This window comes from Chionomys nivalis, chromosome 6, assembly GCF_950005125.1.
Source record: "Chionomys nivalis chromosome 6, mChiNiv1.1, whole genome shotgun sequence".
NCBI lineage: Eukaryota > Metazoa > Chordata > Mammalia > Rodentia > Cricetidae > Chionomys > Chionomys nivalis.
The window spans coordinates 74,337,622-74,409,710 of record NC_080091.1 but is presented as its reverse complement, the minus strand read 5'-3'; the positions used below and the strand labels follow the sequence as shown (position 1 = coordinate 74,409,710).

Here is a 72,089-nt window from a genome sequence, read left to right as displayed (position 1 = left end):
CAGGCCTTGGGGTTGTTTGCACACTTGCAGTGATGTTGCTGCTGCTATAAGCTGCCTTTGTGCAGCCACGAGTTCAAGGCCTTGCTTTCAATTCATTTCTGTGAGCGGAACTGTAGCTTCATGTAGCAATTCTGTGTAAATTTGGAAGATCCCCTGCCTTGGTTACTGTTGCATTGTTGGGAAGAGAAACCACCACCAAGACTGAAAGACCCCCAGCCCTGCTATATTGCCTAAACTCAGCTTTTGCAAGGCTTTCGCACAAACAAGTATAGGTTCAGGGTGGGGTTAGTACTCTTAGGTTGCCAAACAGAGGTTGCCAAACAGAATGTCTGTGGTCAGACATCTGACCGGGGAGGGGAACGGAAAATTCTGGGGAAACCCACCTGCACCCTAGATAGAGTCAAGTCAGTTATTATCAGATCTTGATGTTCCTGAGGAACTTGTCCTCAGGGTGAACCCCTCGCCTTATTTGTACTGACCAATGGAATCCCTGTAACCATGCATCAGCTTCTGTGCCCTGCTTTTGCTATAAAAGGAACCCTCACCCAGTCTGCGGGCGCGCAAGTCCTCCGAAAGACTTTGCCGCCCGCAGGTACCTGTGTCTACCTAATAAACCTCTTGCAGTTTGCATCCGATCCGTGGTCTCGGTCTGGTCTTTGGGTCCAGGGGTCTCCACCTGAGGGAAGGTCCCTACCGGGGGTCTTTCAAGACAACTTTTTTTTTTTTTTTTTTTTTTTGGTTTTTCGAGACAGGGTTTCTCTGTAGCTTTGGAGCCTGTCCTGAAACTCCCTTTGTAGACCAGGCTGGCCTCGAACTCACAGAGATCCGCCTGCCTCTGCCTCCCAAGTGCTGGGATTAAAGGCGTGCGCCACCACCGCCCGGCTCAAGACAACTCTTACCAAAGAAAGCATTTGACTGGGACTTGCTTCCAGTTTCAGAGGCTGAGTTTGTGATCATCATGGTAGGAAGCAGACAGGCTTGTCGATGGAGCAGTAGCTGAGAGCTTTATGGATTGATCCATAGATAGCAGGCACCACAGTGACACACCTCCTCCAACAAGGCCACACCTTCGAATCCTTCTCAAACAGTTCCACTGAAGACCAAGAATTTAAACAGGTAAGTCTATGAGGACCATTCTCATTCAAACCCATAGCTGCCATACTGTTTTTTATAGCAGCTGCAACCTTTTACATTCTCATCCATAATAAAAGATTTCAGAGTTTCTACATCCTAGCCAATATTTATTTTGTGGCTTTTTATTTGTTTGATTGATTTTTGCAATAGCCACATTGGTGTGTGTGGAATACAGTCTCTTTGTGGTTTTGACTTGCATACCCTAAAGATGAGAGACACTGAGCATTCTCTTTTGCTGTGTTTATCATCCACTTGTATATCATCTTTGAAAAACTGTCTACTCAAGTCTTTTGCCTGCTTTAGAACTGTTTTTTATTTCAGGTGTTGTTGAATTGCAGGAGCTTTTTTATATATTCTAGCTAGTAACTCCTAGGAGATATCTGATTTACAAGTATTTTTTAAAATCATGTGTTTCTCTTTACTCTCTTGTTAGTACATCTTATGCAAAAATATTAAAAATTTGATGAAGCACAAGTTGCCTATCCTTCCAGTTGTTATTTGTGCTTTTGGAGTCATCCAAAAAGGTCATTGCTGGATCTGATAGATATCTTCTCCAGCCCCATATTGCCTTCATAGAGTTTGGTCATTTTTACTCAGGTTAAGTCTTTGGTTCATTTTGAGTCATTTTGAGTTCATTTCTGCCTGCCATGAGAGTCCAGTCTCATTCTTTTACATGTGGATGTCCAGTATTTTCCATACTAAGTTTCTCAGAGGGAGACTTATCCCCTTGGATGTTCAGGGCAGTTCTGTGAAAAACATTTGGTCATATGCATAAGGATTTATTTCTGGGCTCTCTGATTATTTCCACTGATCATGAGTGTGTGGACAGAAGATGGATGATGGACACATGCCAGGATAAGCTATAGTCGTGGAGTTTATAAAAATGCTAAGGACTTTCTAAAAAGATGGACCAAGCTCTGGGGCACTCAATTCAAACCAAGCAGCAAGAGGTTTCTGCTTCTTCCAGATGGAGACAGCAGAGAACTTACACAGCACGTTCAGCTTCTTACAGCTGCATTCCAATCTACTTTCTCACGTGATAATGTTTAAGACTAATACAGTTGGGCCTGGGGGCACACACTGTAATCCCGGCACTCAGGAGGCTGAGGCAGAAGAATCATAAGCTGGAAAACAAGACTACAGAGTGAGTTTGCAGCCAACCTGAGCTCCACCAAGAGACTACGTCTCAAACACAGATACACACACATAACATATGCCTAAAAGAACGAGTTTACTCATTTTCAATCTTGTTTTCATTTCCTCTTTTATGTGCATTTTATGGGGACATCCAGCCTCTTCTAGTACATTCTATTTTTAACGAGTCCTTAATCCATAGAAAAAGAGGAAACAATCACAGTTCTTTGTTTCCAAAAGTATCTATCAGTCATTGTGCTGGCCCTTCCTAGAAGAATCAACTGTACTGAAATATTCTCCGGAGAGTATTTGGCAGGATATGTTCCTCTTTCTGAAGCAGCTGATGCACCAAAGCTTTGAATGAAATCCAAGATAATTTTTTTGAAGTTTGATGATATTTATGCAGTCTGTGTGGCATCCAGGTTGAGAGAGAACGCCAAGGTTTCGGATAGGGAAATTTTTTCAGTCCTGTGGACCAGGTAACTAAATCAGACAGCTCTGAGGGCTGTTGTGAGCATGTTCCTGGGGGAAGAGCCTGTTCCTGGGGGAAGAGCCCGCTCCTGGGGGAAGGGTGCTGTTTTCCAGCATAGCAAAGAAACAAAGAAACATCTTGTAACTCCTCAAAGGTTAAAAGTGGCTTACATCACACAGATGTTACAGGCATAGGATGGGGTGGGGGAACTGTTAGGGAGGGGCTGGGTGTTAGGGACTGGGTAGTATGAGGGATCCAGAAGCTGCATAGGACCTGGCCAGTGGGAACCTGGCCTGAGGAGGGAAAGAAGGAGTCTAGACATGCTATTAATTAACTACTTTGAAAATTTAACTTTATTGATCTAAAAATACTTTTACTGAGTCGAAATATATCCACACCAGTGTTTTTATTATTAACAACAACATCAAAAATCTAACTTAAATGCATCAGAACCACCACAGTGGCCCAGAAGTTGGTTATGTCTTAAAGAGAGTAACATGATTCAAAAGCTATTTTGCTTTATCGTAATCATCATCATCATCATCATCATCGTCATTATTTTGTGTGCATGAGTGTTTTGCCTACATGTATGTCTATGTAGCATGTGCATGCCTGGTGCCCTCAGAATTCAGAAGAAGGCATTGGATCCCCTTGAACTGGAGTTACAGACAGGTGTGAGCCACCATGCGTGTTCTGGGAACCGAACCAGGGTCCCCTGGAATAGCATCCAGTGTTCTTAGCTGACTGAGCCATCTCTCCAGCCCTGAAAATTACTTCACTATCAAGTTGCTATTTAGGAAGTCAAAATGAAAAATCTCAGAATACTTGTTTATGTCCTGTGAACTCTAGTAAATTCTTTTCAGGTGTTTAATTGTACTTGTTGAAAAACATTCACCCTAAAGAAGGCCAAAAATTTCAATCTGGAAAGTCAAAAAAAAAAAAAATCCACAAATTTGTAATGTGCTCATACAAATTAGGCTGCCTAGACTTCAGGCCTTTGCATGCTTGGGCCTGTGTGTGCTGCAAGCAAGTTAATATCTCTGAGACAGCAGTCGTTTTGACGTCTACAATGCATGCACCCTCCTGAAGATTAGAGGTCTGTTTCTCTAATAACTCCAACAAACAAAGTCACTGAGGAGCGATTCCAGGCAGCTCGTGCATGGCTTGTGTTTCCTCACAGTCATTCACTGGCTCCCTGTGGACGCCTGATTGATTGCTGCTGCCAAGAGAACACCTTAATTTCCATGAGGATGAGGGATGGCTGAGCCACCCACTCCCGGCTGGCCAAGCTTCCAGCCGCATGGCATCTGTAAAAACACGAGTGAAAAAGTTTCGGTTTCCAGTTTCCATCTCCGTTTCTCCCTTTTGGTTTTTCCGATCCGCAGACTGCTGTGGTTCTTCCACCCCTCACATTGTAAAGACGGAATTTCAAGAACAGAAAAAAAATATTTTAAAATAATATTCTAGAAAATTAATAAGCCTCTAAATACACCCCAAGTGGACTTAGGAAAACAAACAAAATCTTGAATAACTAAAAAGCCTCAAAAAATAAACATCTTTTATTCAGGTGGGTTAAGGCATACATACCAAGAAAATCCATATTAAAAAATTTGGCCAGGCATGTGCTGTAGCTGGGTGCACATTAATCAACTATTTTTGAATCAGTGGTAAGGTAGAACTGCAGAATTGTGATGCAGATGGAAGTAGAGGGGAACTGGGTTGAAGAAAAAGAGGAGAAAAGCTTCCCAAAAAATAATTTGATTAATTCTAGCTAAATAAAGCCTTAGTGGTTTATTGGGAAGACATCGTATCTAGTCATCAAACTATCAAACTCCCAGAAACTTGGATTTTTATTTATTTTTATGACTTACTTATGTATTTACTTTGGCTTGTCAAGACAGTTTCTCTCTGTATCCCTAGCTGCCCTGGCACTTGCTCTGTAGACCAGATCCACCTGCCTCTGCCTTCCCAGTGCTGGGATTAAAGGTGTGTCCCACCACTGCCTGGCTCCAGGCTTTTAATTCACCAGAAAAATTTCAGGATTGAATATGTTTGGGAATACCAAGGCTCTATCTTAGTTTGGAGACACTGGGGAGATTCTAGTTTGGGGTCGTGAATATGAACACTCGGAGTCTTCACAAGTGCTTCCAAGATTTCCATGTGCCTGTAGTTGAAAGTTAGCATCCTACAGAGAACCCCACCCCTTGTCAATTTGGTTGAGTCCCCCTCCCCAAGTAGCAGATACTGGCGTAAAGATGTGGGTCCAAGTAGCTTGTTTGAGAGGCAATCCCAGGAAATGCTGACCGGCAGGCATGTAACGAAGTGGCCCGGGGAAGAGGAAGCCCTGCAGAGCGTGTGAATAAGCAAACTGTCACTGGGGGCAATGGGAGCTCAGTATCACAGCAAGGCTGTAGAGATGGAGGAGAGAACACCAGGGACCAAGGAAAGTGGGTAATGTTTTCAAATCTCATCCATCACTGGTGGGGGGACCACTCTTGGAGCATCAATATCTCAGCACTTCACAGCCTGCGCTCCTGGGGGAAGCCCTTGTGGCCAGAGAATTTCTCACCCTGGGAAGGCAAGTTGGAGCAGCAGCCACTAGTATGTTCCAGGAACTGTAGAAATTAGCTCAATACAGGAAATAACCAGGCTAGCTAAAGAATAAAACAATTATATTTTATTTATTGTAGAGGAAAAACTCACAAAACAGGAACAGGAAGTCCAAACTCAGCTGTGTGGTGGGAGTACCACACACACACAGAGAGAGAGAGAGAGAGAGAGAGAGAGAGAGAGAGAGAGAGAGAGAGAGTGCACCTGGGCCCTGCTCCAGGAAGCCATGCCTTAAGTAGGTTCCACCTCTTAAAGATGATTGGTTAACAAAGCTTCCCCCATCACCTTCCCCTTTTGTCTAAAAAAGAGTGATCCAAACCCAATACAACTATATACAATAGGAACAGATATCAGGTATAAAATTACAACCAACATAAACAATATTAAGCAAGGAATACATGAGAAATGTTTTTATAAACATTCTATTAAGAGTCTCAGTTAAATCATAAGAAGAAGATAACTACAACTATTTAATCTTTAACTCCATCGTAGGCCTGAGAAGGGAGATAATATCATTTGAGCAGGCAGGAAGTGCAACCAAGCAGCTTCCAAAGTGAGCAGTATATGACGGAGACAATTGGCTACCTGAACAATTATTCAAAGTCTCACTTGCAATGTTGAAGCAACCAACTTTGGCTAAGGCCTAGTATAATTGACAAACCATTTTTATAAGCAGGGAATTTTTAAGAACCGTTTTACCCTGTCTTGGCAAGGTTTGACAGTCTTTTTCTTGTATCCTGCTTGTCTTGTCTGGACATTGTACATTTTGTCAGTGGTCAATGCATGGACAGTTACTTTCCCAAAGGCCAGTTTTGCCAAGAAGAAAACATGCTCCAAGTGGAGTGTCTGGTTCTCAACATGTTTTGGGAATAGATTGGTGCTGTCAGGAGCAATCATGTCTCATGTCAACAGAACCCTAAGTTATTTAAATGCCATATTCTACAGATCCTTGAAGTGGTTGAAGATTACCTGTTTAGGCAGAACACAATCTTTATGCATCTAAAGAACCTAATTAATCTGACTGTATGAATAACAAACTTGAACAACTATTGACCTGTAATATTTAATATCTGTATAACTTAAAGAATAAAATTTTGTGTCAGAATATTAAATAATCTGTAAACAAATGTGCAACAAATGAGGACAATGACCACCCGTTTTCTCTCAGGTTCCAGAAAGTCATGCCTTAACTAGCTTCTACCTCTTAAAGATGATTGGTTAACAAAACTTCCCCCATCAAGGAACATTGTACAGAAGACAAGAGAGGCAAACAAGACCCACAGCCACACTCAAGAATGATTAATTGTTGGTTAAATTAGGAGTAGGTTGTTGTAAAGTGAAGTCAGTGTTTCCTTACATACACACACACACACACACACACGCCATAGCATTCTTTTTTTTTGACATGAGTGGCCTACCTTGAGGCTCTTCCCAGAAGCCAGAAGATGCCAGAACCATCCTCCTTTTAGACTATCTCTTTACTTTTAAAGTGTTCTGCCTTAGGTAATTTGTTGTAGCATCATAGACTAAGAAAGTACTTATATTCACGCTGGGATTAAATAAGGGACCAACAAATATACTGTGGGAAATCAATAAAGATGACATCAGCAATGAAGGAGATAAAATGCAGATAGAGGCACTAGGTCACAATCTAGCTAGACTGGATTAAAGCAGTTTTACACAATCAACAAGTCACCAAGACCAGAGGTCAACAAAGTACTAAGTGTAAAGAAAGAGCATGTCCTGGGGTAGGAGAGCTGTAAAGAAGGTAGGATCTTCCCTTCTCTTGGCCTTCTTATGTGATGACTGTCATGGGCTTTCTATCTTGATGCCCTGCTGTGGGCATGTGGATATGTTGTCATGACACCACAGCCAAGATTTCTCCTAGATGGTTGAATGGTTTGGTTATTTGAATAATGTAACATTTTTCCTTTCTCTTGTACAAAGTCACTCAGAGGAGTTAGTGGTGAGAAGAACATATGCAGACATGACAGAGTCCATGCTTTCCCAGATGGATGCTGAGTATCTCTCAAAACACAAATGTCTTCCCATCCTGCCTTTAACCAGGCAATTGTATTTAGTGGTACCAGGAGCTGGAAGAGTTTTATTTTAATGATACCAAGAGACTGTCATAAAACCTTTTCGCTATGCCCAAGGTCACTGCCATCCATACATGGTGCATGTATGCAGGTCAAAAGACAGCGTAGGGCAGTTTGTTCTCTTTTTCCACCCTGTGGGTTCAGGGATTGAACTCAGGTCATTAAGGTTGAAGGTAAGTACTTTTTCCTGCTGAATACTCTTTTGCCTACCCTAAATTTCTATTCTTTATAAGTTCCTCAGTCTTCAGTATTTGTTACAGCAGCATATCTGGGTTCAGCCTCAATGGGGTTCACACATTTCAGGGTAGGAGTGTATGGATTAGACTTATTAAGCAAAAGGAACAGAGATATGAGAAAAATAAAAGTCAGAAGCACAGAATGACACCAGGAGGGAAATTCATTAAATATTAATGAATTTGCTCATGTTTATTTTTTACATGCTTATATACTTCACTCCAAAAGGGGAGAGGGGAGACAAAATTAACATGATATAAGGAATAAACAGAGCATCCACAGTCAAGCAATCTCTTGTTTGGACAGGACATGTAATGACCACACCCTTAGACCAAGTAACCTGTGATGATGGAAGTTACAAAATAATCCCACACTAGTTCAGAATTATATATAATAAAAGGTTATTTGTTTAGGGGAAACTCACAGATCACTGTCCTAGATCACAGTCATCTGCACAAACGGGGAACAGGAACAGAGTCTAGCAGGCGGAAGTGAGAGCAGGAAGCAAGAGAGCAAGCACAGGTTTTACAGCTGCATTTATAGTATAAGAAACCACACCACAGTGGGCTATTATCTTGAAGGAGCAGAAGGAGCTCCCACAGCAAACCTATAGGCAGCCACTTCCTGGAACCTCCTGCCAATCTCCTAGAAGGAGCAGGAATAGACTTGAATTCTGCAACCTTTGGTCAAGGTGGAATGGATCTCAAAATGCTAATTAACCACACCCTAGGTCAGTATCTCTTGTTTGTAGCCACACCTGTAGTCAACGACTTTGAGAGAGCAAAAATAAGTTCAAACTCTCTGACCTTTAGTCAAAGTGGAACAAGACTCACCTATATAGGCCCTGGCACAGCATCATGTGGGCTGAGATTTGTACTCACAGACAAGCTTTGGACTTCACTTCTTGAAAGAAATGTAATGTTACTGTATCTTCCTCCTAGGGAAAAAAAATCAAATGATACAGCATTTATAAAAGGAGCACAAACCCTGTATGACCTCAGACTCATTATTATATCGGTACCAAGATCCTGAGTTTTATATCTGCACCAAGACCCTTGGTACAGATCCTGAGTTCAGGAAGGACATGGCAGGTTGATAAAAGAGACTTGAAGCTGCCTGTACCAGCCTGGTGTCCTTGCAGATTAATCAGACTTCCTTCCCTGTATTTGGTTTGTAAAATTTGCACCCATGGGGAAGGATTCACTTTACCTGTGGAAAGAAACCAAAGAAGGGGAGAATCATCTAAATCTTGCTTTGTTGCCTTGCTGCCTGCCAAGAGGGCAAGTTTAGGGTCTCCTGGGGTCCAGAAGAACACCCTGAGACTCTAGTAGAGGAGGTGCAGAAACAGAGGAGAATATAGGCCCCAACATATCCCATCTGGGGAATAAATAAGTGGGTCAAACCAAGAGTGCTATTCCCTCACAAATCAAAGGAAAACCCAGGGGGACAAGGTCTGGAGCAGCCTGGATGCTGGCCAAGAAAAAGGGGAGGAGTCTAGATTCTCTATAAATGCAATTCACAGAAGTGAGCAGATTTATTGTTTATTGAGAAGATGTGGTGGCAGTGCTGTCTCTGTCCCCGTAAGATCATCCCGCTCCTTCCTCCCAGCATGTTTTATAGACAGTGTCATCTTCTCACACACGTGCCTCAGAATACCAAATAAAATAACTCATATTTGAATTCAGATGATTCAAACAGCCTGAGGTCGCGCAAGAGAAATTGCGGATAACGTTTTATCCCCACAGGGTGCACAGTGGGTACTATGTGTGCAAAGAAGAGTCATCATCTGGTTCTCTTTTGTTGACCTCAAGTAGTTTGATTCTATAAGAAGGAGGCTGCTGGCCTTGACTAAACAGTGGGAGCAGAGGAGCCACGTTCGTTTTATTTCATACTTGACCCATGGGAAGCCCAAGGGTTGAGCATCTCATCAAATGGTAAAAGAACCCAAGAGCACCAGGAACCCTCCCCACCCTGTTTAGCTTCATTTCCCACCCCAGGATGCCATCCACTTTGACAGATGAGGAAAGTGAAGCAGGCAGGGTGGTGCTCACCACCAGGAGGTCTCTGTCCCTGGAGAGCAGAGGACATGGAAAGGTAGCCTTCTAGATGGTTCTTGACCTGAGAATTTCATCCAAACCCGTTGAAGTACCCAGATGGTCTGCAGCTGGAAGTTGCGGGCACCTTGGCTCTGACTTCTGGATTCTGGGAAGGAATTTCCATTGTTTTCCTGGAAAAGTTCTGGATTCTGGGAAGGCATTTCTAATAACCCACTTGTCCACATCTTCTGCCCTCATAAACATCTCCATCTTATCTGCCATTACTCACAGGTGCCAATAGCTGATGTTCCCAAGTCATTCCAACACTCAGGACATAATGCCCAGGGATGACCTTGAGTTTGCTGCGTTCTGATTGGGTCAGGCTAAAGGGCCTTTAACAACATTCCAACCAACTAGAAGCTGATACTTGAAGGGCAGTTTTGTGGAACACAGGAAGGGGGAGAGGACAGTGAACGGGCAGAAGTAGCAAATATCTACTGCACTAACTGATGGCCAAGGTACTTCTAACCTCACACCCATCAACCCCTGGGAAGGCACATCAGACCTCAAAATGGAAATTAGCAACAGACAAGAAAACTCCTTCATTTATATTAAGTAGCTTTTTTGACACCTACAGTGTGCATGATCTCATTGATATACTTTTCTTATGCAGACTCTGACTTCACAGTCAGTTTTGGAGTAGTTCACTCCATCTGAAAGAAGTGACAGTGGGCTTTAAAAAAAAAAACAGATTCTGTTTTCTGCTATTCCTCATTGACAGCTCACCCACAGGTTCCCAGTGTGACATGGTCCTCCATGTTCTGACACAGCCAGCACCATGTTATTTGGACTTTTAGTTTCTAAAAGTCTGGGGTGAATAAGCCTCTTTTCTCTGTACAGTGCTCCTCTTCAGGTATTTTGGTATAGTGAGAGAAAGCAGGACAGTCGCCATATACAGTTCATAGACCAGCACTGGCAGATCTGTCGTTGGCTTGCTTGCTTTGATTCAGACAGAAAGGGCCCTTCTATGACTCAGTTTAAGGATTCTGCCCTGAGTATCACTCCCTGCGACATATATCTCTCAGGACCCTCCCACTGAGAGTCTGACCTCTATACCTGCTTCTTGATGACACCCCCAAAGACCCAGGTATCCTAAATTCCCTGCCCACTGACCTAGAGAAAAATTTCAGAACCTTGTGGTAATCTTACCTCTTTCCATTCCCCTGAGAGCAGAGGGCTCACATTCCCTAACCCAAAGGAAGGTCAAGGGATGCTGTCCACAGAAGTGGTAGTATTTGTATAGCAGGCTGATGTAGTAAGCTAAGAGGGATATGCTCTGGGCTAGGTTAAAGCAAGCTGAATTTCATCCACTAGAAACGAGGCAGTTGAAAACTCTTATGTTTGACTTTTTCAGCTGATTGGTAAAGTGTATTTATCAAGAGAAGGGAACATGAGGTTTTACTTGACCGCTTATTTGATCTGTAATTATTTATAGGCTTTGGATGTTTAGACATAGGATACTATGACTCCAATTGCACTCATGACACAGCTCTGCGGATGTTGGGGGAGGGAGCTCAGACTTCAGTGCCACAGGCAGGAGGGCAAGCAGCCCGTGCCAGTCATTCCACTCCTGTCAGCATGCTGTACCTGCCTAATATTCTGCTGTCTCCCCGAACCTCTCACCTTGAGAGCAGCTGCTTTTCTCCAACGCTCTGGCTTCAATCACAATTGCTTCCTGAGAGTTACCAAATATGACACAGGACTCTGCTAATACAAACCCTTCTTTTGCACTCCTTGTCTCGATCTAGGCTCTTGTAAAGGATGATATCCAACTCATGATGAGCCAGCTTCCAGAGTGCTTGTGTGAGCCGGGGAGGGAGAGCACAGCCCTGATTAGGGGTGCTCTGGAGAATTGTAACCTACACAGCTGCAGGACTGGAGGTATTGTTCTGACTGCTTCCAGCCCAGGACCTAAGCCCTAGTCAGTCTGGGGATTTCCCTGTAAACCATCACTGCCTAATCAGAGGTCTAGGCGCTCCATCTCTGGGGATGCCCGCAGTCAGAGGTAGGAGGATTTAAATGGAAAACATGAAACAATGTAGAACACATCATGCTCCAGCAAGGGCCCTTCCAACCTAATCATGAAACAATGTATAAGAACACATCAGGCTCCGGCAAGGGCCCTTCCAACCTAAGCTTAGCTGAGACCTCTGGCCTCTCTTCACCTTCCACCAAAATACCAAGTGTATTCCAGGTCTCTGCTGGAGGCATAAACTGGTCTAGAGCTATCAGTCAACACACACACACACACTTTATATAGAAGGCATGTAGAGATCACAGAAAAAGTCACTCATATTCATTGTTACTATTAGTTGGTAGTTAGATATCAGGTGATTTTTCCTCTTTCTGGTTATTTCTATTTCCTACCTTTAGGTCTATCTATATCAATATATATAAAAACATATATGTATATTTTATGTGTGTATTATTGTGTTGGCATATTCATTTAAGATGTTACAATCATTTCTGCTGTGGAATATTTATTCACTGATGCAAAGATGTTGCATTTATTTAACACTGTAAAGCTGTGTTTCTTTGCCTGTCTAAAACACCTGATTGGTCTAATAAAGAGCTAAACAGCCAATGGCTAGGCAGGAGAGCGACAGGCAGGGCGGCCAGGCAGAGAGAATAAATAGGAGAAATCTACGCTGGGGAGATGAGGAGGCACGAGCAAAGGAGAAGGACACCAGGGGCCTGTTACCCAGCAACACAACCAGTCAGAGTAAGAAGGGAAGAAAGACGGATAGAATAAAGAAAGGTAAACAGCCCAGAGGCAAAGCATAGAAGAAGAGAAATGGGTTAATTTAAATTAATTTAGAAAAGCTGGCTAGAAATAAGCCAAGCTAAAGCCAGACATTCATAAGTAACAACAAATCTTCATTTATTTGGGAGCTGGGTGCAGGCACTCAAAGAGAAAAAAAAAAACCCAGCTGCCCACAAACACACACACATATATATATATATACATACATATACATACATCATGCTCCAGCAAGGGCCCTTCCAACCTAATCATGAAACAATGTATAAGAACACATCAGGCTCCGGCAAGGGCCCTTCCAACCTAAGCTTAATATATATGTGTGTGTGTTTATATATATATGTATATAAGTTTTGGGGATTATAGATATCTTGATTATAGTTTACCCTCCTTCTGCATCTCCCAGTTCCTCTCCACCTCCCCTCCCATCCACATTTGCCCCCTTTCTGTCTCTCATTAGAAAACAAACAAACTTCTAATGGAAAATAATAAAATAAAATAAAACTGACTCATAAGAATAGGACAAAACAAAACAAACAAAAACGGAGGAAAAGACCCAAGAAAAGGAACAAGAAACAGATACAGACTCAGAGACCCCCTCATCTGCATACTTGTTAATTCCCTAAGTTGTAAGTTGTAAGCCATAAGATAAACACAAAGGACATGTAGGGGAAAAAGAGAAAAATAAATTTAAAAAATTAAATTAAATTAAGATTGAGATTTAAAAAAAAAAGCCCTGCCTGGCATGACATTGTAAAACAAGAAACCTCCAAAGATGCCACTGGGTTTGTTTTCCGTTGGCACCCTACTGCTGGGCATGCAGCCTACCGTTCAGAGTAGTCTGTTTCCACAGTGAGACTCCCTTGGAGAAAACTAAATTTTCATCTGCAAGCTAGCTTTTTAGGGGTGGGGCATGTGTCTACTTCTCCTTTCAGCTCTAGAACCCTATGAGGTGCAGACCCACAGAGGCCCTGCGCATGCTGCTCCCGTCTCTGGGAGTTCACATGTGCATCTATCCCACTGATTTAGAGACCTTGTTTCCTTGGTGTCCTCCAACCCCCTTTGCTCTTCCGCTCTCTCCACCTCCTCTTCTGCAGGGTTCCCTGTATTTGATGGAGACATCCCCTATAGGGCTGAGTGTTCCACAGTCTCCGACTACATATTGTCTGACTGTGGGTCCCTATATTTGTTCCCATCTGCCACAGGAGAAAGCTTCTCTGATGATGGCTAAGCAAGGCACTGAACAACAGGATGTCATTAGGATTCACTGTATTGCTACGATCTTTTAGTAGGATAGTAGTATTTAGTTTCTCCCTAGGTTCCGGGGCTATCTATTCTTAGGTTCTTGGTCACCCAAGTAGTGTCTAGTATGTATATTTCCAATTTTTATACAATATATTTTACTTATGTAAATAGAATTCAACAAGAACATATGTGTGTACATGAATACACACACACACACACAGAGAGAGAGAGAGAGAGAGAGAGAGAGAGAGAGAGAGAGAGAGAGAGACTAGAAAAGAAGTTTAAATCCTAGCACTGAACATAGCATTCATTGGATTAAGGTCTGTGCGTCCTCTCTATCCCTGATATGACATCACCAAAATCTCTCGAGTCTCAAGTGGTTGAGAACAACAGAATTATACTCAAATTCATCCCAGACCCAACACTGTAATTATGTGATAATATTCCCTTAAAAAAAATCAGTAACAAACTACTCTTTTGCTTACGTGGAAACCGTGTTGGCCTCAGTGTCGTTCTGTCCTGTTGGGCTTCCTTGAGGAGTCCTGGAAGTGCTGTGAGCATGCGCCAGCGGATCTCTCCACAGAGGAGCCCTCCCGCCAGGTCCCACACTCGAGTCCTGGAAGTGCTGTGAGCATGCGCCAGCGGATCTCTCCACAGAGTAGCTCTCACGCCAGGTCTCACACTCGAGTTGGCAGTGGACTTGAAAGTCGAACCTCATTTCTCCTTCCATTCAAGCTTTAGGGGTATCTTCACAGAGTTCACAAAGAACTTTTTCCCTTCTTGTTTGAAGGAACTTGGTAATTTCTTGGCCAAAATTAATACATTTGCAGTGGAGATTTATTATCGCATAATCTTTCGGCCTTAATTTGCTGAATACGTATAGGGAGAAAAAGTCAAGGTCCAAGTAAAACTAATACTTTGTACCAAAGGAAATCTTGAAATCAGGCCTTGTAGTATAGAATCTATAGGATTTCCCCATCTGGTGTTCACTTGGGGGAGAAAGAGAAGGGCAGGAGAGATGGCTCAGTGAACAAAGTGCTTATTCCGAAAGAATGATGCCCGAGTACAGATCTTAGAACCTAAAGCCCCAGCATCGGCCAGTGGTGACAGGCAGATCCTGGGACCCACTTAAAGCCAGTCATTCTAGCAAACATCCATACCCCAGCGGTCAGTGGTGAAAGGCAGTTCCCGTGGACTCATTTGTCAATATCCAGTCAGTGAGTTTCAGGTTCAACGAGAAACCGTGACTCAAATAAAATAAAATAAAATAAAATAAAATAAAATAAAATAAAATAAAATAAGGAAGGTTGGGGACAGTGAAAGAGGACACTGACACAGACCTCAGGTTTCCACGAGTGCAAATACACATGCCTAGGGAAGAGAGAGAGAGAGAGAGAGAGAGAGAGAGAGAGAGAGAGAGAATTAAAAAGGAGTTTTTGGGAAGGATGAGCTCCATGTTGGAAGAATCTGGATAAGAAGGTGTATTTGAAAACCGACACATCTGGATACAAGCCCCAGACTCGTGTCTTTGTCCACATCAGACTTTTCAGACAGCATTTAATCCTTCTGTGACCTGATTCCCTCACTTATAAGATGGGGATTATATAATGGGGTGTTTTATAGTTCTCTTATTTTGTGCTTTTCCATTTCCCTGTGCTGTGCCTAGAAACATTTAGAATACAGTTCTCAATAAACACTAGCCTTTAGAACTCTAGCCAGGTGATAGCAACTTCCTGTCATACAACCAGGAACACGGGTCGGATTTACTTTCCTGCCTGGGATAACCTAAAAACTGAGAAAATGCACAAAAGCAAGCTCCTCGAGAGAGCAAGCCCAGGCTGAAGGACAGCAATCCTGAGAGATGAGAAACCAATGAAGTGGGAGGACCAGAACTTCTCCTTATGGAGGGAAGAGCACAGAACCTAGGCACAAGGCTGGGTCTCCCTGAATTGAGCAGACAAAAGTTCCAGAACCAAAAACCAGAGGAGTGCTAAAGCAGCCCTCACCTGGCTGTGGTTCACCTAAGAAAGCCCAAGAGAAGTAGACCATTTACCGAGCAACTTACTGGATTGCTTAGTAACAGGATAAATGGATAGCTAGATTTATGAGACATTGAAAGAGAACACATGGTTTATAACTCTGACGAGTGAGAGTAGCTATATCAGTAAATATTTTAGAGCTATTCAAAGAATAATAAGGGATATCGACAACTTTATGCCAATAAATTCAACAACCAAGATGAGATAAATCACCAACACTACATGGGAAGAAATTCAGATAATCCTATACCCAATATATTTTTTCTTTAATTTTTTTTTAATTTTACATACAAACCCCAGTTCCTTCTTTCACCCTCCCCACCTCACCCCTTCCCACCCCCATCCACTCCTCAGTTGAGATCATCATTTCTGTATTACTAAAACCAGACATAAAAGAATAATTAACTGTAACTATCTTTCATGAATATAGAGGTAAAAAAATCCCAAACAAAACTTCAGGAAATCTAAACTATATGGAGAAAAAAATAATACAAGATGACCAAGTGGGTTTCTTTTAATCTGGGAATGAAGATTGGTTTGACATTCAAAGCCATCAATATAATTCACATTTTTATAAACAAAGGGGAAATATAGGATTGTCTCAGCAGATTAAAAAAAAAAAACTACGCTCAACAAAATCCAACATGAACATCCATTCTGAACCAAAAAGGCTCTCAACAAACTAGAAACATGGGGAAAGTTCTAAAATGGATTTACAAAAGTCCAAAGCTAGCATCAGACTTCCTGGTAAAATACTATCTTCCCTCCAAGATCAGAAACAAAACAGAGATGCTTAGTCTCAGGTTAGTAGTCAACTTTTGTACTGAATTAGCCAACTAAAGAAATCCCCACCATCCAGATGTAAAATGAAATTCATAAAACTCATTATTCGCTGATGGTTCAGTCATGATGTGCTATGTGGAAAACTTCCCTAGAAGGAAGTTACCATTGTGTAATGCCTAGTATGAGGAGGACTAACCATGCCAAATGTTGACAAGAATATAGAGCAACTGGAATACTTAAGGTCATGAATAATGGTATCCTACCGTGCAAATGAATTCTTGGGGTTTTCACCATTTAGTCACTGTGTGATCCTAAATCAAATGTCCACCAAAAACTAAGTTGGAGCATATCCACACAATGGAAAGCTATTCGGCAATCAAGTGGAATCATTGTTGATTCGCATAATGCATTTAGTCTCAAATCACTATGTTGAGTATAAGAAGCCACACCCCAGTATCAACTTTATAATTCTCTTAATATAAAATTCTAGAGAGGGCAAAGAAGTTCACAGTAACAGAAAACAAGGATTTTCCTGAGAGGGTGGTATGAGGAAAGGATTACACAGGATGAGGAATCTTCGGGTGCCTTATAGGCGTGTCCATTGTCTTGATTTTGATGGTAGTCTCATGTGCCCAAATGAATCAAATTATGTGGTTTGGAGGAGTCCAGTTCATTGTTAACTACATCTCAGCAAAGCGGTTTTCTTTAGGATCCAAGTCTATTCATAGGTGGACTCAGCCCAGGTACTCAACAAGAGCTAAATAGTTAAAATGTGGTGTGTATAATCAATATTGAACTGTGAAAAAGAATCAGATGCAATTCTATCGTTATCGGGAGAAGTAGGCAGAATTGGAGTACATTATGGACTCAGATATACAATCATTGCACAATGAGTTTGACCTTGAAAACATTATGTAAAATGAAATAGACCTATGAAAGGCATTCTCTCTCTCTCTCTCTCTCTCTCTCTCTCTCTCTCTCTCTCTCTCTCTCTCTCTCTCTCTCTCCCTCTCTCTTTGTATAGACTTCAAAAAATTGCCTGAAAGTAAAAAAGTAAAAAGTGGAAGCTAGACACTGAGAAGGGTACACAGGTTAGGATGTGGGAGAAAAGGACACTGGATTTGATCAATACATGCTGTGTATGTGGATAGAACACACTACACTCATTAAAGCAGAGGCAGGTGGATCTCTGTGAGTTTGAGACCAGCCTGGTCTACAAGAGCTAGTTCCAGGACGGCTCCAAAACCACAGAGAAACCCTGTCTCGAAAAACCAAAAAAAAAAAAAAAAAGTACAACTAATGCTTGTTAGTGAACACCTACAAAAAGAGAAATAACTACTTAAAGGACTTTTTAAAAGACTAAAACTGAGTGAGAACTTGGGTGATTTCTCTCCCTTGGCCTGGTTTATCTCAATCTGCTTAATTTTCCCAGTTCTATCTATCTACCTGCAAGTTTCATATCTTATGAAATTTTTACAGCTTAATAAAATGCCTCTGTGTATAGATATCTCATTGTGACTATTTATTCATCAAGTGATAGACATTTAGGCTAATTTTCTTTTTTTGTGTGAATAGAGGAAAATGGATGAGCAAGTTTCCCTGTAGTAAAATATAGACTTCCTTGATATATGCACAGAAGTAGTATAGTAAAATTTACAATAAGAGAGATAAAAATGCGACTAGAATATTTAAAAGTATTACATTAAATTAATATTTTACAAATATAACAAGTCTGTCTTGGAAATATAGCTATGCAATTTATTAATTATATTTTTTGAGTTTGGGGGGGGTTTGCTTTTCTTTTAAGACAGGGTCTCACTACATAGACCTGGCTGTCCTGAAACTATATAGACCAGGCTGGCCTCAAACTCACAGAGATCTGCCTACATCTGCCTTCCAAGTGCTAATATTAAAGAATTGTAAAACAAGCTTAGCTTGCTATATAATTTTTAATAGCAAAAGGAAAAAGGTATAAAAATGCCAATTAAAACAAATCCTACTGTTAATAATGGTCCAATAAAGATTCTATGGTGTATCAAATCAAAAGGTTGCTCATTTGTAAAGAGAAAAGTGGGAAAGAGAAAGAATGGGGATAGCTCTCTGTGGTAGTTTGAAACAAAATGGCCCCACAGGAAGTGTGTCACTGTGGGGGCGGGCTTTGAGGTCTCTCTTTTCTCAAGCTTCACTCAGTGTGACAGTCAGTCGACTTCCTCTTGCCTCTGAGTCAAGATGTAGGGCTGCCAGCTCCAGCAGCACACCTGCCTGCACGCCACCATCCTCTCCATCCTGATGCTAGTGGACTGAACCTCTGAAACTGTAAGCCAGCCATCACCTCAGTTAAGTGTTTTTATTTATAAGAGTTGCCATGGTCATGGGGCCTCTTCACAACAGAAAAGAAAAACCCTAACTAAGGTGCTCTCTTTCCATGTGTACTATGCTGTGGGAACTCCTTCAGCCAATAGCCTTTAAGATATTGGCCCACTTTGGGTGTGGTCTCATGTACTATAAATGCAGATGAAAGGCTTACATGGGCCTCTTGGCTGCTGGATTTGGTTCCAGTTCCCAGAGTACAAAGAGGACTATAGATCGCTACTCTTTCATGAGTTTATCCCCAGATAAGTAAACCTTTGTTATGCTCCAGAGAAACTTCTAACAGGCTCACAGGAGTTTGGAAAGGTATCTGAGAAGCCTGGCCTTGAACAGACATTGAATTTTCCTTCTGATGTAGAGTAACTGGAGAAGTCCAGGCTCCTAGACACTGGGAATCTGCATTAGGTGTTTATTTAAAGCCACCAGTTTATTTCAGATGCTAGCTTTGACCTCTGTTATTCAAATTAAAATTTTATTTTTTCCATGCGTGTGGGTGAGAAGATTCATCTGCATTCATATTTGCTAAGGTATGCATAAGAATGTTCCAGAAGGATAGATGAATCAGAAGACAGCTAGAGAAATGACAGGTGAGAAATGAGGACAGAATCTTAACACCAGCTGAAGATACATATTGAAGTCTTTCATAACATTTCAGAGTTTTTGAAGCCTCTGCCCAAGTGCTCAGAAAATACAGAATCTCTGCTGATATTGCTAAGATGATGCTCATCCGGGAATTTGGAACTGAGACTGTCACACAACCTCAGAGCTTCTCCAACCACTATCAACACAGTAAGCATGATAAACCTTACAGCTACTCTCTTTCTGAAGATATTTCCTCTAATTTTAGGTATCTGCTGAATCGCTTTATTTCAGTTCAATTTTCCAACATATTCTGCTGAACTTTCCATCTCATAGTAACTTTATGATAAGGATTATATCACCAATAATTTTATGCTGTAGATGAAAAAGTATTGTTCCTATATTCCTATCCAGATAGCAAACGAGTATTCAAAAAACTCATACATCTGTTTCTTTCCCTCCCTCCCTTACTTCCTCCCTCCCTCCCCCCATCATCCTTATTTTCCTTTCTTACAGCACAAGCCTTTAACAGTGATTGTCAAAAGACCCAGGCAGGCAAATAAAAGAAATTTTAAAAATGCTATTTAAATAATCATAATTGTTTCACTCATATGAAAATGAGTAATTAACTGTGCTTGAAGTCCTTAGATGAGAAAAGAAAGAATATTAAAAGTATTACACACACATAAAGGGAATATTAAATCTCATTTCAACTCAAAGTAATCTGTACATTCTATCTGGAAAACATTTGCCCATGGTTGTATGCCTCACTGGGAACATCTGAGCCCTCAAGAACTGTAGACAATAGTAGAAGAGCTTTCCCAAATGTGATTTTTAAATATGTATTTATATGCACATATATTCATATGTTACCTAATGATCCACGGCATAGATCCATTTTTGTCTGAAGTTTAATTTCCTCTTAGTTGCCTTGATCTGTCTAATTGGTTTCAAGTAACTGTAGCCCCTACGCATCCCCAAACTCAAAGGATTTGGCAGAGAGTAAATAGAACTTGCACTTTCTTCTCCATCCATTCAATCGAAGCTGTTATTTGCTATTTGGTCCTTTGTTCATCTGGATCATAAATCTTTCTTATTGGAAAGCCATGCGTGACCTAGAAACATTCAATCCGTAATTATGTCCTGACGATCAGCCATCAAAAGTGAAAAACAGATTTCCTGGTTCTTGTGGTGCTAAGTAGCTTTGGGGGAGCTTTTTATTTGCAAAGAAAGGTAACAGGGACCCCTGGACTGATCAACTCTGCACTGACGGATGTGTTTTTGTTTGCTGTGTGAACCTAGTGGAGGTTGCGACATTTTGCCTGAGATACCCCAAAACTAAGTTCTGTGAAGGTCCATCGTGACAACATTTTCTTAGAATGGTTTATTCTTCTTACATGGCCTGTTCCCTGACTTTTCCAGCAAAGAAAGGTAATTAGCTTTCCCAGACTTATTTGCGAATGCTTGTTCCTAAAATCTTCCAGTGTTTGCCGCTCATTTCCAAGACCACTCTCCTGGGTGTGTGGTATACATGGATCACACAAGAGCTCCGGGACCCAAACTGTCCCCCTCCCCCAATTCCATAACAAATCCCGCTCAGTTGATGTAATCAGTCACTGAAGTTTGGGGCTGGAGTGATGCTTGTAGTGGTTCTCAATCTTCCTCACCCTTTAATACAGCTCCGCATGATGTGGTGACCCCTGTCACGAAATTATTGTTGTTACTACTTCATAACTGTCTTTGACTAGTTATGAATTATAATATAAATGTCTTATATGCAGAATATCTTATATGTGATCCCTGTGAAAGGGTCATTCAACCCCCAAAAGTGTTGTGACCTACAGGCTGAGAACCACAAAAGGTTCAGAGCACTCTGTTCTTGTATAAGTCCTGGGTTCAGTTCCCAACACCCACATGGCAACTAGGACCCACCTATAACTCCAATTTCCAAGGGATCCATTGCCTTCTTCTGGCCTCCAAGGGCACCTGGTGGGCATGTGGTACACATGCATACATGGAGGCACTCACACAAACACATAAAATAAACACAATTTTTTAAAGGAACCATTAGAGTTTAAATGAAAGAGCACATAAGCCTCATAGAGGGCAATAATGGGGACATTCTGAGCACTCCAAATTCGAACACTAAGAATGTTATGGGCATTGATTAACCTTGAACAAAACACTATAAAGTAAGTATTAAGATAAACTCCATTCACTAGATGACAAAATTGAAAAGCAAAGTGGATAATGTGATTACCTGGAAACACTATTAGTGGCAGAGCCAAAATTAGGTGGCAGACAGTTCAGCGTAAGGCCTGTAATTCTAAGACACTTAGACTCACATACAGAAAACCCCGAATTACCTGATTTCTGCAATGCAACTCCTACCCTGCCCCCAAAACTTAGAAAGCTGAACTTGGTTTCTGCCTCTTTTTCTCTCACTTGCCCCACAGATTTCCGACTCTAAATAGTAGATATGCTTTGGGTGGTTTAGTTAGCAAAATTTATAGGGTGCCCCATTTCGCCGATCTATGAAGCGTGCCACCTGCATCCTGTCGGGGTCCTGAAGAATCACCCTCAACTCTTCTGGGAGTCTCCACATTGCCTTAGAAGCCTTTGGGGGAGTGGGGTTTCTGGTTGATTTCCTCATTCGAACATTTGCAAACCCAAGAGACACTCTCACTTTTTCTCTTTTATTTAAGGTAGTCTCAACTCCCCGAGCTGCTCTAAAAAGGCATTTTTTGCCCCCATAAAACTCACTCTAGAGACTTCTAATTAGTTTGCCTTCTGTCAGGAATGGGAAACTGACTTCTGAAGACCAATATTTTTAGGTAGAGATGGTAATAAAACCTGGCAGTCAGTGTCTATGGGCAAAACACGAAGAAGGCAGAAAGGAATTCCCATCTTGTAAGACAAGGTAATAGCTTGAGACCAAAGCATGTAAGTGCTTAGCCGTTTCTTCAATGGCTTTTAAAGAAAAGACAATGTTGCATAGCTACCCCACAAGAAGAGACTTGATAGGAGATGCTGGAATGGACTATTGATTTAGAAGGCAAGAAGAGTATGTCCAGGAAAAGAAGCACCTACTATGTGCTGGGGGTTATACCAGGTACATGGTGCCCTTCCCTTGAGGCACTGTGACCTGTGGGGACAGTAGTTGCACTTACAAACAGTACAGAGGGAGGACACGCAGTGGTTTTACCATGAACCTATAGCTCTAGTTTAGAGGAATGTCTTGTTACAACCCTTAATCAAGTGGGACCAGAAAAGTCTGGATCAATCTGGGTTGTCTTCTCGGGATCCCATGACAGCTGCCCTGAGATGGCCATTTCTAGCTTCCATTCCTAGGCTTGCTCTTTGCTTAGGTATCCATTGCAGCATCACTCTTTCCTGAGAGTCAGCTAAGTATGATGCTAAGGTGTACAAACATGCCCCTCTTCTGGTCACCGCCATACATCCTCCATAGACACAGTCGCCATAACTGTTAAGAAAAACCTCTCCACCAGCGCAAAGAACTCCAATCAAACCAGATTAAGGCAAATCAAATGCCCGTGTTTTATAGACGACACACTCCCAGGTGGCTGGGAGAGCATAGTGAGAGAAAGACAGAGGGAGCGCACATGCAAACCCAAACCACCACGTGTTCCTTGTTCAGACGCAACCCTAAATACCCTGTGGCAGGCTGGGAGTTGGAGTCCAGGCGTGAAGCGTTTGGTAGGCTGGAAGTAACACTTCCAGCTCAATATTACATTCCAGCCTCTTTGGATATAGGGGTGTTAGAGGACTGGGGTCTCATTTTTGACCAAACAATAACAACTTATGAGTGAGTGACTCTGTGTCCAACTCTAGGTGGATGCGTGTCTCCCAGCAACGTCAGGTGCAGCTTCGTACAGGAAACCCCAGATGCTCAGTCCAAAGTTTCAACAGTGCAGGGAAACTTATGGACATTTTTATCTTCTGGGTGAGACACCATATTGTCAAAGTGACCATCTGTATTGATGCAGAGTAAAGAAACCATCAGATGTTTCCCTGACTCGCAGAGTTCAGCCCAGTTCCACATACGGACAGCAGGGACTGGATTTTGGCTTTTGAGACAAGGCAGGAGCTGTCCGTCTTTTCCAGCTTTAAAAGATTGCTCTCACCCACACTCCAAGTGTAGCAGGGCTGCTGCATTAGACTGCCTAGCAATTCTCTCCTTGGTTGTTAGCCATGCTGTGAGAACTGTAAGCTCTGACTGGTCCATGCTTTCTTGGCCTCATCCTCAAAAGATAAGAACGTTCAAAACTAGAATGTCCAGTGTGCAAGAAACCTTGGGACCTTTCTCACTCACCTGGAAATCTTCAAGCTGTGCAGCCAATACAATGGTTAGGGAAGCGCAGTAGGGAAGAACTCAACCTCCCTCACCTCCACCCAACTGCCACAGTTCCCTTCCATGCCACCGTAGCAATAGAATCTCCTCCACCCTATTATTACATGTCTAGGATTTCTGCTAAGTGGTGGTGGTGCACTCTTTTAATCCCAGCACTTGGGAGGCAGAAGCAGGCGGATCTCTGTGAGTTCAAGGCCAGCCTGGTCTACAAGAGTTAGTTCCACCAGAACAGGCTCCAAAGCTACACAGTGAAACCCTGTCTTGAAAAATATAAATAAATAAATAAATAAATAAATAAATAAATAGAATTAATTTAATACAAAAAGGTGAGTGGTTAGTGATGGGAGGGGATACAGGAATAACCGGAGAATCTGCCAGCAGCTTACAGACCAACAAGTCTCGAGGATGAAAAGGAGAAGAAACAATAGCAGGAACCCTTCCTCAGCAAGTTCTGACTCCAGAAAGTTGATCTCTGGCCTAGACACACACACAAACACACACACAAACCCACACACACAAACTATACACAGTTGCAATAATAAAGTTTAAAAAGGTTTGCAGGTTAAGGGAGTTTGAAAACGCTTGATCTGGGACCTCGGGCAGTGGCACTAAAAGCCAGCCAAACACTGTACCCAGCGGGCCTGGACACCACTACAAAGAACAAAAATGTGAAGGAGAGATGGGAAAGATAGACAAATGGAGTGGCGTGCTCTATTGAGAGAGACGGAAACTGGAGATGGTGAAGATCGGTGTTGACTCTGGGCCAAGGCCCCTTGTTGGCATTGAGAAACATGGCAGATGTACTTTTGCTTCTGTATTATTCTATATTTAATAAAACTGACTTTATCCCAGACCTCCTTTCCTGCCCTAGGGCAGTGTCTTGGGCCCCAAAGCCCGCATCCACAGTGACGCACTTTCTCCAACGAGGCCCCACCCGCTCCACCAAAGACACAACCCCTAGTAGTACCACCCCCTGGGGACCATTTCTCTCAAACCACCATAATTTCTGAGCACACCAGGTTGCCAAAATTCACAGCCCGGTCAGTATCCCTAGAGCTCTGACCTGATACGAAAAGTGTTTACAGTCACTAACGGCACTTTTGTGAGCTCAGGGACAACCCATGCTCCTCAAGACCAGATCCTTAAGAGGCCAGAACACCCCGCACCCCTTGCTCTACTTCAGTGCATGACAGAATTGTCTACAGGGTCTAGAAGCATTGTTATTAGTCAGAATGGCTTTTCTTAAGGAGCCTCTAACCAAGCGGGAAAGCTGGACGGTAAAAGGAAATGCACGGCATTAAAGAGAATCTTCCCAAAGCTTTTCTTGCTGGTTTGCAGAGAAGCTTTCCAAGAACAGAGGTTTGGTTCCCAGCAGTCCTCAGTGTTATCTGACTATGGAACATTCTACTGAATTTTTTCTCGGTGGATACACTTTGGGAAATATTCACAAAAACACTTCCAGCGTAGCATCAGCCAAGACTGAATGACTCAGAAAAAGAAAGGCAGAAACTGTCTCCCTTCCATGTGGCCTGGACCCTGGCTAGCAGAAAGCCTCCCTCCATACAACCAGCTCCTTAGTGTTGGAGAAATGGACTTTCATTAAGAATGAGCAGCTCTCCAGCATGACATCAGAGCCAGGATAAGCAGAAGGGAGACTTGCTCTTAGAAGCATCATGTCTCTCCTTCCCCAGGAAGTGGAGAGCGATCAGTCCCTTCAGAATCATGGCCTGGATACAGGAGTCAGAGGGGAAAGACAGACAACACGTGGGGTCTGGGGCAGAGATAGGGTCAATGTTCATGTACATTCAACAGCTGATGCTGTTTAGGACTTTTTCCTCAGAACATCTGATGGCCCACGCGGAGCCTATGATGAAGAAGGCAAATATTTTCCTACAACTAAAAATATAAGTCATACAGTGAAGTGGAAAGTTTTCAAGCCCATTTCTTCATAATGTGGGTGGATTTCTTCTTAATACTTTTCCCATAAAACTGTACAGTGTTTCTCCTCAGACGTCAATAGTAGCCCAAGGGCAGCTGATGGAAACCGTGGCAACCAGACCGTGAGTTGGAGCTTTTCTTCACCAAACATCATATCTAGCGCTGAGCTAAGCCCAATATGTGCTTATTCCCAGGGTGGCAGTTACCCCTGTTTCTTACAGCAAAGGCTGTAAGTTGTATTTGAGTATCTTGGGCTTCATAGATTGTGGTAAATAGAGTCCTTTTCTTTTTCTTTCTCCAGTGTAATTGAGCAACTGAGATCACTGCTCTTGATCACAGAAGAATAACAGTCAGCTGTTGCCATGTGTTTCCAGGGCCTGTGGCTGGTTTGTGGGTCCCTTTCACAACAGCCTCAGTTTTAAGGTCAAAGCGTCCTTGAGTGCTTACTACAGTGATCTTTCTTTCCCTTTGTCTTTCTGGGCTAAAACCTTAAGCTTTAGTGAATGTCAGGTTTAAAAGCCCAAACTCTCTGATTAGATAAAAGAAAAGGTTCCAGGAATTTGGTCAGCTGAGGGTGAAGGGCCTAAGCACCTATGAAGTTCTCAGACGGAGAGATAAGCAAAATCCTGTGAACATACTCTTGGTGGGTTATCTGAACAAATATGGCTGCAACTGCACCCAGACCCTGTGCAGCGTGGTCTCTGCACCCAGGCCCTGTGCAGTGTGGTCTCTGCACCTAGGACCTTTGCAGTGTGGTCCCCTCACCCAGGCCAGTAACGCTGCACCTCCTATTGTTAAGAGATGTATTCTGGCCAGGCAGTGGTGGCGCACGCCTTTAATCCCAGCACTCGGGAGGCAGAGGCAGGCGGATCTCCGGGAGTTCAAGGCCAGTTTGGCACATGCACAAAGCCCAGAACTCGAATTTTCAAAAAGACCATAGGAGAGATCGACGGGATTTGGCTGAGAAAGCCCAGGTAGGATGGAAGGGCGAGTAAAGATCTATCTATCTGAGAAGGATAACAGAGAAAGACAAGGAAGAGGCCACTCCTGGGAGACAGACGGTCACGGATGTACCTGTCTTCCTACCCTGAGTGAGGAGAACCTCTGCGCTGTTCTTCACCCCAAGTATCCTCGAAGCCTGCTGAAGCTCCTGGCCCCATTTCTCATGTCATTTCATGCTAAGGACGCTTACTTGGCAGTTTTCTCCATCCTAACACTTTCCTGTGGCTGCAGCCATGCGATGCAGCTCAAATCAACCCTGGAAAAGACACATACTGACCGGATCTATAACAACGTTCCTTGATCTTTCTTGCTATTTCCTGGAAAACCATTTTCAAACGCTTATTGAAGCCAAATGACTGTAGACCCAGGTACACCATTGTCCAGAAAGGCGTTTGTCATTTCCTAAACTAGTTACAAGCCAAGTTCGGGTTCACAGGAAAGCCCCGAGGTCAGACAGTGTTTCCAAGGTTCCAAGATATGAGCTGGTCTCCCTTTAAGGTGTGCTGGAAATCTAGAATGGAAGTGATGGTTTCTAAACAAGCTCCCCTTGGCCTGTGGGCCCCAGCTGCTCCAGTCTCAGCCTTCAGATCTTACTCCACGTCAGGCTGAGCCTGGTCCTGATGAAAGTTGCGGTGAGAGCCATATGGCAGCCAGAGATGGGGAGGCTGGATAACAAGCCCCTCCAGGTTTGTGATGGTAAGAGAGCCCACGAGCTGCCTGGGAGTTCTCCAAGTTGGGCTCCCCATAAAACCCAAGCTTGTGCGCTGCCTGTGTTCATATATTCAAGTTAATTGAATTTTTAATTACTAAAAGTGAGAGCAGCCAGGGAAGGGATTTACCAGGCAGAGTATTAAACTGTGACTAAGGTCCAGACTCTGCTGTCATCTGTAGTAATAGGAAAACGGGGGGAGGGATGTGACCATTCCCTATTTTGCTAGGCTTTTACATTTGCAGAGTGGAAGGGATCGCACCTTCAGCTTTTGGCTTCCATTGGATTAGACCAAATTCTTGTGCTTGGAAATACTGACATTTGATGCCTCAAGTGTGAGGCTGTGTGAGGAGGAATGGTGCCCTGGGCCGGAGCAGAGCAGAAATTATAGCAGTCGCATGCCTCATGTATGATGGGGACTCTCGAGACAGTCTCATTACTAAATGAAGCGGTACATGTTCCCAGTGCTCGTGAGTTCCTCAGACCAAACCAGAAGTGGAGATTCCTTCCCTCGGCGTTCTTAGCTTTTCTCCCTGTCTTATCGCCATGCAAAGTTTTTCAAAACAGGGTAATGACATATAGCCAGATGCTCCCTGTATGTTTTACTGAGGCAGATGTTTGATTTTTTAGAATATATTTATTTTTTTACTTACGCATGTGTATTCCTACGTCTGTGCTTATGTATCTGTGCATGGAGCTACCTACAGAGGTCAAAGAGAGTGTTAGATTCCCCAGGAGCTGAAGCTGCAGGTAGCTCTGAGCCCCACAGTGAGAGTGCTGGGAACTGAACTCCAATCCTCCGCAAGAACAGCAAGCACTCTTAACTGCAGAGCCATCTCTCCTGCCCCCATCTGTTTTCTTGTTAATTGGCACAACGATTACTGAAATTTATGAGTACTGTCTGATGTTTTAATGTACATACATTGTATAATGATCAAATCAAATAAATAAGCGCATCACTTCAAATATTTATCATTCCCCTGTGGTGAAACTTTCAAAACACTCCCTTTGGGCTGTTGAAGGCTACTTGGCCCACCAAGTGTCTGCTCTCTTTCTCATTTAAAAAAAAAAAAATTATGTCCTTATGTACAATTCTTATCACTTTTCAAAAAATGTTTTCAGTGCATCTTGTAGGAAAACCTATCTGCCCTCTTGATCTGCACACTAAATTGTCCCTCTGTTCCTATGTTCCCAATGTTCTCATTGCAGGAAAACACTTGCTCCTGGCAGATTCACCATCACGAATGGCTTAATGTTTCCCCACAGGACTGGAGCAGGTCTTGAGGGGCTGAAAGTAATTCTCATGAGATTTCGTCTTAGTTAGGGTTTCTGTTGCTGTGAATAGACACCGTGATCATGGCTACTTTTATAAAGAAAAACACTTAATTGGGGTTGGCTTATAGGTTCAGAGCTTTAGTTCTGTTATCGTCATGGAGAGAGGGATGGTTGCATGCAGTTAAACATGGTGCTGGAGAGGGGCTGTGAGCTCTACATCCGGCAAGAAGAGAGGGGCAGTGGGCCTGAACTGAGTTTCTGAAACCTCAAAGCCTCCCTGTAACACATTTCCTCCAACAAGACCACACCTACAAGACCATGCCTTCTAATACTGCCACTCCCTATGGTTCTGTGGGGGCCATTTTCATTCAAACCTCCATCCTCCTAACCTCTGTTCAGGGTTGCCTGAGAACAAAATGCCCCTAAATCTGTGACATCCTGGATTTGTCATCCTCATGAAGGGATCGTGGTACCCCACATTTGAAGTTTCAGATCTGAGGGTTTACAATTGGCACGCACTTCTCTCAGAAGCTACTCTGAGAGGCATGGATAGCTTCAAGAATCATGGCCGACGAGACTTTGAACCTTCTCTTTTTAACCCAAGCTTCTCTAGCAGGACGCTTCTCCCAGTCAAGACAAAACCACCCAGACTCAGTCTCCAGCTTGTGCCACGTCAGGGTCTGAGGTGGGCAGTATGTTTCTGTGTTTCCAAGAATGGATCAAATCCCATCCTGCTTCGGATGGTTCTGGAAAAGTGGGGCTAAGTTGGGCAGGAACCATCCCTGAAAAGAGGTAATATGTCCGTCTCAATGCACCCTATTCTCCTAAGTTACTTGGAACCCCACGTTCCCTGGGGAGCCCAGGAGGTCTTCTGTTCTTAGACCTGAAAGAGGGGAAGCGATGGAGTCATGCCCCGCTGTCTTCTCTCAACAAAGCTCAGAGACTGTTCTGGTTCACATCACACTGTCCCTGTTCCTCTGGGACTTCAGAGCACAAAGGTCTTTAGTCAAGCGGAGCCCTGGGACTGAGGCTGACACTGCAGGCAGGACTATGAGACACTGGGGTGTCACGGAGCAGGCAGGGCCCCAGCATCTGCTGATTGTGACTACACATGCACACGTAAGAGGAACAAATGGAACACAAGACACCGAGGCAGTGGCCTGGAGTTTCTGACAATAGAAAGCAGGCCTCTCACCTATGGGAAATCTTGGAGAAAGGCCACGGAGGTTGCAAGGAGAGCCCACATGAACAGCTTGCTATAAAGGACTCACCCAACAGACTGAATTCATGCCCTGTCTCTATGCATGCTATTTTACATGCTTTGGGGGGAAAAAAAACTAAGGTGCAGTCTCACAAATACCTGTTTGCAAGTCAGGCACATGCCCTTTATGTGAGCATTTGGGAGGCAGAAGCAGATGGGTCTCTGTGAGTTTGAGTCTAGCCTGGTCTTCATAGTGAGTTCCTGGTCAGCCAGGACTACTCTTTCTGACAGAAGGAAGGAAGAAGGAAGGAAGGAAGGAAGGAAGGAAGGAAGGAAGGAAGGAAGGAAGGAAGGAAGGAAGGAGAGGGGGGAGAAAGAAAAGGGAAGAAAATGAAAAGATAAAAAAGAAAAAATTGGTCAATGTAAGTCAGACTGAGTTTATTTTACTGTCTTAAAACTTAAGGAAATACAACAAAATTCTGATTTCCCCTCCCTAAACTATATCTATCTTTTTTGAAAACAACAGTGAGTAGACTTGTTTTATGTGAGTGGCAGTCATCCTTGTTCCCTTAAAGTCTGACCAGGAAGGCTAAGATTGATCCTGGTCTTTATTCTATCTTTTTTATGTGTGTGGGTATTTTCCCTGCATGTATGGAAGTGTACAGACTGGATGCCCAGTATTCATAGAAGCCAGAAGAAACTCCCTGATCCCCTGGAACTGGAGTTACAGGCAGTTGTAAGACACCATGAATGCTGAGACTGGAACCCCAGAGTCTCTGCAAGAGTAGTCAGTGCCCCTAACAGCTGAGCCCTCTCTCCAACCCCTCTTTTTTCTAATGTTAAAAATCAAAACAGAGGCCTGCTGGCAGTCCAGTGGTTGACTTTGTGCATGGATCCTGCTGGTGACCCAGTGGTTGGCATCGTGCACAGATCTTGGGTCTGGGCAGAGGTAGGACTTCTTGGGTTCCCGTGACTGTACTGCCATCGGTGGATATTTAGAAATCAGTGACTATATTTAAATGCCTTTAATTGTCTGGGAAAGGGGATCTTAACCGAGAGGAGGCTTAGCTGGGCCTCTCGAGGCAAAATCTGAGCACTCCTTGGTTTTCAGGGGCTGCAGAGTGCTGGCGTTAAGGTTGATTTTAGCTCTCCAACATAAAGTCAAAAAGACAGGCATTTCAGAACCCAGCCAAGGAGCGCACAGCAGAGCTGCCCCAGCAATCAGCAGGCTTCCATTATCTGTCAGTAACTGTCTTTCCCACGCAAGATGTTCCCTTTCAATAAGAATGGTGAAGATATTTTACTCAAATAAGACAGCCTCTGGCTGCTGAATTCCTTCTCAGTTTTATTTACTGCTCCCTTGAAAGGTCAAGCATGCTGTTTTTAGAGCAGCCAGTAATGGCATCTGTACATCAGACGGACAGTTCAGCTCAGTGGTGAGGGTGGGACCCGGAACACCCTCAGGAGTAAGGTGGCAGAGGACTGGTGGGATCCGTGCCCACAGCCATGTCACCAGACACAGAAACTGGCGATCATCTCCGTTTCTCACGCACGCCACCCTTCAATCTGGAGACAATAGAGATAAGTTACTGATAACATGTTGTTTCTGGGACGAGAAAGTCAGTTCTTGGGTTTGATTCTGTTTCCAACAAGACTTAATGAACAGACACAAATCAAAGTGGGATCCAAGCGGGGACCCCCACCCCCCGGGCTGAGCTGAGCTGGTTTGCAGACAATGCAGTGCATTCAGAGCTTGGAGAACGCACTCCCGACCTCCCTTAAGATGTTGACACAGCTCAATCTAGAGTTCTTCCATTGTTTCCTGCGCTAAAACATTAGTGAGTTATTGACCTTTAAAGCAATTGCTTAAATTACCTCACTTGAATTCAAATGCTGCTTTGTTACTCTTTTCCTAAAGACCACCCCCCCCCAAAAAAAGGAAGAAAGCCAAGCATAAAGAAGCCCAGTTTGAGAAAAATGGCTTCATGGGGATGTGGGAGCAGGGGTGCAATGGCGTGGGGTGTCTCTTCTTAGATAAGACTTTTCTAGAATTTTGAAGATGCCATTTAAACCGGTCCCGAAGCCTCCTTCTCTCCCCCGGGTTCTCACTAGGTCCTTGGGCCCTGTGCAGCTCCAGGGGAAACGGTTCCCAGTGGTCCGGAGGTCTGTCTCAATAACACTACCACAGCTCTCCCTCTGCGGCTGCAGCTTCTCTTCAACAAGGAACCTGATTCCCAATTTCCGTCAGCTGTGTTCCTGAGCAGCTCGGGGAGGACAACTTTGATTTGGTTTGCAGGGATTTGTTTGATTTCAGTAAGACTTCTTTAATGTAAGGTTTTTATTAATACTTTGAGAATTTATACAAGCAAACAATGTATTTTGATTGTATTTATCCCAACTCCTGTCCCTAACTCCTCCCAGATCTAGTCTCCATTGTAACAGCAGGCTTCTTGTTGGTTCCCAGTCACTCGGCTAGCTTAGACCCAAAATAATCACACAGAAGTCATATTATTTAAATCACTGCTTGGCCCATTAGCTCTAGCTTCTTATTGGCTAACTCTTACATATTAATTTAACCCATTTCTATTAATCTGTATATTACCACGAGGTTGTGGCTTACCAGCAAAGTTTCAGCACCTCTATCTCCCGTGACTCCATGGCATCTCTCTGACTTCGCCCTTCCTTCTCCCAGCATTCAGTGCAGCTTTCCCTGCCTACCTAAGTTCTGCCTTGCTATAGGTCCAAAGCAGTTTCTTTATTCATTAATGGTAACCACAGCAGCACACAGAGGGGACTCCCACATCACTCTGTCTTCTCCCCACTCCATCCCAAGTGTGTGTCTTCTAACCATCCATGGAGTCTAGTTTGTGCTACTCACATACTCAAGGGTGGGAGGCTATCCACTTGATGGCGATCAATCTAACAGAGCCACACCCCTAAGGAAAACTTATTTTCCCTCCCCCGGAAGCTGTCCAATATTGATAGCTCTGCAGGGGGTTGGGCTCACAAGCCCTCCATGCTCCATGTTGGCTGGCTTGACCTTGTGCTTATTTTTCCGTAGGGAACTACAGCTTCTGTCAGCCAAGCTCTGTCCCTGACAGAATGCACAAGGAACTGAAAAACACAGAATGCTAAGAAAACTCAATTACAGTAAGGGCCATGGAACTGAACAGAGGTTGTCAGAAGAACAAATACAGTGGCTAAGAGATATTTTTGTAAATGTTCACCATCCTTTACCATCAGGGGACACAAGTTTAAATGACTTTTAGATTTTGCCTTACCTCAGTCAGAAGGGCTAAGATCGACAAAAGATAAGTGTTGTGGAGGCTGTGGGATGGGGGGTGGGGGGGTTCAGGGTAGAAGTGGGGTAGGGGATGGGGGTTGGGCGATGAAGCACTTCCTCACTCTCTGATACAGCCACTATGGAAATCAGAGTGATAGTCCATCAGGAAAACAGAAGTAGGTCTCCTTCATGACCCAGCTCGACCCGTGGCATAGTCCCAAAGGACTCCACATCCTATTACAGACACGCGCTCATTCATGCTCACTGCTCCACATCCTATTACAGACACGCGCTCATTCATGCTCACTGCTCCACATCCTATTACAGACACGCGCTCATTCATGCTCACTGCTCCACATCCTATTACAGACACGCGCTCATTCATGCTCACTGCTCCACATCCTATTACAGACACGCGCTCATTCATGCTCACTGCTCCACATCCTATTACAGACACGCGCTCATTCATGCTCACTGCTCCACACCCTATTACAGACACGCGCTCATTCATGCTCACTGCTCCACATCCTATTACAGACACGCGCTCATTCATGCTCACTGCTCCACACCCTATTACAGACACGCGCTCATTCATGCTCACTGCTCCACATCCTATTACAGACACGCGCTCATTCATGCTCACTGCTCCACATCCTATTACAGACACGCGCTCATTCATGCTCACTGCTCCACATCCTATTACAGACACGCGCTCATTCATGCTCACTGCTCCACATCCTATTACAGACACGCGCTCATTCATGCTCACTGCTCCACACCCTATTACAGACACGCGCTCATTCATGCTCACTGCTCCACATCCTATTACAGACACGCGCTCATTCATGCTCACTGCTCCACATCCTATTACAGACACGCGCTCATTCATGCTCACTGCTCCACACCCTATTACAGACACGCGCTCATTCATGCTCACTGCTCCACATCCTATTACAGACACGCGCTCATTCATGCTCACTGCTCCACACCCTATTACAGACACGCGCTCATTCATGCTCACTGCTCCACATCCTATTACAGACACGCGCTCATTCATGCTCACTGCTCCACATCCTATTACAGACACGCGCTCATTCATGCTCACTGCCACCCTAATCACAGCGGCTGTGACATGGAAACAGCCTAGATGTCCATCAGCTGATGAGCGGATAAGGAAACCATCTCTATGAACTCAGCTATAAAGAGAAAGGGGATTTGCAGGTAAATGAATGGAACCAGACGACTTGATGGTAACCTGGATGCAGACAGATGTGACGCGTCCTCACTCATACAGGAAGGCAAGAAAAGTAACACTAACGCCAAGAGACTGTGTGCCCCTCTCTGTCCATGTGCCTGTTCTGAGTTCACGTGCACCTTGTATGTGCAGATGCCTTTGAAGGATGGAAGAGGGCGTCAGGTCCCCTGGAGCAATCGTGAGCCATGGTGTATGTGCTGAGAATCAGCTCAGGGCTTCTGCCGGAGCAGTAAGAGCAAAAATTGATGTCCCAAATATTCCATGGCGTTGCATCTCCCAGTAAGAACTTTAGATCGACCCAATGAGGTGTTAGATTGAATTTCAAATTTAAAAAAAAAAAAAAAACTTACACCACCCTTCCCCTTGAGCTTATAAATTTGGTTTTGAGCCTTAAGGGAATCCTTTATCATAAATCCTTTATCAGGTGTTATGGCATAGTTGATCACAGTTAATTTTCTGACACGCTGTTTTATATTGACCATTCACTATCAATATAAGCTATTGTCCAAATTTATAGTGAGCTATTAATCCAGTAATGAAGTTGCAGATATACTCTGAGGGCTTTCTACTTCTTTCTCCGTTTGAACCGTTGCCTACAGCAAGCGTGTGCCTCTCATTTCCTAAGCAACATTGCCATCTAGTGGCGCCTCTCATATATTTCCCAGGGAAATTCTGGGTTACAGGCCTGGAGCTCCCCTAGGAAATCCAGACCCTGGAATTCCTTCCCATCTGTGACCTCAGCTAGTCAGGGAGAGAGAAGTCCTGCTGTGAACTATTACAACTTTGGTTCTCAAACTTTCCTGTCGTTTTATAGTACCTCGTCACCATTGGCTAGTCAAAGGAGAAAAGCCGAACTTGAACAAAGGAACGTTAAAAAGAAATGTCATTTCCATCAAACATTTCTTATAGCTCTATTAACCCAGCCAAGCTCACAAATGTTGTCTCACTCAGGTTGGGATTACCTGTGGCTCTTTCTCTAGAATCTACCTGGCACCACTGAGACATTTTGGGTGGTGGGAAAGTACACTGGGCTTTGAAAGAAAAGAGGGGAAACGCTTCATTTTCATAAGGGAACGAGGCGAGTTCATTTCAGACAGTTTGGGGATCACTGGTATTTTTTGAAGAAGGTCAAGCTTTTCTGTCAGGGGTCTGAGGAAATTCCAGTCTCGGAAGGCCATCTGTGGACTCTGATGTTCAGATATCACTTTGCCTCCTCTAGACTTTTTCTCTAGAGACAAGCAGAGTCATCACAAGCCTGGGTCACCCATAACTTTCAGCTCCCTTTAGCACATGACCATGACTGTTCAGACACACCCACAGGGCCTCATGCCCTAGTTATACCCCAACTTTCAGTTATGCACGCTGAACACAGAACTCTACAGTGTAAGCAAATGAGTAAATTTATCTTCTCAACAACAAAATCATCCAGACACTAAAAACAAGAAAGTGCTGATCTCTGCGGAAGAGAAATAAAATTAGCATTCTTTTTTTACCCTCTTTTAGCGATGATCTAAATGTATAGCTTATAATTAGCTATGTGTTTTAGATATACATGCAGAAAAAGATTAAATATACTCAACTTTCAGTGCTGTACATATTTCTGGGTTAAGATATAGTTGAATACACTCAGAAGTTTGTAGGTTAGCGCAACATTTTCTGTTTAGAAAGTTCTATGAAAATACATTGGGTCTGTGCCATTCTGATTGTGGGGTTCTCAAAGCCTGGCCTTAGGCCTATATTTTCAAACCTGCTTGTGTGTACTGGCTAGTTTTATGTCAACTTAACACAAGCTAGAGTCATCTGAAAGGAGGGAACCTCAGCTGAGAAAATGTCCCCATAAGATTCAGCTGTAAGGCATTTTCTCAGTTAGTGATGCTTTGGTGATGGTGTCCATCACAGCAATGATAACCCTTAGGGCAGGCTTAATACAAATAATCCAGAGACTCTTAATAAGCTTGGTGGGAAGCCCAAGAAGGCGTCTCTGATGTGATTAACAGGTATTTTTGTCAAAAGTTTGAGAAATACTAGTTAATATTTTCATTGAACTCAATGATCTAAGAAAAACCAGAGGTCAGATTTATTGTACATATAATTTTTAAATGTGTTGCTTTTTTAATGCCCTAAAAATTTAAAGTTTGAAATTACTTGAAAGTTCAGTAAAATTAATGCATTATATAAATCAGGTTGTATATAAATCTTTATGTAAAATACCATTTGTTGTCTTCAATTCACTTGTACTGAAGGTTAGGGGCTGATTTTAGGGGGAGATAAATTTTTATCAAAGAGATAAGATCAACTGAAACCCAGGGAAAGGGACAAATTCAAAGAGAACCAGGGAGATATTAGAAATGACGACGTAAAGATAGGGAATTTAAAGGAAAACATACATGCTGGATAAAATCTGGCATCAGCAGAATAAATCAGAAATTTTATTTCATAATAGTTTCATAACAGTTTTTAAATAGTTAATATATACTATATTGTATATACATAATTTATTATACATAACACTATTATACATATAATATTATATGCATGTACATATATAATAGAAAGCAAAGATAAGCATGTATAAAGAACACAAGAGATTGCCTATTTGGGTCTTTTATTCAATAACTGGTTGTATTGGTACATATTTCACTATTATAATAAAATACTTGAGGCAAATTATTTTTTTAAAGGCTTTATTGGGGCTCAGGGTCCTGAAGGTGCAAGGTTTAAGGGACACATGGAGTGATGACCTCCTTGCTAATAGAGTCCACGGACAGCCCGGACCACCACACAGCAGAGACTGGTGAGTCTGTGGGTAAGCAGTCCCTTCTGCAGCCGCCAGGACTGGATCGCGCCCTGCCTAGTGACTCTACCACCTCATACTAACTACTTCCCCAAAGCCCAACTTCTAAGCATCAGAGAACTAAGATTTCATCCCCAGAATGCCTCACGGTGGGAGTTAAATTTCAACAGGCGCACAACCGGGCCGTACCACTCGTCACCATAGCGCTCACTAATCAGTGACTTGGCCAGTGTGCTTAGTCGATGGTATGGCTCTGATTCGTTATTCACTTGTAGAAGCTAATGCAATGGTTTTCAGTAATCAGCAGCATACTTAATTCTGAAAAAGAAAAAAATGCATCCTAAAGACACACATGTCCTGGAACAGGGTTTCTATAATGCCACCCTGCGAGACCTCCCCTAAAAGCTCTCTCCAACAACTCAGATGCCCACCAGCACACCAGGAAAAGCGTCTCGAAAGCTAACAAAGGAGCCTTGCTCCATCAAGACTCACAGGGCTGGGCCAATACTATTTTATCACAGGGCGCCAGGACTTGTTCCCTGAACCAAAGAGACAAAAGTTTCGGTGAGACTGTAAGGCCTCGGGCCCCGGTGTCCCAACATAGGAAGTGAGTTTCTAAGGGACCTGATTCACAGTATGACACCCGAGATCTTCTGGCCATGGCCCAGTTACTAAGTAGCCTTTCTAGTACATTTTACACCATATTAATACGTCGTTTCAATACTAAAAGTTTAAAAGTATGATAACGCAATTTGTAATTAAATCTGCAATTAAATATACCCACTTGCCACTCTCCTATGTCGCTCACCCAGTAGAAGGGCAAATAGATGCCCAGTTTTGGTGGGTAACTGTTGGTGACACTATGGAAAGTGTGTTCATGCTGACCCCTGCTGGGCTGTTTTTCAAGTGTAAAATTGTCCAATCCCATTTCATTTGCAATGAGAACGCTATTCGTATTTTATTTTCAAGGCCTCTGCTCATCCCTGTATTAAGGCTAACATACCATTCTAAATCTCACTTATTCATATGGTTCCTGGGCTCACAGTTCCATGATCCAATGCCGTTTGTAAATTTTCTAGCTTCTTTAAAGCCCCATAACATCTTATCCTTAACTACATGTACGAAATTTTTCAAAGCAACACCACCAAGAAATCTCCTACCAGTTCTTCTAGCCTTACAGGATGATGCTGGCAGCACTAACCCCACGACAGGACGTGCGGTGTTCCTGAAAGCCAATTAGAATGATGGGCAAATGCCCTCTGACAATAGGTGGAGCCAACAGCTGTGCTGGAGTGGAGCATTCAAAGTGATATCCTCTGATGTGTCTGCCTCCTCACACTGGCTTTAACGATGCCAGAATTATAAACTCCTTCTGTCATTCCCACCCCCCCCCCGTGTGTGTGTGTGTGTGTGTGTGTGTGTGATGTGTTCTCTATGTGTATGCATATGGATATTGGTGCACGTATGCACCTGTTGTATGTGGAGGCTAGGCACTGTTGTCAAGTGTCTTCCTCAATTTGCTCCTGCCTTATTTTTTGAGATTATTTCCCCCTACCCTTTCCCTCAACCTGGGCTCACCTGGTCTGCTCTAGCAGGGGGCCTGTCTCTACCTTCCCAGCATGCTCAGCCTTACGGTGCTAGAATCTAAACTCAAGATTTTTACAGTTGAACAGCAAGCACCTGTCTGCCTGGGGTGTTCTCCCCAGCTGCCCCACAGCTTTGTCCTGTATAGAGATATTTTTCTGATAATATTTTGAATCCTTCAGTTGACCTGTAGCATTTCTTTACTGTATTTACTGGGCCTTTCTCTCTGTGTATTTATTTTCTTCCATCCTAGGTGGCTTAGGCTGCCCTAGAATTCACTAAATAGCCCAAGCTGGCCTTAAACTTTCGGCAGTCCTGCGTTGGCCTCCCAAGTCCTGAGGTTACAGCTGTGTGGCACAAGCCTGGCTTCCTTATTTTGTGTTCTGTTCTTTATGACAAAAAAATCACCCAGGAATACAGCTAGATGAGACATTAAACTCCATAGAGCCAGCCCTTTCTCTACATATACATCCTTGGCACTGTGGGGCAAATCCGAGGTGTGTGTGTGTGTGTGTGTGTGTGTGTGTGTGTGTGTGTGTGTGTGAGAGAGAGAGAGAGAGAGAGAGAGAGAGAGAGAGAGAGAGAGAAATTTTCCCTTCAAACAAACCAAGAACTAGTGCTGTGTACCAAAATAAGCAGAAAAAAATGAAACAGGGTTTTACTCTAAAGCAAAAGACATTGAAACAAAACTGTAGGGTGCATTGAACAAAAGGTCCAGTCCATACAAAAGCACAGGCGCGCCTAGCTATTGTGGGGAAACACTGAAACAAGGTAAATGAAAACGGTTGAGCAGGGTCCAGGGGCATCCTGAACAGGTTGAGAGGAGCTGTGGATAAGACAAAACAAAGCAGATTGGCTTCCCCGTGGGCCACAGTTCAGGGTCAACCTGGGGCAGGCTGTAGTCAGTATTTACTTGATGAATATGTGATCGTGGTTCACTTTTGTGGGTTAGTGGAGGTGGGGGGAGCCTGAGAATCTGGAGGGAAGCCATGTCAGAGTACAGCGCACTACTGTGGTTTTATCACAAGACGCTGAGCAATAACACAGACACTCACATTGCCCCAGAGTGCCAAACAAGAGCTTTCCAGCCTCCAACACCCAGATGCCATGAGGACAGGCCAGCTCCTCTGGGTTCACGGATGCCTTCCAAAGATACTTTTGACTTTCTCTGCATGGCTATAGCTCAGATTAGAAACCTGAGAAATGGCAGGTGGCTCAACAGAATTGAGAGCAAATAACTGGACTGCTTTTTCCAAGTTAGATGGCACATGTGGCTTTGGGGTAAAGAGAAAAAAAACTTAAGATGCAGGGGCCTTCTCAATGCTTAGTAAGATTTTAAGAAAGACCTTTTGTCACATAACACAAGTTATTGTACATTTTTAGCACGCAATTGGTTGTTCAGGGAGGCTGTAGCTGCCTAAGTTGGATAAGCCTGGCTTTTGACTGAAATGTAATAAAAAATAGCTCACCACTTCAGAAAGTCACCTCCAAGTGCCAAGATGCCTCCTGGTACTGAGGTGTCGTCATAGCTAGTGATGTCACAGATGGAGGCTGGGAAAACTCAGCACTTAGAGCTTTACTTTTTATCTTCAAGGATGGCCCTTGCCCATTGTTTACTGAAAGCTTTTATTAAAAGTTGTTTATAGTCAGTATATTATGTCCTTTATTACATCCATATGGCCATACAGGTTGCACTAACTTTAGCCTTTATTCCAGGCTATCCAGAGGAGCCTGTTTGTATTAAGAGAACTCTCATTTTCATCCAATCTGCTCATTCTGTAATGAAACTGAGGCTCAGAGAGGTCAAGGGACTTGCTGAAGGCTACACAGCAAGCTAATGGTCAGGAGGCAATCACACACCACCATGGCACATAGTGTTCCTTTCAGAACAAGTCCTGGCATCAGCGAGACCATGGCCAAAAAAGTAAAGCCACAAAGAGGAAGAAATTCACACCTCAGAATGAGTTGCGGATCATAAGATTCAGGGAACAAAGACCAGGGGTGGGGGGGTCTACTCCCACCCATAGCCACAAGATGCTCAGAGAGGTTTGCTTTTGTTCACCCCCACCAAAAAGCATCAGATGCCGCTTTGCACTCGGACCTCATAGTGACAAGCCTGTGGCCTGTGCGAAAGGGAAATCAAAAAAAGCAAGGTACCCGTGTTTACCTGGAGAGAGTAATCGCCCGTTCCTACCTTGACTAGATGCTCTCAAACACAGAGCAGTGAAGCAATCAAAAGAGATAAACTTGACTTAAAATCAGTAGATCGAGCCCCTCACTTGGGGCCCTGAATGAGTGTACACTGGTCAGAGGGCTTTCATGGGAGGTCTTCATTTACAACTAGAGAAGAAAGTGGGAGGTGAGCTTGATATTTCACACACGCATGAAAATGTTGACAGTCCCAGGGATGAGAAGAACACTGATCTCACACTGATGTGTAGACACAGGTCTGCTCTATAGGAAGCCCTCTCACGCGGACCAGTTCCGGGGCATCTTTTATCACTCAACATTAATCTATCTGCAATAAGTTGCCGGTATATATGCAGTTTAATTCATCAGTTGGTTAAGCTTGGTTGTTAATTGATTGTTAATTGCTAGTTGATTAAGTTTGTTGTTTGATTGTATATCTTGCAAGAAAACGTGTAAAGGGGGGAATATGGGAGAGTTAGTTCTCAGACCCTTGATGCTAAAGCTTCCAGATCTGAGCTGATTAAATGGCACCTGTATACAAAAAGAGAAAGAAAAGGAAGGAAGGAACGAACGAAGAAATGAAGGAAGAAAGAAAGGAGGAAAGAGAAAACCCAGTAGCTTTGCCATTCAGCCAAAGTACAGAGAGAGAAGCAAGCTAATTGCTCTATCTTTTAAAACGAATATATTCTTATTGTCTACATTTTCCCTAAAGTGAGTGTTACCGGAATGAGTTTCCCAACCTGAGACTATAGATATCTTGGAATCCTTGAGAGGGGATCAGAACACTGAAACTGTGGTTTCAGGGAGCAGAAAGCTGATGCTAGCAACGAGAGGATTTTTGACTACTCTGTAAATGAAATCGCTCGTCCTTCCTTTGGGATTCAGCTGGACAGTGACTTCTGCTGTTACTCTTAGAGTGGGCTCTGAAAGAGCCCCGTACTTGGGGAGGGAAGTCCTTACCTTTGTAATGGACTTTGTTCTAATGAATATGATCCTATATGCCTATAATTGTTTTATGAGATTAATGGAATTCGCTCCTATGAAATGAAAGGACCTGCTATGGACCTAGAGTGACAAAGGCGCTGAGCCAAAGCATTAAACTCTCTGTGCGGAGTGACGCACAGAATTGCCTTTTCATTTCATGTTAAGTGAGGTCGGAGGCAGACAAGGCAGGTGGCTGGAGGCACTGAGGAGGTTGGCTGTTCCAATGGACTGTGGCAAACGAACGTGGCTGGTGGTTTTAATATCCTAGGGAAAAAAACAAACAGCTCGTTACTATGGTCACATTTGCACATCCTTCAGAGCTGCCCAAATGAAAAGGGCCATAGCAGTTAAATCTCTTCAAGGAGGTGCTTCTTCTCTAACCCATGAGACCAGCCCAGGCACCATCAGCGAGAGGGCCCAGAAATGAATGAATAGCATGAATTGGAGAAAAGAGATCTCCCCCCCACACACGAATAATCACAGTGCTCCAAAATGTGGCATAACATAGAGGATATTAAGAAGCAGAAGGCTCGCTCCATCTTGACTGTCGTACTTACTTGGCAATGTACATCTTATTGGAGAAGGACTCCGACTTCGAGACATCTGAAAACATGAAAGAGGAATGTGAATTAAACAAGACAGAGCTCAGAGGGCAGATCCCTGGGACATGGGTGAGTCTTAAAAGCAGCCAGGGAGTTTCTCTGAGGCACTGCACCACATGAGTCTTCCTAGGCTTTTTAAGAAAATGCACATCTAATTTGGTTTAAATTATATTGGTGATTGGAAGTTGGGTTTGATGGTTTAAGAGAAGAGAAAACTTTTTAACATGATTAAAAATTTGACAGAGTCAGTGGCTTAATGGGAGAGAATCTTTTTAACACAATTAACTAACAAAAGCTAAAATTATGACATAAACTCAAAGACTCTTTATAAAGGTTTTCATGTGTCCAAATCCTGCCCTACGAAGGAAGGTCTGAGCATCCACAAAAGAATGCTTTTCAAATCTTACCATTACCTTCCCTAAGCAGAAATTACCACTCTGTGCCTTCACGCCTGGTACCAGTTACAAGCCGGTTTCCTGTTGTGAACTCTCAAACGTGTTAGGTAAATACATACTCTCCAAGTGGAATCTATTCTGTGGGGATAGTAGCCTCAATTAAGCCTAAAAGGCAGACCAATCAAACTATTCACATTTCCTCTTGGAGGTGCCTATCTTTGTTGAAGAAAGAGAGAGAGATGGGCGGAAAAAGGAGGTTGGCTCAGTTTCACCTTTGAGAATATATTTTATGTCCTCATCTACACTTGGGTCTATGTTGTTCTCCATGAGCAGAGAATGGTAAAGAAAAGGGGGTTCAGACATGTCTCAGGACTCAGTGCAGAAGACACTCCCCTTGCATAAAATTTCTACTGAGAATCCAGAGGTCAAGTCTTCGGGGCTGGCGAAGCATCTGCTAATACTAGCCTGTCGACTACTCTCTCCTGCGATACACCGTTTCCTCTTGGAAGGGGGAGACGTCCCATTATGATGCTGTCAAGGTTCCCCTTTTTCTTTTTCAGGTCACTAAATGCATGGTCCTCTTTTTGACCTTCTTCACACACTTATTCATTTATGTAATTAAGTCTTACACAAACCCCAATAACAAAAGGACCGTGTCCATGGTGGGTCTTTCCCACTTCCCTAGCTTTTCTTACGTGGTTTGCTTCCTCTGTAACATCAGACCATTCTAAAAGACCAACTCAAATGGCAGCTTTTATGCTGTTTCCTCACCACCTCCAGGTTTTTACGTCACAGACTATATTACACCACATCACCCATGGGCCTCTCAACTTGATCTGCATCATGACCGTCCGAGTAAGTTGTTCACGTGACACTGATCTTCCTAGATGGTGACCCAGTCGTGGAGAAGACCGCATTTGGTTATTTTTGTGTCCCTCTAACATCTGGCCTTTGAGTTATGTTTGAGAAGGGACCTACAGGAGGGATGCTTGCTAAACTCCAAGGTGATGGTGGGTCTGTTCCACTTGGTTCTGCAGAGGAAGTCCTGCCACTGCATTGCCAGAGACATTTGGGAGATGTGAGGTATTGCCGCCTGTAGTTCTCCTTCGCTACTCTCTCCTTGAAGACAAGGCCAAGCACTCACAGAAAGGATCTCCATTTAAAGGAACGGTGGATCAGTAGCCTGTCTATCTTGGTCCAGCCCCACAGTCAACAGATGCTGACTAAATGATATTTGGTGAATAATAATGTTGAGTCATTGTGATGTTTTTAGGGATGCAAATAGTGAGAGTTTCCAGAAATATTTTTATGTTATTTTTAATTTAAATAGATTAGTGATCTTTCTAAGGATTAATATGCAATGAAGCTAATTTTATCTTTTCTACTTTGAATTTGGAGACAAATTGATACTCTAACTGCCCATTAGAAAGTATTTCGAGCTGGACCCTAAATAATCTCTGCAACTCATGTGCTGATTTCTATAAAAACCAGGGCCCTGTGTTCAGGTCTGTGACTCAAGTGCCGCACGTCCATCTGTCTCTTCTCTAACAGCCTGCTCAAGGGTGAAAAGAATAAAACGCTTAAATGAGTAAAGTCCTTTATTCCTTGAAAGACCTAAACAGGAAAACTGAAAAGACAAGCGCTTCTATTTTTCTCTAGGCTGCTAAATTGCTTAGCCATAGTTATGTAAAAGAGGAAAATCCCTTAGGGGTTGGTTCAGGGCAATCACCTCTCTTTCTACCTATGGATTCGCAAACACCCCTTGCACAGGAAAGTATCACTGTAGGTTTTCTGCACCAACGATTTGACAGGAATGTACCGTGCTTAATCCAATGCGGTTACGAGGGCAGACGGGGCTTAAACTCCTGCTGCGGCAGCGAGCTACAGGTCGCACAGAACTCCACTGAGGAAAGAAAAAGAGGCAGAGAAAGAGTCATGAGTTTGTGAAAGCAGATATGACTCACCCCAGGCTTTCTGACAAGACAGCGCTTTCCCTCATCACCAGTGTGACGTCCCTAGTATTTCCTGCGACACAGTATTGGGCAAGAACTTCTCCCGCGAAATCCCATTATAATGAACTTGAGGGTATCCACATTCTGGTGTTCAGAGTATTTTCGTGTGTAAGCTGTTAGACATCACATTTGGCTTTGGGATTCAAGGCTGTTTGTTCACTTTAAGTATCTACCATGTAAATGAAGCTCTGGGGTCATATAGCTACAGAATAAATCAGTCTCGCTGAACTCAGTGAGAGGCCTCTGCTGGCCATCTACTGAGTCCAGATGAAGAAAATTATACTCCAAGCACATGGGAGATGTGCTGTTTTAATTGTGTGTCAATGAAAAAGGGCAAATGTGTGCTTGTGGGAGTGGAGATCAATAGGCAAAAGCTATTTGACGGGATCATAAAAACTGCAATCGAGAAAAATAAAAACTGTGACCGAGTCACCTCCTTCCCTTCCAAATAGCACTTCATTAGTAAAATTTTCCTAACAGAGGGTTGTAAGGGCAAGAATCCTGTGTCATAAAAATGTTTACTGGAGAATATATGTGTTGTCAGATGGACAAAATCCAATTTTGATAAGCTCAACTTTTGAAACACAAAACATTTTTACGGAGATAGTTTTCACTACAATGGGATTTTAACTTGTAAAATAACACCAACATTCTAAGCTTTTTAAAATAAACTTCTCTATTCTGCTATGTGCAGCCTCAAAGCTCCACCGCTTTCACCCAGTTCAGAAAACAGGGATTAAAACCACCACCTTGGCTTTGCTCTGGACCGAGGAACCCCCTTCAGAATTCACCTAGTTCTCTCTAGGGAAGGATGAGGTAAACAATACATCACGGTCTATGCATATCCAAGGTCCCTGTGGCCACGAATCCCAGAACACAAACTCCCTCTTCTCACACACACACACACACATGCAAGACTCCATTTGGGAGGCTTTCAATTTTTTAAGATGTTCCAAACACCTCTAACTAAGAACTATAAGAAACACCCCTCCAAAGCAAATAGCTCCTTTCTCCCCACCCCCTCTGCCCCATAGTCTTCCATCCTTCCCTTCCCTATACATCATACCAAGGAGAGAAAAACAGGATACATGTATAATTTCCCCCAAATGAAGAATTAGGAATGTCAAAATATCTCTAAGACGGAGTAGATAAATGAGTCATGGCTAACTCCGTCTTTAGACAGAAGAGCAGCAATGAAGTCACTGCCAGGGAATTGCAAAGAATTGTGGGACAGTCCAAAAATCAGGCCGCTGTTTTTTCTCTTCTCCTTTGTATGAAATCTTATCAAACTCTATCAACTTCTTTTATAGAATCTTTGGGTTTATAAATGTTCTCGAACTTGTGAATCAAACACTGGGGATGAACTGTCACTATGCAAGGCCACCGTACAAAAGCCCCTCTCTTGGTGACAGCTTCTCCCTTCATGATGACACAGTCATTCTCCATGAGAGCAGGCCACACGTGATAAAAGACCAAGGGGGCAGTGAAATCCGAGTCATAGCTGCGGCGGTACCTGTGGAAATGCACAAGAGAACACACAAGGTAAGAAACCGCTTTTCCATGGTAGGGATCAAACCCAGAGATTTGCACGAGCTAGATGTACATTCTACCGCTGGGGCATGGCCACCAGCTGGAAGTTAAGCATTTTGTAGCAAAGCTAGGAGAAACTCAAATGAAAAGTTCAGTTTTGACTAGGCTTAGATTTGAACAGGGCCCAGATCCTCAGTCTGTGGTTAAGGAGATGGACACGTTGTTAGAACAAAAACCAGACACAGCTAGCCTCTGGCACACACTTGCTACAAACACACGTCAACAAACTTCATCCCTTCTCTAGTCTTCTCAGAATCCTAAGAGCTATAAGTCTAGAAAATGCTAGAGGCATAGACAAAGTCCTCTGAGGCTTTCTGCAATATCTCTCATGCTGTCTCTGTGAACAAAACAAAATAAAACTAGGCAAATGTTTACATCAACAGATTGAAATGTGACTCAGTGGTCACGTCTAAAGAGGAACCATCAGCAGATGAATTAGTATCAGAATGAAGATGCTGGGAGCTCTCTCACAATTTTTTATGTTTATGGATAATTTGTGGTTAAAAGCATGTGATGGAGAGACCCAACAGTTGTCCACAAGCCAAAGTGGATGAGCATCTAATGATAAAACCCATATTCCAAAGAAAGAAAATAAAGATGGAAGGTGGTAAGAATCTCTGCAGAGAAAAGGACCCAACTGCAGGGCAATGTTCACGCATCCAGCTCTTCTGGAGTGGATACACACTGGGAACAGTAACCTGAAAGACACTAGAACATGAATCAAGACATAGAATCAAGAGCATAGATCAAACTAACCAGAAAACCCATTCTTGTGGTGAGAGAAAGATGCGTGGTTTCCCTCATCAGTAAGCGTTCAGGAATGCTGGGCAGCTACCTTTCCTGAACTATGGCTAAAACAAAGACCCAGAGTTCATATTCCTAAGCCCTCACTACATGCCTGGCACCATCCTCAACGCTCCATCTGAGTGATCTTAGCTAGCCTTCTACAGGCCTGGGGAAGAAGCATTACAAACCCCACTCCTTGAAAGAGAAGAGACTTGAAGAACAGAAAAATAAAGGACCATTCCCAAGATCACAGCGTGACTAGGTAGAGTCAGGATTTAGATCTAGGCAGCTTGAGGCCAGAGCTGGCCTTCTTAAGCACTAGCTTGGCCTCTCCTCAGGTAATCTCCAGCTATAGATAAGATCTTGCCAAATCTCAGGGAATGTTTCAGCTTATTTTAGCTTCTTTTGATTGGAAGAATATTCACCGTGTGAAATTTGGTAGAATCTAATGGTTCTAGACGGGAGTCCGGCACACCAGTGTGCATGGAGTATGCCTGCTGTTCATGAACCGCAAGCCTCCCAGGCGTCATGCTGCAACCACTGCAGAAAACAGCACACACCTTGGTGAAGACGTGTGCACCCCTAACAGATGCCTGGACTGCTTCTGAGTTGATGGTGCACCGGTGTCTCTGAGCATCATCCTTTGACCTCCTCAAGAGTTCCTTCTGCACACATATGCACACACATGCATATACCGTACACAATAATAGTAATAATAATATTTTTTGTTTTCATTTTTCGAGACAGGTTTCTCTGTAGCTTTGGAGCCTTTCCTGGAACTAGCTCTTGTAGACCATGCTGGCCTCGAACTCACAGAGATCCACCTGCCTCTGCCTCTCAAGGGCTGGGATTAAAGGCATGGGCCACCACTGCCTTGCTTTTTTTTTAATTTCCAATGATCCAGCAAGGCTCCAGGCAACTCCTTAGGTCTCCCCAAAGCTAATATATTCAGTGAAGAATGAGCCCAAGGAGGATCCAGATGATGGTACAGAGAAACTCATGGCACGGGAGTGGCTACTGATCTCTCTACCCATGGTTATTTCCCGTGCATCTTCCCAGGGAGCAGAGACAGTGAGCATCTTTTAGCACCTGCTCCTGTGTCTCTTACTTGCAATCATTAAAGACTTCTCCGTCGGCCCCAAATGCAATATCTAGCGGTGGATCCAAGGACTGCATTGCAAAGGCAATACAGCATATCTCCTGGATGAAGTCACTGAGGACACAGAAGTCAACTTCAGGAGGGAATGAGATCTTGGGGTTGACGTTCATGGCACGGATCACATCCTGAAAAACAAATGATGACATCGATTGGAGGTGACATCTAGAGGATTCTTAGCATCATGTGACTGATGGGAGATGGGAAAGAGCATGTGAATGAAATATGTGGATCCAGAAAGGCGGGCAGGTGTACCATGAGGAGAAGGGTGCTGCTGCTCACTAGGGAAAAAAAGAGAGAAGACACAGCAGAAACAAACCGACAGCAAGAAGAATCCCTCTTTAAAAAACTAAAGGGAAAAAAGAAAAAAATATAAATAAAACTGAAGGAAGAGGCCCATGGTGTTTATTAGTTCATATGTGTGGGGGGGTACATGTTATTATGCGTGTGAGCACATATGAATGTGGAGTTCATAGGTTAATGATGGATGTCTTTCTCTATTGTTCTCAGTCTTGTTTTTTAAGGCAAGGTCTCTCACTGAAGCCGATTTAGATAGGCTGTCAAGCCAGCCAATGAGTCCCAGAGATCTACCTGTCTCTAACCCCTCATGCTGTGATTATAGACATGTGCCACCTCATCCAGATTTTATGTGTGTGCCTGGGACCTGAACTCGGGTCTTTACCCTTCCATGATGGCATTTTATCAACTGAGGCCTCTTCCCTCCTGACCGTTCTTCCATGGGAAAAGGAGATACCAGCCAAAAACTCTGGCTCTTCCTCCACTATACCATAATGTAAGTAAAATAGCTCGCTTTTTGCGCTAGACAAATGGCCCGCCTCCTTTCGTTGGCCCCTCCCAGCAGCTGTGTGGGATAAGGATCTCTGAGGCTCCCTGTCAGAGCTTAGAAAGCCAGAGCACTGAGAGCTTAAATGACTGTGGAAGGCAACACGGGAGTCACGTGACAAAGTCAAGGCCAAATCAGTACTCATTTCTCAGAGTCCTTGCTCTTAAGAACTAAAATATTTCAACTCCCAATCTCAAAGACCCACCTAAAGGATGGCAGTGCAAAGCTCAGAACATTTCCCCGTAAGATGCCTGAGTAACAAACTAAGGAGACGGCTCAGTGTGTAGAGCATTTACCACAAGCATGAGGCCCTGTATTCAAATCCCAGCACTCTCAGAAATTCGGAGTAGCTGTCTTAGCACTAAAGAGGCAGAGACAGGAGGTTCCCTGAGCAACCTGGCTAGCTAAAGTTCCTAAATTGGCAAGCTCAACAAGAGACCACACTTTAGCAATTAGAAAGTGATCAAGGCAGATACGCAGTGTCAACCTCTGACTTCCACAGATGTGTACACACCCCATAGGCACACAGATACACACACGCACACACATACGCACACACCCCCCACTTGCATACATATACAGAAGGAAAGCAGTCAATAAGAACTGGTTTTACAGGGTAATTTGAATGTTGTGCTCCTCCACCCCATAGACAAAATATCAAAGATACGGTTGGATTCCTAAGCGGTCAGTATTCGGTATGTCATCATCAGTCACGTGCTAGCCCTCAAAAGAGACCCAACACTTACATTAACACTGCTCTGAGCGTCATAGAGATCAAGATGACAAATGATATAGTCCAAGACTGCGCACTCGAAGTCATTTGACGTCACGTGTGACGGTGTGAGCATCTTCCTCACCCGGATCTTGAAATGCCTGAACGCCATTTTAGCTACATGAAACGCCTCCTGCGCATGAAAACACAGCAAGTTTATCTGATGAGGAGGTGGAAAGGTCCAAAGAAAGGAATTAGGGAGAATTTAGAATGCAACATCAAACAGGTGTCTAGATAACCAAACACGGCTGGTCAAGCATGCTTTTGACCTGTGAGATAATATGAGCTTCAGTGTTAAAACATTTGTAGAAATATACATGATAACACACTAATTTTAAGACAAGTGAGTATTGTGTTGGTAACTCTGGGTGCCAAAAAGCAGCATGATGCAGACCCAGGGACCTAAGTCCGTGCTGTGGGCACACAGTAATGTCATGGTACCGGCCAACACGTTAAGAGAAAACACCCTGTCCCAAATCACTCTCAGTTACATAAACTAGGGCCTAGCAAGATTCTCTTATGAAGAACCAAATGGTAAATGCTTTAGGCCTCACTGGCTACAATTTCTGTCACTGATTAATTTTTATCGCACCTCTTTAAAAGTATAAACCTGTTCTTCCTTCTTAGCAGCTGGGCAGTGTTTTAGAAACGAGCCAGAAGGGGCCCGTGCACATAGCTTGCTGACCTTTGACATAAATGAATAGACCCAGGATTTCTGATATGTCTGCTCTCACACTAACAAGATGGGCTGGTGTAGTCTCATATCACAAGAGGTACACTATCGGTCGATTTGACGTGAACCATTTTGGGACAGTCCTGTGTTGAGTGATGGACACGGCAATAAATGTCTGCTAATAGTATATTTGATAGTTCACAGTTGTAAAAAAAAAATGAATAGCTCCCAAATATATTTAATGGAAGGACGGGAGGGAAGGAAGGGGGGACTGGAATCCCCTCTCCCCAGTGACTTCAGGATGTACCAGCCTTTTAAGATTGCACCATTCATTTGGTGATGGATCTCCCACTGCCCCAAGGACCCAAAGTCCAGCTGCAGATGTCGCATTTACCACTGTGGCGATGTAAATAATCCGCTGCACCGTCTCCGCCCTGTCGATGCAACGCCGCAGCAAGCACTGTGCGTCCAGACGGGCCTGGGAATAGGCATCACTGAATCGGGACAGGAGAGCCGCTTTTCGAGCCACGCTGGACATTTTGGACCGGTTTGGGGACGGGCTTCTGACCTTGGCCATTGCGGTGCAGGGGCTGTTGGACCTGCTGCGGCTGCGGCTGCGGCTGTGGCTGCGGCTGCGGCTGCGGCTAGGGCTACAGCAGGTAGGGCTAGGAGACCGGCTCCTCACTGACCTGCAGGTGAACAAGAATCAGCTGGGCAAGACTGACTCACTCTTCCCTTGTTCCTGAAATTCTTGAGCTCTTAGTCTTCTCCGCATACACTTCACAAATGACACACTAATACCCTACAGCCTCTCACATGTGGGCAGGCAGAGGGTCTGTGGGGACGTCCTCCCCACTAGGAGTAGGCATTTTTGTCTCCAAGGGCCCCAGAAATGGGAAAAAATACTCCATATTTCCCCAGTGAATTAGTAATCACAAAGCCCTTTCATCATGAGAACCCCAAGTTCTATGTTCAGTCACCCCGTGTCTCCAACTTTGACTGCTGAGCATTTCACAAAGGAAGTCCTCGAGGACCCATCTGAGGTACCGCCACCAAATGAGGACCAGAGTTAGCATACAAGTCAGATGCTGGAGTTTCTTAAACTGACCTTGAAGTACTAACACAGCATCCAAGTACTTCCCAGGACCTTGTGATTGAAACTGGGCTGCTATCAAGAGCAAAGTAAACCATTAGAGCTCACACCGGTCAGCGCCACGGCAATGAGGCTCCGAAGAAAAGTCTTGCAGAAGGAGCTATGCAAGTACGAGGGTGAAGCAGCGATCCAGCCAGCCTGCTCTGGGGGGGGGGGGGGGGGACTGTCACCTTCCTTCCTGCTGCTGCCCCTTCCTGTGGGGCAAATACTTCACTACTCGCATTGGCAGATCAGCTCCAGTCAATATCAGAGGAACTGCACAGAGGAGAGCCTCCACAAACGAAGGACTCAGGAACCACGGAGGCAAATGGGGACAGGCACGGAGCCAATGCTTCAATAACCTCACTCAAGAGGTGCCAGAGGGGAGAGGGGACTAGAGCAAGTGAGAAACTGCAGTGTTGGCAACACAGCTGCTTTGTCCGCACTTACCCTACTCATCTCCCCATCAGGTTGAACAGCAGGGATTTCATGAAAACAACCTATGCACGGCCCATCAACAGAGTGAGAGAAGGGAGGTGTGGTGCTTCTTCACACCTCGTATTCCACCACTCGAGACACTGAGGCAGGAGGATGACAAATCTCACGCCAATTCTGACTACATAGTGAAAGGCAAGCCAATCTTGGCTACAAAACGGGACGGTGGCTCCAAGGGGAAAAATGCAGTGCGGCAAAATGAACCACCATCTCTAGTCACTGGACACAGGACTCCTGGGTTTCTGGGGAAAGAGTGTCAGGTTATGGAACATTCTTTCAACATATACTATCCATTGAAGAAACAGCTCACACAAGCCTGGTTTCAAGGCCAAGACACCACCTTCATAAGTTCTCAGGCATTTTTCCTGGATAGAAAGTGCAAGTTCAGGGGCTGAAGAGATGGCTCAGCATTTAAGAGCACTGACTGTTCTTCCAGAGGTCCTGAGTTCAATTCCCAGCAACCACATGGTGGCTCAAAACCACCTATAATGAGATCTGGTGCCCTCTTCTGACCTACAGGCAGGATACTGTAGAAAGAAAAAGAAAGAAAGAAAAAGAAAGAAAGAAAGAAAGAAAGAAAGAAAGAAAGAAAGAAAGAAAGAAAGAAAGAAAAGAAAAGAAAAGAAAGGAAAGAAAGAAGGTGCAAGTTCAAGAAAATAACCCTTTTACAAACCGGAGCTTCCCATTGGGGTTTTGATTTCACTCTGTCATCCTCTTTCTACTGTTCAGGCTTTAGCTACTAACTAAGAAAAAACCTGAAAGGCAAATGAAAGGATCTGGGAGAGTTTGTCAGACCTTCCCTGGAGACCGGATTTTTCAGCAGACAACACAGCTATCTCATCCTTCAGATTTTGGAGATGTTTCTCATAGTCGAACATCACCTCTTGGCCCCTTGGTTCTAAGCCCCGTATGTCTGAGGCCCGTGCTTCTGAGCCCCGTGGTTCTGAGGCCCGCCCTTCTGAGCCCCGTGCTTCTGAGCCCCGTTTGCTTGAAGCTCGACGTTCAGATCTTGAAGCCTCCGAGCGCCGACTCTCTGAGTTTCTGTGACGAGCGTCTTCCTGGGCTTGAAGTGACTTCAGTCTAACAACAAAGGAAATGGGAATGAGAAAGAAAGGAAATAGGATGGGAAAAAATGAACCAGTGTTTAGGAGGTAGGAAAGAGATTAGAAAAGAAAGAAGAAAGAAAAGAAAACGAAGCCACTCTCATGCCATTGCTGCATGGGGAGATTCCGAAGGAAATAGATGTGAACCCATACAATAAGTAAGGAACAAAATCACAGAGATAGAGATTCACCCCACTTCTACAGCTTCCAAGGTGGGGGGCTCCCTGAAGAAAGGCTCTGTACGTGGGTCCTCTGGGAACAGCAGTGTTTCACAGCTGAACTAAACTTCCTGGCACTAACCACCAAAAGCATTTACCCTTCAAAACTTAGTCCAGCCCTGGTATAACCCCTACACTCAGGAGCTCATTTCTTAAACGGAGTAAGAAGGAAGACTGCACAAGGCCAGCTGGAGGTGTGGACTTCTAAAAAAAAATAATGCAGCATTAAAATAAAAGTGTTAGAAATAAAATCGGCTTCCTCATTACGATCCGAAGAGGTGTGAGCACTGTAACACAGAAGCAAGAGCCCGAGAACCTGCGTTGATGAAGACGACATGGTGGAGGAGGAAAAGAAGACTGGAATGTAATGGAGCCAGAGCACTGACGGACTTAAAGGCGCACTAGAAACAACGGAAGACAACTGGGTAACATCAGCCATGAGTTCAAGGTGGAGGACCAACCAGGGCATAAGAGATCAAAAGGAGGCAGGGAAGAAAGATGTGGAAAACATAACAGCATCTCAAGAAGCCTCAGGAGTGTTCTGGAAGAAATTAACACTAGAACATAGATAAAAACTCAATTAAGCTAAAATATATGTGAAAAGTATCAAAAAATGTGTGTCTTGGTGTGTGCATATAAAATACACTTCCCACTTGCTCCTTTGGGGGGAAAGGAGGGAGGCTTCAAAATTAAGAGAAGATAAAGGACATGTAGCTCATTGCTTCCCTCTGGAAACAATCACTAAGTCTAAATTAAGATTTGCCAAAAATTTATTCCAATGTCTTTTAATCCAGAATTAAAAGTTAATATCCAAGTACATGCTCAACGTGAAGGAAATTGTAGAACAATTTAAGATGATAAACCTATTTAAAACTAACTTCTGCATTACTTTTATCTCGATGATAATGTATGTCTGTATGTATGTATGTATGTATGTATGTAAAATGAAAAGGTGGAGTCCAAAACCGTATAGACCTTAATCTGCTCTTGGCTGTTTCAATCTATTGACTGGAAGAAATAAACTGTTAATGTTAAGTGCCATAGTGTGAGGAGAGGGGTTTTAGGCTCCTGGATACTATGCTACATTTTAGAAATTTCCTGTAGTCAGCAAGAAATTCTTGTAGTGAGAAAAAAGAAGCTAAGTATTCATAAAACGCCACCGCCCTTTCTCATTCGTGGTGAATTCTCGCATTTGTAATAAATGGCTGAAAAGCTAAACTCGGTGGCTCGGCAGCAGCTGCAGGGTTCTATGGGTTCTTGTTTTCTTACTGCTTTTTTAGCTGATTTATCTCCTCCTCTGCAGCCATGAGGGATATGGTTGTTCTGTTCTTGGTTCCTTCAAGACTCTTTCCAGTGTCAGCCAGACTGTAAGAGAAATCAGTAACTAAAACCAGATTTTCCCAAATTGGCAGACTTTCCAACTCAAGGCATAGATTTTCTAGGAAACTCCTGGCCTGAGTTATAAATTTGCCATTAAAAAAAAAAAAAACCATCAGATTCTCAGCCCTCAGACCATATTGTAGACTTTACGATGGAATCAAACAGAAACATGCCAGCATCCTCCATCCTGCTTAGTCAAACGCAGGGAGATTACAGAGCTAGTCCCTAAAAGACTGTGATAACTATCAACATTAGATGGTAAAGGATAAAACTCAATTCCTACTTAGTCCTCTTACATCACCTACCATTTCCATCGAGTCCCTAAGTAGCCTCTCTATGGAAGCTCTCCATTTTCCACTATGGACCAATTCCTATTCTCAGTTTTCACTGTGTAACTTTACTTATTTTTCTAGTACTTTTTCAATGTAAAAATGGTCATTCATCCATTGTGGTGGTGGACTATGGTTACCAACTTGATTCTATTAAGAATCTTGGCAAGGTAAGTGTTTGGACGTATGTCTATAGGGATGTTTTCCGGGAAGATTAACTGGAGAGAGGAAGAATAACCTTTAGTAGAGTCAGAAGCATCCCATGGGCTGACTAGTGGGGAGTGGGAAGAGGTAGCCACTGAAGGCTAGCATTCTCCTGTCTCTACTTCCTGATCCACAAAGACAAGAGCAAACAGCTTCCAAATGCCTCCAATGCCTTGTCTCTCCGGCACACCTTCCTCTCTGTGATAAACTACATCCCTCTAAACCATGAGCCAATATAAACATTTTCCTCCTAAGATTCATCTAGTCTGGTATGCTGGTTAACTTTATGTCAGCTTTGACACGAGCCACAGTCATTTGGGAAGACAGAACTTGAGTTGAGAAAATGTCCTCACTAGCCTGTGATGTATTTTGCTCACTGACTGCTCTCTGAGGGCCCAGCTCACTGTGGGCAGTGCCATCCTTAGGCAGGAAGCCCTAGGCGCTATAGAAAGCAGGCTGAGCAAGCTATAAGGAGCAAGCCAGTAAGCAGCACTCTTCCATGACCACTGTATCAGTTCCTGTCTTCAGATAACCTGCCAAGAGTTCCTGCCTGCCTTCCCCAGATGAGGTACTACAAGCTGTATGATTAAATAAACCCCTTCCTCCCAGGCTGATTTGGGTCATGATGTTTTATCACAGCAACAGAAACCCTAGTCACTGACCAAAATTGCTCCTAAAAAGCAGGGCTGTGACTCCCTGACCAGAAGGCTCATGCGACTGGCGTGTGGAAATAATAGGGAAGAGTTTGAAACTGCAGGCTGGAGAAAGCCCTAGAAGGCTGCAATTGGAGCTTAATGGATCTCTGGGAGGAGTTTCGAGGACCAGAATGAAGATATGAACCATGTGAGCTGTAGAAGCAGGAACAGTATCAGCTCAGATTTAGACCATCAGAACTTCACGGGGAAGGGGAGTAGAGGAGTAGAAGCCTTTTGTGTCATTCTGGCCAAGAACCTGGCTGTCTTCTGTCCACACCCTGAGGCTGAACTTAAGAACAGTGCATCATTTGTCTGGCAAAGGGAATTTCAGGGCAGCATACTATCCAGGTTGTGCTGTGGAGATTGCTCACCGCACTTCCCAGGTTTACAGTGAGAGAGAACAATGGAGCATAAAGACGGGAAAGCCTGCGCCTGTGGTGTGCTGAAGAACCATGTGATCCTGTCTAAGGCTACAAACAGAAATGTGCAGTTTAGTGGGGAAGAAACGCGTAGCCGGGCGGTGGTGGCGCATGCCTTTAATCCCAGTACTTGGGAGGCAGAGGCAGGCGGATCTCTGTGAGTTCAAGACCAGCCTGGTCTACAAGAGCTAGTTCCAGGACAGGCTCCAAAGCCACAGAGAAACCCCTGTCTCGAAAAACCAAAAAAAAAAAAAAAAAAAAAAAAAAAAAGAAAGAAAGAAAGAAAGGTGTACCCAGTTCAAGTTGAAGATCAGGCAGGAAGAGGTTAAAGACATTAGCTCCATTAATGAGAAACTTTGGATGCTGCACAGGGACGACACAAAAGTTGCCTAAAGAACAAGATCCCAACCAACAAGAGTTCCTGGGTATGTTCATGCAAATTCACTTGACAGGAGAATGCCTGAGAAAACGTGGCCTTCGAGGTACACCACAGAAAAACAGCCGAATAAGAAAGTGTTTTCCTGGGTTCAGCCGAGAAGTCCCACAAGTTGCTGCGCTATGGTCCAAGGGGGCTAGGCTACATCTCAAGATGGCGGGACAACTTTGGGTGAGGCACACGGTACTGGTTTTGCGCATGCGCGCTGTAAGAATGAAGCGGTATGGAGGTGAGAAACCAAGGATCCAGAAAACCAGTGAGAGCAGGTGATGTGTATCAAGGTTGGTTAGCCTGCATGCAGCTGCAGACTGCACTGCGCACGAAACCGTGAAAGGTCAGCTTATGTTGCAGTGAAGACCCCAGAAAGACGGGACTAGCCGTAAAGCCAGTGGAGCCTAGATAAAATTCCACAAGAACCCCGATGCCACACTTGGAGCCTCAGGATTTGGTTTTTGCTAGGTCTGTCTTGCTTTGCTCTGTGCTTCAGTTCACACCTTTAAGGAATGGGCATGTTTACTGTGTCGCTGTATATTCAAAGTATAGAACTGACTTTTTAGATTAGACAGGTTAATGGAGTCCCTTGAATCTCAGAGAAGACTTTGAACTTGTACTTCTGAACAATTCTAGAACTCTTAAGGCGTTGGGAATTCCTAGAGATGAACTAAATGCATTGTGCACTTTGAGATCAGCATGAGGCTATTCGAGCCAGTACATCATACTATGATTTAAAGCCCTGTACCTGGGTGTCAGGCAGGTTAGAGTGGGATTAGTGACGGGGCTTTTCCAAATTCTCTTTTTATAGCGTCTGCGCTCATGCAAGCCACAGTGCATGTGTGGAGGTCAAAGGACAGCTTGTGAGAGTCATTTCTGCCCTTCCAGACATGGAACTTAGGTCATCAGGCTTGACAGGCAACACCCTTTAACCACTGAACTATCTTGCCAGCCTCGTGGCAGTTAATTCTGATGATAGAGCGAAAACATCTAAGGTGTCAGTGAGGAACTCCTTTAGGATCCTGTCCACGAAGGTCCTTCCATAGAAGGTTAGCCGAGAGAGAAAGGCATTCCCTAACGTGGACAGGACCATCAGATACTTCTGGGGAAGAAAGCCAGCAGGACAGCAATATCCCTTTGTCTTCTTCAATCCCCCAGCATGTGAGCAAGCAGCTTCCTGCTGCCACAGGCACGAGCTGCTCCTGCTGCCATGGCTTCCCTGCCATGGTGGACTATATTGCCTCCCTTACATTGCTTTTCGGTAGATATTTGGTCACAGCATGAAGAAAAGTTGTGTGTGTGTGTGTGTGTGTGATATAGATATATATGGTTTATGTCATTGATTTCCACCACTTATTAAGGACAATTGTCCAAATGACTTGGTCAAAAGTTAGTATCCATGACTCTCTAATTAACTTGGATTAAGCCACATCATCTTTCTCTGACGAGAGAATTCAAATTCAGCTAGTGAAGGTCAGATAGACGTTGGATGGAGACCAGTGGTTCTCAATGAAACTGTCCTGGTATGGGGGACATCACAGGCTCACAAAGGGTTCATGACATCTGTGACTTGCCTCTCATGAAATATCTAGGCTGTTTCCATACACAGTGGTCCTGAGGATAGAAAGTATGAGTCTTTTAGTGAAAAAATAATAGGGGGTAAAACATCAAGATCTTGTTATGGTTTGAATCTTCAATATGTGCCCAGAGCTCAAGTGGGGTAGGCTTGATGCCTGGCTGGAAATGCTATCGGGGGCACTGGGACCTGCTGGGAAGATACAAGGAGCATGCCTTCAAGGGGACACCGAGACTGTCCCTTCTCTCTTCACTGCCCAGCCAGTATCAAGTTAGGTGTTTCTCTTTACTGTGCACTCCCTGTCGTGATATGCTGCCTCATCACAGTCCCCAAGTGAAGGGGCCCAGAGACCACGATCTCTGAAACCATGAGCCCAAATAACTGTTTCTCGTTTTAAGTTATGTATCTCGGGTATTTTGTCACAGGGTTGGAATCTGACAAACACGGGTCTTCGCAGAGAGAATAAAGCAGACAGGAAAATAACAGAAAGAAGAATTCATATTAACCCCATAGAACCCATGCAATTGCTCACTACTTACACATGAGCCCACCTCCACCTTCCACATGCCACCAGACACAGCTTCAAGCTCAGCGTTCTCTCTTCCGCTGAGTGCTGTTCACATTTATCTCATATTCATACCATAAACTACAAACCATACTACTCCTCTTTACCCTCAGCACTTAAAGCCCATGCCACAGATCTTTGTGAACGATGAAATACGAAATGGATGAATAAACAAACTGTCTACAGTCTAAAAGAGTGCTGGATTAGTAAAGGCTTAATACGGCTGTTGCAGGTTGAAGGGAAACTAGCTTGTTCTTTAAAAATTGAATCTATTACAGATTTTTAAGGTTAATGTGGAAAGATGATTTCTTCAGTTCCCTCTTGATGAGAACTCTCTTGATGAAAGAGCTGAAGAAAATCAATAGTAACCAAAAAAAAAAAAATGAACCAAGAGGAAAAGTACAGACAGATGAGGAAGTACTCCCCTCCTAGCACACAGTATGAACATATATGTACAAATGCGCACACGCAGTTCTGATTCCACACATTTGGGTGACATGTGGAATAGACAGGAGGCAGAGATAAACCTTCTTAACCTAGACTGTTGTAGTCAGGGGAATATACTTTATCTAAATGGTTTGTGATGGATTGGTTTGATTCTTTGAGCAAATTTCTGGTATAAGAAACACGCACTTCATCATTTGGGAGATCTTCAATGAAACTAAATAAGAGCCAAAGAGGTGTTAAGCAAAACTAAGCAAAATAGGAACATGGCAGTCAGTATCTCTGTGTGAGCTTCTGGAAGGAAAGGAAGTCACGCAGAAGTAATAAAGTAAACGGAACACGTGACATGAAAGGATGGGTTGGAGTTTGGGACACTATTCTTACAAATTTCTGTCCTGGAAGCATTTTTCATATATATATATGCATTCACCAATGTGGTGGTTTGAATAAGAGTGGCCCCCGTAGGCTCATATATCTGCATTCTTAGCTGTCAGGGAGTGGCACTACTTAGAAGGATCAGGAACTGTGCCATTTGGAGTAGATATGGCCTTCGTGGAGAAAGTGTGTCACTGGGATGGGCTTTGAGGTTTGAAAAGCCAAAACCAGCCCCAGTGTCTTTCTCTTCCTGCCGCCTGCAGATCTGGGTATAGAACCCCCAGCTGCTTCTCAGCACCACATCTGCCTGCACACTGCCATGCTTCCCACCATGGTGACAATGGACTGAACCTCTGGAACTGTAAGCCAGCCCCAGTTAAATGCTTTCGATGATAAGAGTTGCAGTTATCATGGTCTCTTCACAGCACCAGAACACTGGCTAAGAATCAAGATTCCTGGTCCTTATCACCCCTTTAGAGTGGTTGTGAGACCCATGTAACAAACAAACAAAGGGAAGTAGGAAATCCTGTCCCCATCTGTGCTAGCGGATGTCAAAATGCAACAAATCCTCAAAGCTTTTCCTTATAACTAGAGAAACCAGAAGGTCCTCAACATCTGAAGCAGTTGCCAGGAAACTGAACCAGACAAGAATCAACTCAGAACCCAGCAGCATAAGACGCTAGTGCCCAGAGGGAATCAAGGCCAGCAAAGACCACAGGACAGTACAAGACCCAAGTGACTCACCTTTGGGGATGTCTAAGCATAGATCAAGAAAAGAATCCCACAAGAGACAAACCAGCTCAGAAGGGAAATGGCTCTTGGAATTTAGTAGACACTTTACACAAAGAGGATTTATGATAAAGGGATGAGCCCATCTCACCTAGAAGTGGTGAACGGAGGGATCAGCTAACACGAAACACATTCGAGTCCTTCAGAGGAACTCAGCTTTTGTGGGTGTGCATTTGGCTACTACAGTTGTGTGACTGCTGCCTAGGTGTGTGTGGAGGTGCAAGCACGCACAGTGTGTCTGGAGTATAGTATGTCAAAGTGTTGACAGAGTGAGCTAACAAGACTTCCACCTTTACATTTCTGTTTCTATGCATTTGAGAAGGAAATTTGCATTGTTTTTACTATAAAGTAAATTGCAAGATTTTCCATGTAGGGAGAAAAAAAAGGAAATTCCACCAGAGAACAAGATAGAGTCACAAATTGTTCCATCCCTGCCTTTCTCACTGTCCTATCCATGGTAGGAATGAAATGGATATATAACACACCATATTACATATGTGTATATATATGTATATAATAGCTAGTTATTCAAAAACCTGGATTAAGTTTACAATAAAATATGGATGCTCCCCTAAGAGATAATAGACGCAGTGGTCTTGACAGGATCTAGAAGGTAGGTCATATGTGTAGTGGCTTATGCCTCTATGCCATTAATTCTATCTCTTGGAAGGCAGAGGTAGGTGGATCTCTGTGAGTTCCAGGTCAGCCATAGTCTATGTCTTACAAATAAACAAAAATAAACAAATGACTGCTTCATAAGGCTCTGGGCATGCCTATGAGGGATTATGTGGATTGGGGTAACTGATGTCTGAAGCAGAAGCCTGCCTACCAGACTGAACAGCAAGGGAGGAGAGCTGAGCCTAGCATGCATCGCCCTCTGCCCCTTGACCGGATGTGAGGAGAGAAGCTGCCCCATGATTCAGCCACCATGATGAAATTTATTTCCCCAAAATAAACTCTGTGTCCCTTAAACTCGGATCCTCTGTCTCAGCACCAAGAAAAGTAGCTGATACAGGCGTCCCTGCCCTACCTGCTCTGCTTCTTTTTCTCAGTCTTCCTCTCCATCTCACCCCCCCACCCGCCCCGTGACCCTTCTTCTACATAGTCCCTGGCCTAACAGGTTGTTATCTACTGATATTTATCTAAAGCGTGAGCTGTTGAGTGAGCAACAGAGATGGAGGTGAAGAACCAAGGATCATAGAATGCAGATGCTCAGGCCCCAACTCAGTCATAAGTTCCCACACACATTCTACTCCCTCCCTCCCTCTCCCCCTTCCTCCCTTACACACACACACACACACACACACACTTATTTGCAAATCCCTACATTTTACATGACCCATTATTCTCTTTTCAAACTTAAATGTAATTAATTCTAGAATAATTCTGTTTGAAAAAAAGATAACTTGCATTCCTCTTACTCGTCTTGAACCTGGTTTTGTTGACTGTCGGGGCTGGATTCAATGTCTAATTGCTCTTGGTCCTGATCCTGAAAACTAGCTTCTCTCGTTTTGTCTCTAAAATACGTGTCCTGGAAAGAAAAAAAAAATAATAAGTAGTGTGGACATGGACAGTAGCATGGACACATGACAAAAACACTGCACTTAGCAAAAGAAGCTGCACTCATTTGTGTGAACTTCTCCAGCAGGAACCCTCAGCAGCTGCTCTGGCGGTGACACAAGGCAGGCTCGGAGGGAGGTGGCCGTTTGTCGATCAGTGTAGGGATGAGTTTTGTGTGTTTGTTCCTGGTTCAAAACTCATCTACTGTGGGCTTCACTATATGTACATTACAACTTGATTTTAAGTGTAGACTTTAAAACATCATCCTACATCACCTCTACTCCCAGAATAAAAGGACCCCCTAACCCAGAATAATACCCACAGACAGTAAAATTCTAGCCAGTATATGTCCTCAAAAAGTATTAATGATGACTGTCACCTCTAGGTAAAGAGAAATCTTACCAGGTGCCAGGCTTGCTACAAACCTGTTTGTTTTTGTTTTTGTATACCTACCATGCTTTAGAAACCAGGATGGCAACATTAAGTTGGCAAACTTATTGTCCCCGTGTGGCCAGTACTTAAAAGGAAACATCAAAGTCTACAACTCCCCAGGGTTTCTGTCCAGTTTGGTTCTCACCTAAACAGAAACTGTTCAACTACTGGTTCCTGCTCAGAACAGCCCACTCTAACTACGTTTCTCTGTAGCTTTGGGGAACTCCGTCCATTTTTATAAGTCTATGCAAAGCCATTTAAACATCTGGAAGTAAAATTACTGGCTGCCATTGTATATAATATGGCTACACTGTGTTCCTCAAAAGTATGTGGATTGGAAGTTTGGGCCCTGGTGTTTCCAGGTGACAGGTAGGGTGTGATGGGAGAAGCCTAATGGAAAACCGGGAGTTCTCACGAGACCCGGGCTAGTTCTCAAGAGAGTTATTATGAATGAGCAAGCCTGGCCCCTCCCCATGTCCTGGCTCCCAGGGATGTGCTCACTCCCTTCAGGACATATGCTCACCAACATATTGCTGTCTCCTGCAGGAGTTTGTTGTGGCAACAGAAAACATGTTGGAACTGCTGTCTTAATTTTGGTATGCGTCATCCTTGCGCTCTGGATTCCAACTATCTAGAAAGTTCCACTGCCCGTGGAAGTCACCAGTGCCAGGCCTACGTGAGAACACTGTTTGCTCAATTTTCCAGTTCCAGTTTTATGCTGCCGCATCATCCTTGTGCGTCCTTACCTGCGCGATGGCGACCTTGTTGTCCGTAAGTTTTCCCACGTTTACAGAGCTGAAAGATGTCTCCAGCAAAGGCAAAAGGCGACTCTTGATCGTTGCCACACCCTCATTATGTCCTCCTAAGAGAATGGACGTGGCAGATCAGCCAGAGGACGTGGACACACACACACAGTCGCACAAACAGAAAAGGAAAGGGTTTGAAGGGTGTGGAGGAAGAAATTGCTCTCACCTTCTTGGGCTGTCAGTGTGAGGATCCCGAAGAGTTGCGCCTGCACTTTGGCCACTTGTTCGATGAGTCCGATGCAGTAATTTAGGTTTTCGTCACAGGAGTTTGTCTGTAAAGTCAAACAGAAGACATTTGCACAGTTCCTTGTTTCTGGAACTGGCTGCAGATAGATGTGGCTGTGTAATCCGGGGGCTGGGCTCTGCCCAAGATCTGCTCCTCTGAACACACAGCTGGCATTTGGCGACTCTGTGATTGAACTCAATTCTATACACCATGACTGGGCGTGGCAGGAAAAAAATCTCTTGAGCAATCCTGTTTCTAGATTTCCAGATCTACCAGGTAAATGCAGAGGAAGCATTCCCTCCTGTGGAGGAGGGGGAAGTGTGAACCCACAAGACCCCTGAGGAAGTTGTTTGTGGGTGTTTAACCCCCTGAGGTTTGAGGAATTACTTCCATAGCAATGATTCTACTCGGAATCCTAAAAGTTAAAAAAAAAAATTCCCTTAAGAATAGAAGAGACTCTTTACACCCCAATGCACATTGTCTCCTCATTCATCTGCTTTATCATATTGTACATAACATCCAGTTCTTGATATCATATGTGCCAAGTCTACAACTCCTTTAACAGCAGGACGGTATTATGCTGGGTGCAGGATGCTATGGGGGAGCAAGACAAAAGGAGACCCATGGCCACTAGCAGGTGACAGTAGGGAGTGTAAGGGGCATCAAGTCCACTGAACAGCTGCTGTCTTAAAAAATCGGGAAAGGGTTCTAAAGTCTGAGAAGAATTAAGTCAACTAGATAGTCTGTGGGAAAGAGATGGCCGTACTGGACGTGGAACCCTTTCAGTAATGAGAATGGAACTCTAGAAGGTCATGTGGGCCTCTTGGTTTTTATTCTGTTTTGGTCTTTATTTAATGTTCATAGCTAGACCTTGAAGTGATTCCAACACTGAAAGAAGGGGTAGGTATATGAACAAACAATAAACCCATGACTGTAAATTACATAGATGTTGGTTACCCAACCTTGCCGTCTGGGCCTAGTTCCTGTCTCAAACTGTGAGAATACAAAATGTTTGGAGAAAGAATCTAAACAAACTACCCAGCCCTTCGAGAAACAAAAGGCAGCTGTGAGGTGCTGCGTAGGAGCCAGGGCCCAGGAATCAGGAAGCTCTGGATTCAAATCCCACTCTCCATCAGCAAGATGAATTCTTTTACGAAAGACATGTAAATGAGATATTGTGTCCTCGGATTTAGGAAGGAGTTGATTTTGTGTGCTAACTCAGCACAGATCCTCAATTAGAAGTGTGTCTGTGGTTTCCCACCACCTGCTTCGATGCCTTGTCTGCTGCCCAAAGGAGCATTTGTGTACACAACACAAATATTCACGAGGATATCCCAAGACAAGTCACAACATGCCCAGCTCCCCACCAAAGCACTGCTTAAGATAGCTTGAGTTACAACAGGATCACATTATCCAATTAGCCCTATCATCTGATACGCAGAGACAAGATGGGAATCAAATGTACCCTGTGCAGAGCAGAGTCTTCAGATTCATTTATTTGTAAGTCCCAGACTTCCTATGCCCCCTATGCCAAAGTTACTTTTAAATGAAACATGTTGCCTGCTGTGGGTGAGCTCAGCAGCTGGGGGAGAGGATGGAGAATGAGGAAGCAAACAGTCTATAAATGATTATCCTAGACTATATCAAGTGTTCTGTGTGGGAAGTAAGCTAGAGGCTAAACAAAACAGGCCCTGGGGAGGAGGAAAAGAGAGCCAGGGAGGGGAGGAGAAGGGGAAAGAAGGGAAGGGGAAGGAACAATCCTATACATTGGCTACCTTTCCTACGGGAGACACACCAGCTCAGGAAAGTAAAGCCAGGCCATTCGAAGAAAGAATGGTTGAGTTGGGCTCATGTGAGACGTGCGTGCTTCACACCACAACACTACCAAAAACAGGTAGAATCTGGACTGCTAAAGAGAGACAGGAATGGGGGTGTGGCTTTGGATGGGAGAGTGGAAACCTACAGAGGTGAGATCACAGTAATGATACAGGATGGGCAGAGGGCTCAGGGACCATCTTGTGTCTCAAGTGAACTGAGGAAGAAAAGATAACTAGTAAAGAGCAAAATGATGGCAAAAAAGAAAGGAAGGAAGGGAGGGAGGAGGGAGGGAGGGAGGGAGGGAGGGAGGGAGGGAGGGAGGGAGGGAGGGAGGGAAGGAGGGAAGGAGGGAAGGAGGGAAGGAGGGAAGGAAGGAAGGAAGGAAGGAAGGAAGGAAGGAAGGAAGAAAGAAAGAAAGAAAGAAAGAAAGAAAGAAAGAAAGAAAGAAAGAAAGAAAGAAAGACCAAGAAGGCAAAGAGGAGGACAGCTCCAGGAAAGTAAGAGCAGATCTCTATGATACTGCAGTGTGTTTACACACTCAGCCACTCTTTAGCTGCCTGACAATCAGGCTGGCGTCACAGAACTATGGTTATATGAGATTTCTGTTTCTAACAGCCATGCACAAGACAGTGGTTTCATTGCATCATCTAGCTTGGGTAAGTGCACACTATGATACTCACACAACCCCAGAATTGCCCAGGGATGCCTCTCTCAAAAGAGACACCCATTGATACACAGCCATGCTTCTGGCGAAAGAATGATGGATACAACATCTTAAATATGTCATTTAAGAGCTGTACAAGTTTGCTTCCCTCCCCTGTAGCTCTTCCAGAGGGCATGCTCGGACACCAGCCGTGCTCTCTCAAGGGGAACTGAACCAGAGATGAAGAGCTGCCCTGTGGCTTTTCAAGAGAAAAGTATCCTTCCCATTGAGACCCTGAGATTCGTGTGTTTGTTTGTTCCTGAAGCTTGAACTGGTAGTAAAGAGATAAAGAAAAGCATAAAGTTCTTTCTAAGTTTACTGCTTTGATTGTACCATGAAGAATGTGTTAGTTTGTGGTTACTGTGGTCAGGGAGTCTGTTTGAACACACCATGGCAACACTGACAGACCTCTATTTCAACCACAAATGCTATTCTAAACCAAACAGAAGACACGCCTCAGTAAGATCTCCTTTTCGTATGTTGATGTTGAATACCGTGTTTTCAACTATTAGTGAACGCATCCTTAATGGAAGAGAATAAGGATAGAGCTCTTGCCATCACTCTCACATATTAAAGAACTGATCTTTCTGGGGGCTGGGGTCCACTGACAAAATCCTTGCCTGTCGTGCACAAATCCCTGATTCTATTCCTATCCAGTTTCACATGTAAACTGGGCATGATGGCTCTCACATGTAATCCCAGTACATGAGAGGTGACAGCAGGGAGATTAGGGGTTCAAGTTCATCTCTAGCTGCGTAATCAAGTTTGAAGCCAGCCGGGGCTACAGGAGAGCCTCTTTGTTAAAAAGAACAAAAAACAAAGTTTCTGAACTGTGATGTCCTGCTATCTATCATCCTACTTTAAAAGCAATTGCATGTCTGTAATCCCAGCACTCAGGAGGCTGAGGCAGAGGGACTTCAAATTAGAGGCTAACCCTGCCTAGATATAGCAAGACTCTGACTCAAAGTATATGCCATCTATCCCATCTTGAGAATAGACTATAAAGGATAGCATATTTACCGTTTGCTGCTATAATTAGCAAGCACACACCTTTAGAATCAAGGCCAAGGTCATCTAACTCAAGTTAACTCCCTAGTCCACAGGACTTGGGGGGGAAATGGAGTATCCCAGAGGGAGGGAGGAGGGATCCAGGCCAGGGCTGACCCACTGAAGGTAGTGTAACATAAGGTGTTACAACTCCAAGGAGTAATTGTCATCAGAATTCAGCTCTGCTTATAAAGGGATCCTTGCCTTTTACAGAACTGACCAATACAACTATAAAGTTGTCGCCCTGTAAATTTCCGGCATTTAAACAGTACCCTCTCACAGGAGCCTTATGGGGCATTCTTGGTGTCTCTCATCTTGTCTGCTAAATATGCCAGGTTCATTTATTCATAAATTCTCTTGCTTCAAGTATCACTTAACCCCAAACCCTCTTTCTAGAGATTGCACTTTCCCCATTACAAGACAACTAGAGCAACCAGTGTGGAGTCCAATCCCAAGTGGTCCTCTTTCTGTATTGTTCATTCAGAGTCTCCCTATGGGCCCTCAAGCAAAGGCTGAACTCTCCCCCCCCAACCCCAAGGCTCTTTGATGCCTGCCCCAACTCTCCACCTGCTCAGCCTCTTCTTCCCAGCCCCCACCAGTTCCCACAGGCTTCCCTACTCCTTGCACACGGCTCTTTCTCTTCTACAGAGGGAGGCTTGTCTTTAAGGCACGACTCCATTAGGGATGGAGAGACAGCTCAGCAGTTAAGAGTGAGGACCCTGGTTCAGTTCTCAGCACTCATGGGGCGGGATCAGCACAACCATCAGTAACTGGTTTCAGAGGACCCGGTACCCTCTTCTGCTCTCTGCCAGGACTGCACAAGCGGTGCACAGGCCAAACACTCATACACAGAAAACAAACTTTTTAAATTAAAAATGTGTAGCTCCCACTCCCAGCACCAAGCATAGACAGGCACACACATGCTCTTTTAAAGATGCCTTGCAAAAATTCTTGTCAGGCCCCCTGATTTGTTGACCAGTAACCATTTGCTGGCTGAGTTCAGTTTTTGCCTTGGCTCCTAGCTGAAGAAAGATGGTGAGCACCTTCTGAAAGTCACGTGTTCAGACCAAACTGTCCTTTAAAGGTTCCTGAGAGGCTCACGTTAAGTTCAGTAGCACCCGCTTGGCAAAGAGAGGCAGGGCTGTTAACTGTCTCAGCTGTCGGCTTTAGTGTTTGTTTCTTTGGGGGGCTGTTGGGAAACGTTCTTTTCCTGGAGAATTTTGTAAACACTGTTACATTGCGTATGGGTAGGAGCTGCAAACATGTCACAGCACACATGTGGAGGTCAGAGGACAACTCGTGGGAGTCAGGCTTCTCCTTCCATCATGTGGGTCCTGCGGATGGAACTCAGGACAAGGCGTGGCAGCAGGTGACCCTACCTAAAGAAACATCTCATCGGCCCTAAAAAAGATTGTGTCCAAATCAACAGGGAGTAGTTTCTTTCATGACCCAGAAGACTGCTAGGTGCTTTAAGATTAAACATAAGCCAACACACACATATAATATATATATAATATGATATATATATATATATATATATATATATATATCATAATATTGGTTTTTCAAGACAGGGTTTCTCTGTACAACAGCTCTGGTTTCCTGGAACTCACTCTGTAGACCTGACTGGCTGCAAACTCACAGAGATCCACCTGCCTCTGCCTCTCAAGTGCTAGTATTAAAAAGTCTTTAGGGCATAGACTGATATTTCTAAAGACCATCAGCTGTGTTTGGAAATTGAGGCAGCGCTACCTGTTGGTAGTATTGCGTTCACACATACTCTGCACAAGCTTCATCAAGAGATGAATCAACCTCTAATACAGATTTTATCACCCTACCCCGCACACAGTCTAAAACATAGCAACTGGTTTTGTTTTGTATTTTCAGACCATAGTTGACTGTAGGTAACTGAAATTGAGGACGATGAACACATGGATAAGAAGAAGTCAAGGCACAGTACACGGTGAAGTCCGTCTTAAAGGGCAGCTACAAGGCTGTGGGTGCAAGTGCAGCACCGCCTAAACTAAGGTGGAGAGGAGGATGAAGGGGGGGGAGTCACATGAGGGAAATAAAAGGGAAGCTAAATCGGGCATTAGCAAAAAAAATCATTAATTGGAAGAAAATTGAAATTATGTATTGTGTTTAGGATTAATATAAACCATTTATTTCCTTTTAAAGTAAATTTCCCCCAGGGGGGCTTTAATTGTAAAGGATTATTCATGGCGTTTTTAAATTTTTTAATTCTAACTAAGCCAAATCAGTCATCAAAATCAAGCTTCCAAAGCAAATACAATGTACGTTTTTTTTTTTTTTCGTAAATGTAGTTTCCTACAGCTAGTATTTTAACTAGAGTTTGCTGAAGTGAATATTCATCTTAAGGTTTAATTCAAAATTTCTTACTACTAACAAAACCACTTTGGGGATTACAAGTACCTGTTTAGCAACTGACCCAAATCCAAACTACACATAACAAGCTATGGGATGGATTCAGGTGTAAATTCAAAAACAAGCTGGTCTAGATTTTAAAAATCTGAGATCCACAAAGCAACATTACATATTATTGTAATAATAAGAACTATTATTACTAGTCAATTATTATTTAATAATAATTAAAACCCCAATTATGGAGCAGATTGAGGTGCTGAAACCCAGAGAGGCTGGCAAACATTACTTGGCTAATTGTAGCCACATTCAGACCTAGAAGTCAGGCCAATGTCTGTCGTCCCAGCTCACACCTCTCCCTGCTGACTGCTCTGTGCGCTAGGAAAAGCCCAGAGCCGCCTATTCAAGGTACTTTCATGGAATGTGAGGCAAATTCAGCATGCAGCTGTTGGAGCCAGGGTGGAGTGGGATTAGTGAAAATTGGAGTGTGCTTCTGGGTGTGGCAGAATGCTGGTGACACTGCCTTGGCAACACCTCCTGGAAGTCGCCCTGGTACCTTTCTGCCATGTTGCCAGCACGCAAAGGGCGCAACTTTTACAAATGTCCCCTTTACTGTATAATAGTTCCCGGGTGTAGGTTTAGAAACGTTCGCTCTATTAGGATACTGGGTATCCTGAAAACTGAGAACCTCACAGAAAGGAAACCCCGCAGGGAGTGGAAAGGGTACAGTAGAAAATAATTCCAAAGCAGGCAGAGAGAATGGGCGGGGGGCGGGGGAGGGAGAGGGGAGCTGGCAGCCCGACTTGTTCCTTCTGTTGCTAGGGCCTCCGGCGTCCACGGTTACCGAACACAGGCCAACGCTCTGGGGCCGCCTGGAGTCATCCCGCCCCAGGTAAAGGGTTCCCACAGACTTAGGGCTTCCTTCTTTGGTCTAAGTAGGAGTCTGAGATGCCTGTTAGGGTATCAAGAGCGGCGACTTTGTGAAGTGACCTCCTGGACGTCAGCCCCGATCGAGGCTGTGCGGGGAAACTAGACAGTGAGAGCCCTGGGATCTCCCGCCCGGACTCACGTTGTAGTCCTGCACCCAAAAGGAGACTCTATCCTGCAGCCCTCGAAAAGATTCGCTTTTGGCCAGCTTCTTCACGTTGTCCGCCATCGCGCGCTTTTCCGCGCCTCCGACTCCGGGAGATCAAGTGGTAGAAGGGACGAGGGGGTGGCCTGGGTAGGACGGTGGGGTGTTGTGGCCGCAAGGGTGTTATTTTCTGCGCAGGCTCAGAACGCAGCTGGAGTGTCCATCCTCCCCCTCGGGTCGGACCTGGCAGGGTTCGGGAAACCGAGGGGGGAGGCGCTCTGAGCCGCAGGCGCCGCGCGTCATCCACCGGCCGGCCCGCTGTTCAAGCTTCCCAGCCGCCGCCCGTGGGCCAGACCATAAATACCCCGTCGATTATTAAACAAACCTTGACGTGGCGGCCGGCTGCCAGGGACCCGTGGCTAGCGTCGGAGCAACGCCCCGCCCCCCGCCCAGCTCACACCCAGCCCGGGGACTTCGGAAAGCTGCCAAGACCCGCAGCGAGGGCAACGGGTTGTGCGACCCGCTGGGGGATGTCCAGACCCCTGGGGGCTGCTGCCCTGACCCTGCGCTGGGCCTATATCTGCCAGGAGCATAGGGGACCGCAGGACACCTAGCCGGAAGCTACATCCGATTCTGGGTGACAGTGTGTGCCCAGGAAAGCAAGTTAACTCCGTGGAAATTTTTAGTAGACTTCCTTAGCCCTTCCTTTACTCTTTCACCTCTCAAGCATTTAATTCTCCGTTTGCCTATGTGAAACCGCGACTAAAATATCCGTTTTTACTACTTACATCTTTGGCTTTGTCCCTCGACCCACTCGGTGGGGCTAAGTCCATAGATTTGTACTCCATACAATGACACACACAGCTACACAGTGAGATCTTTGCCCTAACTTTCAAGTCTTCCTCAGCATGAACAAGTG

The 72,089-nt window shown here is 44.1% G+C and overlaps 1 protein-coding gene across 1 annotated transcript; it reads right to left on the bottom strand.

Annotated features, from left to right (window-relative positions):
• Positions 1 to 39,851: 39,851 nt before the first annotated feature.
• On the bottom strand, positions 39,852 to 71,496 carry Spata18 (spermatogenesis associated 18). Its single transcript, XM_057773252.1, has 13 exons — positions 71,168 to 71,496; positions 64,089 to 64,194; positions 63,863 to 63,978; positions 62,546 to 62,655; positions 55,191 to 55,286; positions 53,396 to 53,680; positions 51,368 to 51,662; positions 50,275 to 50,433; positions 48,637 to 48,812; positions 46,542 to 46,665; positions 44,960 to 45,043; positions 42,701 to 42,746; positions 39,852 to 42,407 (listed from the first exon to the last, which is right to left on the bottom strand). Exons 1-13 carry the CDS (start codon positions 71,252 to 71,254, stop codon positions 42,400 to 42,402), a joined length of 1,692 nt encoding a protein of 563 aa, XP_057629235.1. The 5' UTR covers positions 71,255 to 71,496; the 3' UTR covers positions 39,852 to 42,399.
• Positions 71,497 to 72,089: the final 593 nt, after the last annotated feature.

Bases quoted from the DNA above. Each gene is read 5' to 3' on its own strand.
- Spata18 (XM_057773252.1), bottom strand. From the start codon at position 71,254: ATGGCGGACAACGTGAAGAAGCTGGCCAAAAGCGAATCTTTTCGAGGG. The intron at 62,656-63,862 runs GTAAGGACGCAC...TTTTCTTTCCAG, and splicing joins ACAAGGTCGCCATCGCGCAG to GACACGTATTTTAGAGACAA. The intron at 55,287-62,545 runs GTAAGAGGAATG...TTTCTCTTACAG, and splicing joins CAAAACCAGGTTCAAGACGA to TCTGGCTGACACTGGAAAGA.